The sequence below is a fragment of the Zingiber officinale genome, chromosome 6A, assembly GCF_018446385.1.
Source record: "Zingiber officinale cultivar Zhangliang chromosome 6A, Zo_v1.1, whole genome shotgun sequence".
Classification (NCBI taxonomy): domain Eukaryota; kingdom Viridiplantae; phylum Streptophyta; class Magnoliopsida; order Zingiberales; family Zingiberaceae; genus Zingiber; species Zingiber officinale.
The window spans coordinates 94,376,295-94,448,383 of NC_055997.1; the positions used below are offsets into that span (position 1 = coordinate 94,376,295).

Sequence of the window (72,089 nt, forward strand, 5' to 3'; positions counted from 1 at the left end):
AGCTAGGGCCGGCCAAGCCTTGGTTCATGGGTGGCCAGCCTAAGCTTAAACCCAAGTTTAGGTGGTCGGCCCCCATTAAATTAAAAAGAATTTTAATTTTAAATTTTTCTTATGTGAAAGATATAATTTATTGGAGAGATTTAAAATTAAAATATCTCTTTTAAAAGGATCTACAAAAGATTAAAGAAAGAGATTAGATCTCTTTCCTTATTTGTAGATTGGAAAGATATTTTATTTTTCTTCTTTATAAATTATTCGCATGTAGAAAAATTAAAATTATAGAAATTTCTTTTTATCAACCATGAAGGGATTTTAAAGGAAAATTTTATTTTTTAAAATTTCCGAAGACAAATAAGGAATTTTAATTGTTGATTGAAATTGCCTTGTTTGCTCTTATTGATGTGGTCGGTCATGACATGAAGGTTAAGGAAATTTTTGTTTAATTTTTCTTAATTAATTCATGTCAAGGAAAAGGAAATTTTATTGTAATTAAATTTCCTTATTTACCAAAGCTAAGGATTATAAAAGAGGGGGTTGGGGTATCTTCATGACACAAAACTTTTATTATTATTCTCCCTCTTTTCTTCCTTGGTGTGGCCGGCCTCATCCTTTCTCTTCTCTCCATCTTTGTGGCCGAAATTCCCCTTGCTCTTGGAGATTAAGTGGTGGCCGGTTTCTAGCTTGGAGAAGAAGGAGAGAAAACTTTCATCCCTTGAGCTTGGTTGGTTGTTTCTCTTCTTCCTTGGAGGTGCACTTGATTTGGCCGAACCTTGCAAGGAGGAGAAGAAGGTGCTTTGGTGGTTTCTCATTTCGGAAGACCGTTGCCCACACAACGTCCGAGGTTAGAAGAGGAATACGGTAGAAGACCTAGAGGTTTTTGCTTGCAAAAGAAAAGGTATACTAGTATTTTATTTCCGCATCATACTAGTTTTATCTTCATGTGAAAAATACCAAATACAAGAGGCATGCGATTCTAGTATTTCGAATTTGTTTTCGATGTTATGTTCTTTGTTTTTCTTTTCCTTGTGATTTGATTGTTTTTTTCGGTTGACCTAAAGTTATTTAAGGAAATTAAATATTAGCTTTCCTTAAAAGACTTTGTCCAGGCGGTGGTGGTTGTTCCCATATCCAAGAAGGTCATGTGCCTCGCCATGCAGTTCTGGAAGCCAATTTTGGAAATTAATATTTAATGGAATTAATAACCTAGGTGATTTGGATTGAACGTGTTAAGTTCCGCAGGAGATCCAAGTCTAAACCTAAAAGAACAAATAGATTAAACTTTGGATCAAACGTGTTAAGTTCCGCAGGCGATCCAAGTTTAATTTAAAAGAACACATGGTAGCTAGGAAAAGGTTCAGACCTTTGTACAAAATTTTTGTACAGTGGAACCATTAGGTTTTCCCAGTAGCAACCAACAACCCATCATTCATGTTTGTGGACAAACCCGTTTCTCAGATAGGGAGTAATGTCATAGATCAAGCCCATGCAGCAAAAGAGAATATGGAGCCCATCAAATACAAGAGATACACATATGGCAGATTTAGAAAAAAGGATGCATATCAAGAGAATTGAGTCAAGTATCTTTATTTTCAATAGTAAAATTGAGTCTAGTATCTTTTTATTTTTGGTAAGAATAAACATTTCTTATTCGGTGGTTGTTTTCTTCCTTCGTCGGGAAGGAACGTCAAGAGTTGTATTGAAATGGCTGGAATAATGCAATAAATATTATGATTGAGTTTACAAAAATGAAATCAAATTCATAGATCAAGAGGTTCTCTAATCCCCCGCGAGCTTCAAACTCTCTATACCACCATAGACCATCAAGGTCGTAAAACCAAGAAGACGAAGTTTGATCCTGCCGATTAGCTGGTAAACCGCCCCATTACGTGATTCATATCTAAGGGGCATAATAGTATCTCACAAGGTATTTTGCGCAAATACATATGATCCAGATAGTTGCAGAAACTACCAAAATAAAACAGTCAACAATCGTAAAAATCATAGGTATACAAGGGGAAAAAAAGGCACCTTTCTTTTCTAGTCCATGGGCTATGATGCACTTAGAGCTTCTAACAGAAACAATAATATAGATGATCTTGTATGAACGTGTTACTTTCTCCATTGAATTCCCGTCTATATTTGCTATGAAATTTTGATGTAACTAACATTAGATTTGTAGGCATAACCTAATAGTAGCCACTAAGTGAAGCTCTAATAAATTATAAAAGAAATAAAAATATGATGAGATGACATGAACATGCATAAAGATGTGTAGAGTTTAGTGCAAAATTAAGATTCATATAGTTAACTAGACACTTTGTACAGACACCGGTTGAGATGATGTTGGATTTAATAATAAGAAGTAAAATAAAAGATATATGTAGTATATACATTTTAGTCATTCTTCTTATATCTCGTTTTACAATTATATAGAATCATAGAAGCCATACAATGATCTTTAAAGGAACCTTGGCTGGGATAACTCCTCCATCTTCATCATATCCACTTGAGTGATCTTAGCAAGAAGGGCAGAGAGGCATAATAGGTGAGCTAGGTGCTATCATGAGAGCCAACCTAGATGAGGCCTTTGTATTTCAGACTTAGCCAGACTAATGCTAGAGGTAGATAGTTTTCTCTCCTAGTTTGCCTACTGGGTAAATCTGAAACACGACTTATACACACTCAGAAGTCGACCTCCAAGATATTTGTTTCATTTGGAATTCGAACTCTGTCCTCTTATTGTTCCATTGAGTACTTTACCACTGCACCATACTCATAGGGATAGAATCTAATTGAGGATGTGGTTTTCAAGTGAGAGGCCAAAATCTAATTGAGGGACAAGATGAGAATAAAAGGTAATTTTAGTTTTTTTTCAAATTCTTTCCCTTCTTTTTATCTGGTAAATAAATCTTTATTCCTATCATCGTTTCCTACTCATTTTCTTTTCCTCATTCCCTTTCTTTCCCTTCTATTTCAGTTCTCCGGGTACTCAGGCCTAAATTTGAAGGAAGGATTTTCAAATCATCTACTTTTGGTCATATTCTTCCAGGGCTACACCTGATCATTTACAACTTCCCCCGCCAACCCAGTACCTAAAGCTCACCTACACCACTAACCTCGTCGAATAGCTCACTCTAGCCGAGCACAAAGATTCGGAATGGATTAAACTCTACCATATCACTCTCATCACCCTACCGAAATCCACTCGCTATCAAATCGTCCAGCCGACCGGGCCGGCAATCACTCATCTAACCCGTACACCAAAAGTCGTTACGGTTCCGTTTTCACCATCTCTTGGCTAACTGCCGTCTGGCGTCAAATCCATCATCGACGTACGAAATGATTCAAAAGAAGAGTTCAGAACCTACCTCAAACGCAATCGATCTCCAATCGACATCCGCGCCTTTCGATCGCTACTGACGACGTGCGATTTCGAACTTTGTCCACCATTCTCCCTCAAAAATGCAGGCCCTCGGAGAAAACCTGAAGCAGAAACATCAATGGAGTCGCAAACTTGCCGAGCCACATCCATTTGCAGCCGCGGAAGATGACGAACGTCGATCATCGTCAATACCTGCTCCTTCCGCGCATCTCAGATCCAAACCTGCGAAACCGCCACATTCGATTTGCTGCCCTCGGCCATTCTTGATCTTCCCGTTAGCCCTGGCCCCGCTCTCTATAGGCTTCCGACCGACACTGCTTGCCTTTTTCCGGCTTATATCTTGACACCCGACCAACTAAAATAGCAGCCCAGTAACCATCAACCCAGCCCACTAAGCCCAATTTTAACAATAGACAATTGGTGATCCAAAATAATGGATAAATAATTTCAAAATATCTTCGACATATCGAACTGCAATTTGGTGAATATTCTTTCCTCCTAACAAGTTGCAAACTTTGAAATCATAAAATTTCAAATATGCTTCGTTTCTATATTTTTTTTTTACATCTATCATCATCCCGATCGAATTCAAAATTCCAATTATCCACCAATAATATTCTTTAATTCTCTCCTATCTCTCAATCATTTTAATACCTCTAGGGGGGCGTAATTGAAGAACCGAGCCGAATATTTGAATATTGAGTTGGGCTCAATTATAATTGAATCGAGCTCAAGTTTTATTTAACGAATATATTCATGGCTCACGAGCTTATTCGAGGTTTTATCGAGTCTAAACAAATTTAATAAATATAAATTATAAATTTAAATATTCATTAAAAATTAAATTATATATTTTAAAAAATATAATATTTTTAATAAAACGAGCCGAATATTATGAAGCTTGAACTTGATTTGTTTATCTTAACAAGTCTCATTAAAAGAATTCAAATGAGCTTTTATCTAATCAAGATTCAAATAACTCATGAACAACTTGATTCATTTATATCCTTAAAAACCTCCTCATCAAATCTAAATTAACCATTTAGTATCTAAATGTACCCAACCAATGATGATACATAGTATCAAAGATCATACATAATTGATGTTCCAATCATTATTTATATCCAATAATGATACATTTCAATATATCATCCATGGAGTCCTTCTCCTACTTCCTACCAAATGGCCTTAATCAAAGATTAATCATTCACTAACTGTACCATCTCTTAGAAAAGTCGTATTTATGAATCACCGTTCGCTATTTTTCACTGACATAGAACACAATGACGGACGACAAACTTACGACACGGCCGTTTTCGCTCGTTCCCCGAAACACGGTGAATAACGCAACCAAAGCGGTGGGAGTTAGTGATTATCTCGGGACTACTGCAGCGTCGGGCGACGCCAACAACCCGAATGAGGTCCACGGTGACGGGACCGCGATCTGTTTAATTGAGAGGGGGCAGTTTGGTAATCTCGTACGCAAAGAGTCTGTAATTCGCTGGGTTTAATTCGTCCTTCGGATTCCTCGTCAGTTCGACGAGTCCATTGGATCATTCACAGGGTGGCGTTCGGAATCATCGAAGAAATAGAAGGGTAATTTCGTCATTCCAAGTGTCGAGAATGGTCTCTATGCTCTCTCTCTCCTCCAAATCGAAGCCAGAGTAGAGGAAAGCAAAAGCTAAAGAACAAAACAACACAGCGAGGACAGCCTCCGCTGGCCTTCCCTTCCTTCTCCTCTTTGATCTCTTCTGTTCTCCACTCCTCCGTCTTCTTTGCTTTATCTGCTTTGTTGGAGTTCCTGTTTAGGGATTTCTCCTTGGGTTTCTTAATTGTGGCGGATTTGATTTCTCTAGTAGTCGCCGTCGGTCGGAGGAGGGAAAAGGGGAGTAGAGGAATGCCGGGGTTGGCTGTGGGAGGTTAGGCCTTTCCGTCGGAGAATGAGGAGGCATGGGCGTGGCGGAGACGCCAATGGAGCGGCGGACGCGACGGTTGCGGAGGGAGATAGGCCAGTGGTGGTAGCTGTCCCTTCTGTGGTCGCGGCTGAAGCGTTCCACTACTCGAGGAGTAGATCTCAGAGCGGTGGGGGCAGGAGAGTTGCTCCTGCCTTCGGTCCGCCCGACGAGGAGGCGGCACTGGTGGTGGTGGAGAAGGTTCTGGAGAATGGGGACATGTACACTGGGTCTTTCGTCGGGAACGACCCCCACGGACGGGGGAAGTATTTATGGGCGGACGGTTGTATGTATGATGGTGAATGGCGGCGAGGGAAGGCCGCTGGGAAGGGCAAGTTCTCGTGGCACTCCGGCGCGACGTTTGAGGGTGACTTCCGCTTCGGTCGTATGGAGGGGTTTGGGACGTTCACAGGATCAGAGGGCGACACTTACCGCGGTCTCTGGGTCTCCGACCGAAAACACGGGTACGGATGTAAATGGTACGCTAATGGCGACTACTATGAGGGTGGATGGCGTCGCAACCTCCAGGAGGGCCGAGGCAGGTACGTGTGGCGAACTGGGAACGAGTACGCCGGGGAATGGCGGAACGGCGTCATCTCCGGCCGTGGGGTGTTTATCTGGGCGAATGGCAACCGCTATGATGGTCTTTGGGAAAACGGCGTGCCTAAAGGAAGCGGTGTTTTCACGTGGCCTGACGGGAGCTGCTATGTCGGTAACTGGAGCAAAGACGATCTCAAGAGCATCAATGGTACCTTTTACCCTGCTCTCTCCGGTGGCAAAAAGATCAACGGAAAAAGGAGCCCGTTCTCCCCCTTGGAGGAAACCTTCGTGCTGCCGTCACTGGTACCCGGTTCAAGGAAGAGGCCATCGGTGGATGAAGCTCTGCTAGGACGGAGGAGCTCCACCACGGAGAAAAACTTCCCAAGGATATGTATCTGGGAATCTGATGGTGAAGCAGGAGATATTACATGTGACATTGTTGACACAATCGAGGCGGTCATGCTCTACAAGGATGGGCTTCCCTTCGTTCAGGGCACACTAGTTGGTTCCATGCCGCAGCGGCGCAGCTCATGTTTCTCGTCAACGAGAGAACCAAAGAAGCCCGGGCTGACTATATCTAAAGGCCATAAGAATTACAATTTGATGTTGAACCTTCAATTGGGCATCAGGTAGATGGTTTGATATCTTGCTAGTTGGTCTCTATTTTCTGGCCTTAAGAATGACATCAACTTTTGTTGGTTCAATTTTCTTTTCTTTCAGTTATTCTGTTGGGAAGCCTGGTTCAGTGAGAGAGCTCAAAACAGGGGATTTTGACCCCAGGGAGAAGTTTTGGACAAGGTTTCCGCCTGAAGGATCAAAGACAACTCCACCCCATCAGTCGGTTGAGTTCCGTTGGAAGGACTATTGTCCCATGGTTTTCAGGTAATATTCATTCTAAGCAATTGTAGAGTGCATCTGTTGGATTTTTTTCCCCTGCTAATTTGATTGACTTTTGTCCTTTTGTTTTGTCTGAGTAATTTTTATTGGTTCTGTTTGCAGACACTTGAGGAAGTTGTTTAATGTAGATCCAGCAGATTATATGCTAGGTATATGTGGAAATGATGCATTGAGGGAATTGTCCTCACCAGGAAAGAGTGGGAGTGTCTTTTACCTTACCCAAGATGATCGCTTCATGATTAAGACGGTGAAAAAATCTGAAGTGAAGGTTAGATAAAAGATTTCCTTTTGGGTATTTCATTTTGTGTTTCCAAGTATTTCTTATCTTCTATCTATATGAATTCATCACGGGAAAGGAATGCAACTTAAGTAAGAATGGTATGGAAGGACTCAATCTAATAGTTGCCTATTGAAATAGGAAAATTGTGTTCTATTGCTATACTTATTATTCTCGTTTGAAATTAATGAATGGGCACAATATACTCATTAGATTGACCTGTGAGTTTTGGTTATATTTATGAGTAATGCATATTTATATATGGTAATTTTAGTTTGTTAAGCTCTGGATTCTTGCTTTCAGTCAACATGAGTGATAAATTGTAAAGTAATTAGTGGTGGATATGCAAGGAAAATCCAGTTGATAGGCAAGGTGTCATCATATGTTTGTTAATGATTGGGAAATTATTAGATTTTTTTGTTAATACCCACCCCGTTTACAGTCACTTCTGTGGGAAATATTATATTCTTATCCTGATGTTGGCGTAATCTTCTCTAACACTTTTTATTCAGGTACTTCTTAGGATGCTACCAAGTTACTACAAACAAGTTTCTATGTACAAAAACTCATTGATCACAAAGTTCTGTGGTGTGCATTGTGTGAAGCCAATTGGTGCACCAAAGGCAAGTGATTTGGCTTAAGTTTCTGCACTATAACTTAATCTTTCTGCCTTCTTTTCTTGTTTAATTGTTACCGAAGGATAATATCAGCTTACCAATTTGGTTACCCCTGCCTGGATAATAGACACGATTTGTGGTAATGAGCAATTTGTTCTGCTCAGAATACCACATTCATAGAAGATTTGACCTGAAAGGTTCATCCTATGGTCGAACAACTTGTAAGGCTGAGGAAGAGATTGATGAGGTGATGACTCTGAAGGATCTTGACCTTAATTATGCATTTCGACTGCATAGGTCATGGTACCTAAAGCTTCTAGAGTAAGTAAACTTTCTAACTCTAGCAAGTTTACATATGCTTTTTGACCTATTCCCACCTTCTATCATTTAATGAGGTCTGCTTATCTTTCAGACAAATCAAGTGGGATTGTGAATTCTTGGAAGCAGAGGGTATTATGGATTATAGTCTTCTATTAGGAATTCACTTCTGTGATGACATTTCACCATCCTGGACTGCCCTATCACCATGCTCTCCTCCTCCAAGTAAGTGATTTCTCTCAAAATTTGATATATCTATCAAGCAGTTTATAGAGCATTCAGCTCAGTCTAAAATAATATTCCTTTCTCAGAGGCTTATCGCAAGAGTGACTCTTTTCAAGATCTAGTGGCTTGGTCGGACTTGCAATTCCCAAAGTCTAGCCATCAGAATATGGATACGACAAGGGATGACTGGTATGTCTTATCAATCAACATAAGATCAATTAAAATATATTCTGTACTAATTGAATTGTTATTATGTGTTTACTATCAAGCACAAGCAGTTATCCTTGCCTAAGATATTGATTCCTTATATTGAAATTATGTAGAAAATAGGTTTCATATACCTTCTCTCAAAGTATGTGTTTGAGAGGTTTGGCCTTGAGGAATATGTTTGAAATAACTTATAGAAATCATTATTTGTCTAGGTTTGCTAATGATAAGTTTCAACTAGGTGCTTTGCCTTGAAGAAGCTGGTCATGTCTATTCTTTTCTATGATTATTCTTGTTGAGCCAACTTTATCATTCTGGGTGTAAAAAAAAAGTTCCCAACGTACTGCAATTTCCATGAAAAGAATATTTGTTTAGAATTAGCTATTCTTTGATCTTCTTCACAAAGCAATACCACACGGCAATTTTCGTTGCATTACATTTAATTATCGTGTTGATCCGCTGCTTCCCATTGTGCTAATAGAGGATGAGCATTGCATTGCTCGGGCCCCTGGCTGTTTGTTTCTAGTGTCAAGATAGTTCATGATGTTTAGGTATGTTTCAGTTCAATGATGTTTGCAATCTTTTTCTCTGTTTCTGGAATCATGGAGGGTAGATCTTGCCCTCAAAACTATGTATTAAATGACAAAGCGTGCAGATGTAAGTCTAGATCTTATGCATGCATTCTAATTCTTATGACGTCTTAGTCTAAATTTCAACATCTGAAATTTTGTGTTAACAGCTGACGTGTCTATATTTATTTTCTTCACATAGGAAATCTTTACTTCAGCTGGGCATTAACATGCCCGCAAGAGCAGAGCGCACGACTAAAAGTGGATCCATGTCGATCCACAATGACTATATCCATAATGTAATTCTCTACTTTGGCATCATAGATATCCTCCAAGACTATGATATCTCTAAGAAGTTGGAGCATGCATACAAATCCTTGCAAGTAGATCCCAATTCCATCTCAGCAGTGGATCCTAAGCTCTACTCTAGGAGATTCCAAGATTTCATCAGGAGAATTTTCATAGAAGATGATTGATTTGAAAATAACACGATCATATGAGGAAAAAAATCTGTGGAAGCTGAACATCTCTGCAGTTTTCTCAAAAGTTAACACAAGTCAAGTATGACACCTGAATTTGAAGAAATGCTATCAGCTGACTTGTGAGAGGTAAAAAATCTCCTTGCAACATAGAAGACTGATGATGAATAAAATTTAGAGCTTCTTATTTTCCATGATGGTGGATTGGTGTCTAAGTGGGCATTTGAAGCTTAATTTTACACACAGCCACTACAAATCAAAATACAGCTTTGGCTGCCTATCAGATACATTGCTTTGAAGAAGGTTGGCTTACCTATGACTCAAACATGACATCTATGCAGATCTGAGTACGTAGCTTGAATTTGAGTGATTTGTTTTAAGATGGAAGTCAGTCGGTCATATCTGTTTGAGGCTGAATTTTGAAAGGCCACAATTTTTGCTTACTGAAAAAAAAAGGGAAATATATCATGCTCTTGAGAGTTGTGAAATGCATCCAATAAGGCATGTACAGGATGATCATGAACATATTTATAGATTAAATTTATTCCGACTTTTATATAATCATTTTACTGGTTTCCTGTTATCGTTTGCTGTTTGTTTCATATGTATTCCTACAAGCTTTTCCAGGCAAAGCAGAGAAGCTGGCAGAGACTCTCACCCTCTACCCTATCCTCTTCTGAGAAGAGAAAACTAGAAGTGTAAGAGGCTATGAGCATTGGAGCCAAAGACAGTGGAGTGGAACGGCATCAAAAGCAGAGAAAAGTGCAACAGCAAAGATGCGTGAGTTGATGAGATCTCTCTTTCTTGTTACCATCTCTCTCTCCATGTGCCATTCTTGCGTACCTTTGCACATCTCAATCTCTCTCTCTCTCTCTCTTTTTTTTTTTAATTCGATATATTTTTTTGACTGGTCTTATCTAACGCTGCAGCTTCCACGTTGCTTGCAGAGGTGAAGGATGCATACTACAACCTACTGGCGATTCCATAGAGGTAAAACCTTGTCTACGGCTGCTAATTATTTGGTGTATCAAAATAAACTACTTCTTGTTGCATGAAGTGGGCAGCACGTCGGACTCTGCCGTGCTTGCCTCGTCCCAGTTTCTCTTTACAATATTACTTAATAATATCACTGAAGTCAAAGATTGTGTCAGCGTTTATGGATTCTATCGTGCTATTTTTCATTAAATAAAAGAGTGATCTTTCCTACCATTTTTTTTATAATTATTAATAAAATGAACGTAAATAACACCCAACAGGAATGAAACTTGTTTTGGGTGACCTTGACATTATATCATGTATGAACAAATATTTGGATCTTTGTTTTTCCACAACAATTTATTAATCCTTAGTTGTTTTTTTTTTGTTTTTTTTAATATAATTTAGATGTTCGAAGTGGCCATCCACTATGAGAAAAACATATGCATATTGCAGGTAACAGAATTCATTCTCTTATTGATTCAAATATCCCTTATTTGTTTATAAACCATTGAGGAATTTGGATCTGGTCTGATAATAAAAACCTAAGCTACATTGACTTGAAGGAAAATAAAAGTGAGGACCACTAGAAACAACGCACCATGAAATGAGGAACATGTTTAAGCACCATAAGTGTTGTCATTGCCCACTTTATTGTAATTATTAACTTATGAACTTATCAATCTGTTCAACTTTGCCATGGGGCACGGTGCGATAGTAAAAGATAGAATAGATTTTGATACAACGAGAGTTCAAATGTCTCATAAAGTATATAATATGCTCGCGGTATTCGAACCATTTGTGATTTTGGACCGTCTATTAGGACCCATCTGGATTTTTTAGATTTATTCTGATGATCGATGGTCAATGAAAAACTTTCATAAGGTTGAATTGATTATCAAACGGATTACTTAGTAATTAAATATTTAAATTAACAAAATAATAATAATAATGATAGAGGCTCATATGTAATTTTTATCAATTTTCTCATTAATAAAATAAATACAAGAGAAATGAATCAATTCATCTAATTCAATTGCATTTCTTTTACCATTTTAAGTTCGATGATGCAAGCAATTTCTCAACTTTTAGCACTAAGTTATAGCTAATTAGACCTTTAACAAATATATCATTTCTCAGTGTTTTTAGAAGAAATTTATGATGAAAACTCTTGTGAATTTATTTTTATCCAGCTACATAAGATCCAAACAACAAAACAATATGCAACGGTAAAATACCCAGATGAGTAATAAGATGATCATAATTTATATTTTAAATGAGATTAATATTTTATAGGCTAGTTTTAAAATATGCATAAATTATGTTTTGAATTTATTCTACCAACAAAACAATATAAAATTAACGCAAAATACAAGGAAGGAGTTTCTTCTTGAGAAATTACAGCCCATAAAATTAATTATTAAGGAAGACAGGAAGAGACAGAAATGAGAGGAGCCAGGCAGGCCAGCCATGGTTCTTTTATCTTGCGAATGCCTTTGTCACTGTCACTGACGTATACATCTACCAACAATCTGTGACATGGAGATGGTTCTATGGGGAACGGTCCTGTATGAGGTACTATATCTCGGATTTGAATTTTAACAAAGTTGAGATAAATATTTTCTTCATATATCAATCATTATTCTATGTTAATATTAGAATAAATTGGTGCGGCACTAGGTGATCAGTCTCCTTTGCCAACATGAAGGACATGTAAATGGTTGCACTTTGTTTTTAATATTAAGGTCTGAATTTGACGCGAAATTTTGGACAAAGTCAGGTCAAATCGGATTGAAATGAAATGATTTTGGTAGTTTTTCGAAATGATGCATGACGTCGCCGCCGTGTTACTACACCAAGTAACAAAGGTGTGGATGGGACATGAAAAAGGGTGTTTTGGAGATTGACACCTAATTAATTGAATTTAGCAGAATATTAAAAATAAATAAATAAAGTACTTGTGGGTTTCATTAATTTTTATAAGGCGAATCCTGTTTTTTTTTTTTTTTTGGAATAAGATATATAAGAAAATGGCTCTAACAAATACAACAAAGAGAATTCATTTTAAAAATTTTGTTCACTTTTAAAATCCAAAATAATTAATTGAGAAGCTTTGGCAGTTAACTACTTAACTTCCTGCTTTATTCTTGTCTCTCGAGTCACATCACGATACATATGCGTTGATTGTCTGCATCTCCCAATCTTATTTGTCGTTAAGATTTGATTTCTGATCATCTTCTAAAGAAATTTTTAACTCTTCAGAAAGGGCCGGGGCTCAAACAAACTGTACCATTTATATTCTTAACATGGAATCTTATTGAATGCCCTTTTCAATTAACTACGCAGTTCAAACATTTATTTCTAAAATTGCAGGTGATCGATAGACATGCAACTGCATGGTCAAAAAGAGGCAAGGAAATGCACGAGAAAGGGATTGCATTGTGTTGTTGGTACAACCAGTAGCTGTCCCTGGATTGGATTGTGGGTACATCAGTAGCTCCCTCTAATGTAGGCAGGCTTCGAGTCACAGTGCTTTACATGGAAGGCAAAGGCAGCGATAGAGAAAGAAACAGTAGATTGATGCTTATGAGAGAGACGAGGAGTTTGTCTGCAAGTACAATTGGAAACTTGATTGATACAATTGTACTAAAAGAAGATTATGTTCAAACGCTCCTTACAATTTTACGGGGCATCTTATAGATCGTGAGAGGATTTTTTTTCTTCTTCTGAGGATATAACTGGATTGATATAAGAATCAATGAGGATCTTTAGGTGCTAGAATGAGAAGGGTGAAAATAAATGAAGCATTTTCTTTTTTGACAAAAAAAAAACCCTGTCAAATTGGTGTTTTTCTTTCAAAACAATAAAAAGACACTTTTATCACAGTTCAATTTATCATCCGCTAGGATAAAACAAATGAGAGTGACCATTATTTGTGTTCCTGTCCGAACGCTGAATCAACGAACGTTGGGCACGTGGCGCTCTCCGCGTTTCTGAGGTAGATCCCTGGCCGATCGTATGGTCCTCCGGTGAAGCTGCAGGGAAGTCGGGCCGGGAAGGAGTTCCCGGCGACGACCCTCCGACGGTCAAGTCAGGCAAGCAAACAACAAAGAAGTGGCTCCAAATATCATAGAATGTGTACCTCCGGTGAAGGGTGAGGCCCTTTATATAGGGCTGGAAAGGGGCTCACGCACACATATCGAGGCGAATACGTGTCCTCAGCATATACCTCAATATGGGCTTGTCAGAAAAGCTTACCTGACCCCTTACTGTTACAGTCCGAGCACGTCTTTGATGGGACAGCGGACCCCTGTCATAAGATCCTGCGTATGGCCTGCTCCTCAAACATACCCGCTGTCAGAGGATGTTTCCTTGTCCTGTTGTCTCTTCTTACTCCATGCCGAGTGTCCGGCCGGTCGGCAGTCCCCTTGCGTCCGGCCGGTCGGGAGTCCCCTTGCGTCCGGCCGGTCATATGTGCTGGTCCACTTATGCCTTCGGCCGAATGGGCTACCCGCTCGGCCGTACAATCCTGTTCAACGAGCGTCGGAACCCTGACTCCTCGCCGGGTGCCTTTGACTCCGATGGGACCTCGTTCGGCCGACCAGTCTCCTCTTCTCCGGTCGTCCATTCGGCCCTTTGACTTCCACGTGACGTTGACTTCCCTCAGAGGGGGTCTCTGTTCTTACCGCCGGATCAATTTGTATATCAATTTTGGTTAAATTTGCCATATGAATTATACATTTAAAAATGATAGAAAATTAAAATAATGTAAATACTGCCACAATTTTTTTTTTAAAAAATGAATTATAAATTAAGAAAATTCAAAAAAAAATTGAAGGATATTTTTTTTTTCATAAACTAGAGATTTAAGTAATATCTATTTTGTAAATTTATGAATAAATTATTTTTTATTTTGATCAAATTATAAAATTCAAAATTAACCATATAATGATTTTTCCCCCCTAAAACTATACACAAACAAGCATTAGGAGCAACCATTAGAATGGTGGATGAAAGTGCAGCGGATTTAAATAGATAAATTCAGCAAGAAAAATTGTATAAATGGTACTTTTGATTAAAAATTAAAATAAAACAACCCTCTAGCAATTGAGAAAAAAATAATATATCATCTTAATTTTTATCCAATAATCAATTATCATTGCAGCGACAAGAGCACAGAAAATTGGCTTCTTTAGGGAAAAGAGTATCTTGTGTTAAGTTAATTTGGACCAATAAGTAACATCAGTATAAGCTACATTCTCATTTCTTTATGCTTTACACTGAATTTAGTTGCTAAAAAATGGCAATAAAACCACTAGAACCAGGAAAGCAAAGAACAAAAAAGTAATAAATATAGACGGAAAATAAATCAAAGAAATACGTTTGCTTTTAAAAATTAGTCAATCATCAATTTGACTTGACCGAAGATATCAGGGCATCCATCCCATTTGCCCTCTTCTCTGGCTTCCCAGTAACCACCTACGTATTTATATGTGTCATTTTCCTTATCTTTCGCAAACCACCGAGGTTTCCATCCTCTTTCCTGCATCTTTCTTGCCTGCATTGACATAGTCATCAATGAGCCACCAGAAGAATCCAAACACAAAACAAGTATCAATGGTTGTCAATTTTAATAGTTGAATCGGCAATGCTAAAACAAGTACAATTCCAGTTCAGCAGAACCTCTTAGGGGTATATATTTTCAAGACAATTCGGGTAGGTAGCCTTTACTTTGTCAAGGAGATTGCTTAAGAATTGTTGGGTAGGTTCACTAAAAAAAGCTTAAGACGAGTATTTCAACAGAAATTAAGTCAAACTCTTTCATGAGAAACAAATCAAAGGTCTGAAAATTGAAAATTTGTTTGTTGCGGCAACTCAGTACTTATGGCAAGTCGTTTGGGATAAAAAGAGAATATTTCATGCTTAACCTGTCGTTGACATTTTTCAAGTCTCAATTTTTCAGCATTTGCCATTTCATACTGCCCATTCTCCAAGCACCTCTGGTCAGGTCTTAGCCTTGAATCAGTAGGTGGCAATTTTTCCTGCTCAACAGTTCAGGCAGACAAAAGAGGGAATAAACAAACCATCATATGCCCCATTTAAGCAACACCCATGGATGTGAAAAATGGATGAATGTTTCTTACCTTTAACCCAGGGGTGAGTTCATTGAGTGTTATTGCAAACCGTGTGAGATTGTATCGGGTAGGACAACTAGGAGGCCTGCTACGTTTCCACAGCAAGTGTGCTTCAGACAATGGCTCACATCCTCTACCTTTCCCAGAGCAGTCTCCATTGACATAGTGCATACTCTCGTCCCATTTACCAAATAGTGTAGCAACAGTTCTTCCATTACGATCCTGAACTATGCCTTGCACCTATAATAGTTTATGTATAGCAACTTACATTTCTGACAAGGAAAACAAATTATTCTTCATAATTTTACTATTTCATTCCAACAAAAGAGTCAGAGGGTATGAAATAAATTTGAAAAATTTGGCAACAGGGTTAATCAGAGAGCTCAAACATTCCTATGCTGCTTGGTAAATTCACTGTAACCATTCAAATCTGCGGTCAAAAGCAGCTTTGGGCCAATGCTAAAATCCTTGTACAGAATATTGGTATAATAAACATTCAATATATGGTCAGAGCCAACATTGGTTGGTGTTCAAATCCTTGCACGAGAGAACTTTAAGGCTTAAATCAAGATCATGATGTGATAGGGTATAGCAAAATTAGAGAATCATCAATAAAACTTTAAAGAATTGAAAATATATATGAAAGAAAAAAAAACACTCGATAAAGATAAGTGACATGAAATACTCTTCAGAAAGAGGAAAACTTGTGCAGGAAATGTATTGTCTCCACCAAAATAAGGATTAGGAGAATGCTCATCACCTGATGAGGATTTCGATCTATTATTGACTGTTCCTTAAACTTTAGCTTGCATGAATATTCACGATTTCCTTGTATCCGCATAATCCCATAATGATCACAGTAAAGTTTTCCTAATATAAGGTTGTAAATGGAAGTTGCCACCTGAAATCAAATAGTTTTCAACATTCGAGATGAGTAAAAAAAAAAAATGAACTTCAAATATCCCATGCAAAGGCACGGACCTTGTTCCATTGAAAGACTTCTCCATCATCAAATTCAAGGGTTAAAACACCAACAGGATCCAGTTGAATTGAACGGCCCCAAAATTTACTTTTTAAATTGCTATCACCCCAGAATTTCCATCCTTTACCTTCACAATGACAAGCAACAATCATGGGATGGTGACTGACCTGTAAAATTTTTACCAAGAATGATGGTACGTGTCTGACATTCTCACTCAAAATATTGATTGGCATTACCAAAGTGTAAAGGAAATTATCTTTAAGAACGTGATACAATATCAAAGCTTTCACGATCCCCCACAAAAGGAATCACTAGGAGAACAGAAAGAAGAAGAGTTTTTGCTGACAAGACCATAATGTTAAAAGTAATACATCAAAAGCTCAATACATGCTGGTAACCAGACCATGATTCATACACTTTCTTCTGGATATTCTGGAATGTTACAGCACAAAACCATCCTTACAAAAAGTATATTCAATGCACAAAAGTCATTCAGTATATATATTACCTTTGGACTATGCAAATTCTAGCCTCAACCTGTATTTAACATTTCCTGACAAATTAATCCTTGCGCAATTCTTTTACTCCATAAGTCTGAATGTTGCATGTAATTCAGACAAAAGATAAACATAAAAGTAGCTTACACATGACTAGGAGGCATTTATTAAGAATTTTGTTCTTAGCTATTCAAGCAAATTCATTCAGATGACATCCTTAGTCTTCTTTGAATACATTCTAACAGGTTGTACAGTCATAAACATTGGAACTACTATCACCAGGAAAATTATTTTTCACATCATCTTTTTACGTTGGCACTTTTACCCAACCTAATAGATTTACATTAAATTTAAATTTTGCCTTATCTTCCCCTTTCTGAAATTATATATTAACATTTTTTGTCATATTAGTAGTATTTATATCTTAATCAACTGCTATTGAGGTTGTTTTTGTGTCAACTCACTGTACAATCCCTTGATGATAATAGGTTGCAAGTTGCATTCGTAGCTTGTGTGAGATAATTCTTTCAAAATGATTGACAAAGCTTTTAATAAGATGGCAACAATTATGTAAGACCTATGGATTGTCACACTTGTGGTTTGTTGAGAAAACCAAATCATTTATGCCATGATTATTCCTTCACAACATGAAATGGGCTCTAATTAGTTGCATGATAGTTCTTTCTGAACCTCATAATAATAGGTGTCTCTTACAATGGATTGCTCTTGGCCAGATATTATTTTAGAAAACACCAAATAGAGACAATAAATTAGCATCTCACTTCCATTGCAAAATTATAGCTCACTCTGTTAAAGATCACACCATATATAACATAAGAGAAAATGAAGACGAGTAAAGAACATATGATATAATTTTGCTCAGATACAAGCAAAAGTATCTTTGTACATGCTCAAAATAGGGATGTACATACAATAGTCACCTATGACAGACTCTGCAATCATAAATGATCAACCTTAGGATTGTAAATATTGAACTTACCTTCTCTGAGAAGAACCTAAGGCCTTTGTCTGGATAGTCAGCCTCATAGGTCTCCCCCAACAGTGGATTAAACGGCTTGCAGGATCTGCCATCAGTTGAAGCATATGCAGAAACAGCAAAAGCAGCCACATTAAGCATCCTCATTAGTCCATTTCCCTACGGTTCCATTTGGAAATATATCAAGTTAATCAAATATAACTCTCTCGTATCAATCAGTAAACACAACCATATAGAAACATGAAAGAAGCATTAATTCAGGAAGAATAAGAGGCCAGAACAAGATTGCCTAAGAAAATTAGAGAAACAATATTACCTAAGAAAATCAGAATAGGTGACTCTCTTGGAAATTTCAGTCAAAATTAAATGATTAATAACCACAATTGGAACCTGTTAATCCACACTATTGTACCAAAAATGAGCCCAATATTTTATACAAGTATGCTGAAGTTGGGAAGTACAGAAGCAAGAATGGATTATACATTGTGATGATTAGTTATTTAGCTTATCAGGATATTGCCACGAACACATTTATTGACCAAACCAAACAAAAAGGCCATCAGAAATAAAGCCAAATTCATAGTCAAAGAACATACCATTTGCATTTTTAATTTGCATGTATATCAGGAATGAGATAAATTCTGATATTTTATAATCTATCAGTATGACTCTAGCATAGCAAACTGTTTCATACCACTCAGTGGGATATTAAATAAAGTACATATTATGACCCATTAAGAAATTGTTGGATCTAGATATGGGTTTGGATTCTATAAGAGGACATATGTTTGAACAGTGTCCGAATCTAGATGTGAATTCCTTGAAAAGAGAGATCTTTTCCTGCCATTAGTTTTACTCTGTCATCCAATAATTCATTTTAATTCATGGCAAATACTATGAAAGATGAAAAACTATGATTGGACTTGTCCGCTAACAATAATTACACGAAACAAATATTAAATGGAAGTCAAAGTTCTCAGAAATCTTAATCTGAACAAAGAACAATCCAATTGCAGCAGCGTACCACTTTACAAATGAATTTGATCATTAAACAAAGAGACACTGATTTGGCCAATAGAAATACCTATCATTTTAGATATTCACCTTTTTGCTCCATTCAGAAGCTTGGTCAAGAAGGTATGAATATTCCAAGTCCTCAAAACATTTCTGCAATGAGGAAAGAGGTTCATTGAAATACACAGGAAGGCAAACTTTGGTAAGATCCTTTCCAATATTGTCCTTAATTATTGACCAGAGGCTCACTCCTTTTTCCTTCTCAACTGGATCAGGCATTTTTTTCCGCCTGGTAACATGGGAATATTTTAATCCCTCATACTGCATTGAGGAAGAATCACTGACAGAACCGATACCATAATCATTCTGATCATCAGAATCATAATCAGATCTTTGGAAGCTAGATTCAGGGCTCTTAAAAGAGCCTGATGAGAGAAAATCTCGTGTATCAAAATATGTATTATCTTCGTCATCTGTATCTTCTTCAGCAGCATCATACATTTCATTGTCATAATCAGATTCACTTGCACTCCATTCTACGAAAGAACATATTTACAAGCAATTAAGATCGGTAGGAAGATAAGCTGACAATTGACTCATATCATGACTGATATAAACCACATAACCCGCGAGAATAGGAGAAAGATATTGCAGCCATATTCTGACAAAATATTGATTATGCATAGAAATAATATTCAAATTTCAAGTTCTGTTCTGCATAATTAATGAGCATTCCTCAAACAAGCAAAGGTCCTTCGACAGGTTTTCAATGTGATCTTTTAAAAACTATAATTTGCATTCAAGAGGAATTTCACAAATTGACAATTAGGGCATATTATTATAATAGAAAAATTGATGAGGAGAAACCACTGAAGAATTACATTCAATTGAGAAAAGGTGAATATCCAAGAAGTAAAGAAAGTCATGGATTTCTTTAACAAATGCAGAAAAAGGCACAAATGCTGCCTATGAACACTTACACACTAGTAACTGTCCAATATGTGGCAAGAATAGTTCACTTACTTGGTTAAAAATGTGAACAAACAACTGCAATGTCTTAAGCTGAGTTATAAGATTATAGTGGACAAGAATGATGATGGTTCTTTAATCCAGCCATAATGTTGACCAAAATATCACAAAGTTATTCAGGAAAATGCATTCTTATTAAGAGTGTCACCTTGCAGGACACTTGCAGGTAGTTAAAAGATCATAGTCAATGTTATACTTAAATTGATATCGAAATCCTGAATAAAATACCAAATGATTTCAGTTATTCTAGGGAAAATTTAGTTCCTGAATGAAATCCTGAACAATCAGATGATGTCTGTACTATGCAGAAGGGCATGTTTAACAAATTTCTGCAATCTACAAGTGTAGGCGTTCACATTTTAAAAATATAAATAAACAAGAGAGAGATTTGCAGGAAACCATGGCAATGGAAGTGAGCAACTTTTGGCAACAAGAAGAGAGTAATTTGAAATCTTTTTGAACTCATCAGAGTATGTCACAAAAGAAAATTAATCGATGAAAAAACAAGCCAAAGAGTCCTATCAGCAATTTGTGTACATTAATTCAAGCAAGAAAGTTTTCGAAAATAGAAGAAAAAACAAATAAGTTTATCATATAGCATCAATTGTGAAGATAATGGAAGAGTGAGATCTGATCCTGAAACACGTGATAAAGCTCTGAAGAAGCCTACAAGTATAGAGATAAAAGAAGTGACACACATTTGTCTTTTGAAGAGAAAGGAAGGCATGCATCCCACCAAAGTGATGAAAGTGGGATTAGAACCTGAGATATTGACAACTTCTTTCAAGGTCATTACCAGCTAAGCTAGTTGACACCTTCAAAGTGGCCCAAGTAAGTTAAAACTGCTTCAATTGGATCATTATTAGCACCCTAAAGAAATAAAATAAGAAACAACATTAAGAGTTAAAATGGAAAACTAGCAATATTGAGATCTTGATTAGGAACAAGCCTAGATTTCAGGAAGCTGCAGAACAAACTTATATGAGTTTATGCAGCAAGGATCACAACTCACACAAATAAATTTCTATAGAAAGATTTACCTATCTAACTGAAATATATTACTTTACCTACTGGAGATGTATAAGTTGCCAAGACAAAAGACAAAACAATCTGCCCAAATGTACAAACATCAAACGAATGGTGGATTGATTCTCTTTTATCCTCCAACATTATAATACATAAGAATTGGTTAAAAAAGAACTTTTCCTCAGGAAATCATGTAGTATAAATTATAGTGCATAGATTATACAATTATCACAATCCATCTACCATGCAACCATACCACTACATTTCTCATGTCTTGATCTATAGGCTGACCCTTTCTTTTTTGATTGCCTTTGGCTCTCATCAACAACAGTATTCTCCAAGTCAACTTTTTCTGTCTACATAATAAATAAGGAAAAAATTTCTAAGTACACACAGGTGTTGTGCCAATACTAAAAACAGTGGCATTCAGAATGATTGAACAGATAAAAATTGTCGTATTTAACAAATTTCAGAATATCAATAGGTGATAAATAGACACAAGGTTTAATATCAACTCGGGAATTCAAACTGCAGACAGAAACATAAAATAAGCACGTTCCAGGCCTCAATAATGGAGTGGTCTTAATGTGATTTTGAAATATTCCACTAGGAGGCATGGATTATCTTGTTAACCACATGCACATAGAGAGTTGTACCACAATATAGTTAATGGAAGCATGAGTATGACAGTGAACACATGATATGCATTTGACCTTCCCTTATCAAGAAATGCACAATAGAAATTGAATTTTTAATAAGGTTTTACAGTACATGAATACACAACATTGTATATTCTTGAGAATAGCGTAGTTACCTCATATGTAGCAAAAAGAATATTTCTGTTGGATGCATATGCAAGTGCTTTGATGGATTTGTTTGAATACATTAAAATTATCAAACAATTCTGAACCTGAAAATGAAAAAGAAAAGGACTAGCTAGCTGGTGTGAATGTGTGATGTTCATATAAACTTTCTGCATCCTACAACAACTTGACCAAAAAACCTTTTTTAAACCTGAAGACTTTAACCCAAAAGTTTAAGCTGCTAGGAAAATATTAATAGATAAATTTAAGATCTAACATCCTCTGCAGGGTCTAAAAATTTAGTTTCTCACTGTAATGCAAGTCGGACATCAACAGACATCATTGCACAAAGAAACCCACAATGAATAATTTAACAGCAGTAGTCAACTGCAGCACAAATGGGGTTCATCAAGTAGTCAAACTAATAACATATATTTCTCCCTGCTACAATTTGTAATGTTTTAATGGGGTCATCTTGGAATGGTTCGAATACAAATTTAGAATTGAAAAGCCTAATGATAAAAAAAAAAGTCTATAGAATCAGCTTGCTTCAGCAGCATCAATCATTCAAGAAACCTCACGAGATCAAGATGAGGCCTCAATTCTATACCAGATAAAGGAAAAGGACCAGATGTAATAAGTCCCTTTTATACCTCTAAATGTCGGAGGGTGTCGACCAGGAGGGTTTGCTTCTGCTGAAGTAGCACGAGCTGCTTGTGCAACGCAGCGAACTCGCTTCGCATGATCTGCTCGCAGTCCTGTATCGCCGTCTCACTCAGTCCATCCTCTTGCAGCCTCTTACGCAACTTCTCTGTGGACACTACCACGTTTTCGACCGGTGCCATGTGGTCACCGTTGGAAATCCTCGGGAACATGTCCTTCATCGCCTGCAGCACCTCCACCCACGCCACCCTGTCATCCCCCGTCTCCGCTCTCAAGTGAAGACGCTTGGTCCCGGAGAAAATGGAGAATCTCTTATCGTCCGATCTACTCTCCCGTATCGAGGAAACCTAAAGTATTAAAAATGGCAAAACGTCGGAAGCGATTTTGAAAAGAGCGTAAAGAAGTAAATTAGGGCTTCAACTCCCGACCTTAAGATGGACTTCGCCGACAGGCTTGCGGGTATGGTGCGAGCCACCTTTCTTCCGGCGGGCGAGCCTTCGGGCAGACTCCTCCCCGATGATCTTGGAACCTTTCTCAGATTCCTGCCTCAGGTCGATGCGATCGGGGCCGTGGATCTTGTAGAAAGACAGTACACCGTCATGTAGCACGAACCAGCGCGGTCGCCATCCCTTGCCGTAGTTGACCCACTTATGGAGAATCCCGACGATACCGTCTCCGACGATGTTGTTGAGTTGGACCTCTCGGTGGTCAAGTGGCGCGTCGTGGAACGACGTGCGGTGGGAGGCGGAGAGATCCGCGGACCTGTGACAGCGGCCTTGATCGCCGTCCGGTCCGGCAGGGGAGCGGAGGCCGCCGCCTCTATTTGCAGGAAAGAATTCTCGCCTGCGGACGTCTGAGGTAAAGGGAGGCGGCGGTAGCGGGGGTGGAGGAGGGGGCATGGCGGGTAGGGAGGGGAAAGTTAAGGAGGTCGCCGCGGCGGCGGCTGCTGCTGGAGAGACTGGAGCAGAAGAGGCGCAGCAGAATGGATTCATAGCCGGATAATGAGCCTTTTGAAGAGAGAGGCGACGGCGGCGGAGGCGACGAAGACGGCGAGGAGGACGGGAGATCGTGGCGGATGCGCGTTGACGGAGCAGTTTCGTTGGTTGGTTTTTTACTCCGCCCTGTTGCTTTCCCGTTGGAAAATATACAATATTTATTAGGGTATTCTGAAGAAACGGTGCGAATATTCATGCGATCATGCCTCTTTACATAAAACCACTCCATAATATTAATATTAACACCATCCGACAGATGTAGGTGAACACGGCCCGTTTTGCTGGGCAAAATAGACCGAAAAGAAGAAACATTAATTTGGTCGAACAATCGCTGTAAGGTTTACACGTGCAAATAATACAAAAGTAAGGAGGAGATGCGAAAGAAGCGCACGGCTCTACCGCTCTACGGACGGGGATAGGAGTTGGGTGGGTGGAGGAGGAAAAGGGTCGTTAATTTGTCCAATTGGATAAGTTAACTACTACTTTTTCCAATTGGGTCACGGAGAAAGGCAATTAATTAGTTTGGACCACGTTGCAATCGGCCGCCGGGCCGGCCGGCCAGTCCAACCAACCGGATTTATAGTTATTTAATTTGATTGAAATGGCAAGGAAAGAAAGGCACGTCTGAATTTTATTTTTCAATAATGGAAAATAAGTCAGGCAAGAGAATTTCTCGATAATTCAGACAGAGAATATTATTTTAGGTTAAATAACATTAAAACTTGACGCGACCAAAATGTTATTTCCGTGGTTGGTCATTGTCTCAGCCTGGATTATCTTAATTACGTGCCTCCCAACGACTCTCATTACAGGATCATAGTCAATTATTGATATGAAATGAGATCTCAGGTAATTTCTGCGAAAAGAATCGAGCATGATATTTTTGGTATTTGACGGTTACCGACTGGCCATGCGTCGCATCTTCCAACGTCTTAATTACAACAACGTCCTCATTATTCTTATGATTGCAATTTACGTGCCACCCTGAGATTTAGGATTCAAGTTTCAATAAAATCAAGATAAATATCTTTCTTATATGTTAATCATTATTCCAAAGGTTAGTAGTCGTGCGTGATTTACCTCCTCCATATTGACTCTAGAACGGATTAACGGAGACACTGAAGATGAACGTATTCATCCTTTTGTCACCATGATTACAATTTACGCCATTTTATTTCAATAACTATCATATCATAGCATGCGTCACGGCATTGTGGTGGAAGGGCATAGCTACGAACGTATTCATCCTTTTGTCACCATGATTGCAATTTACGCCATTTTATTTCAATAACTATCATATCATAGCATGCGTCACGGCATTGTGGTGGAAGGGCATAGCTACTAAGGTGTGCCGCCCTGCGGCGGAGCATTTTGAGTAGCTTGCTCCTCCGCCACCGCGAGTACCCCCGAACCCGAATCCCCCACCGTTCCATGCGTCAACTCCGCCCCACCCGCCGAACCCTCCGTCGCCTGCTCCTTCACCGTTGTCGAAGTAGCCGCTCCTTCGGCCTTCGCCACGCGCGGAGCTGAAGCCCCACCGCCGCCGCGATCTCACTCCTGAGTACTGGATCCCCATCGAAAATCCCATCCGTTTCGGCCGAGGGCCGCACCACCTCAGCCTCCACCGTCACCGAAATCATCGACCATGGTGGGCAAAATAGGTCAAAGGAACCAATCGATTCCCTATATTTAAGTGATCCGTTTTTAACTGCGACAGAAGATAAAGCCACGAGCGTTGCGCTAGTAATCAAATTCTATCATAGAGACAATTATTTTTTTAAAAAAATACACATTTTAAAAAGAAAATAAATTACAAAGCAAAGAATAAAAATTCGATACAAAGATATAACTGACAAATAGAAAGTATTTTGTAGAGCTAAGTGAAAATTTTGAATTGACACAACGCAAATTTAAGGTGGACGTCCAACTTAAACAAGCATTCATAAACTTAGCCATGATAGTCCTGCTCTACCTTCCCCACTCACAAAAATTCCAACCCTATTCCAACTATTCTTAGAAGCATTAAGCTTCTACGAGAGAGATAATTCTTGGCTCCGTGGACAATCTACCAACGTGGATGTACAAATTTGGAGAAGGAAACTACTCTTGCTTGTCCTCTGCAGCATCGTCGTCGTCGTCATCATGATCCCTATTCTTTTCCTTCCCATCGATCCTCACCAATCCAATGTTGCCATCGGAAGTACCTTTTGTAAGCGACTGCGCTTCTTCATCGTCCTCGCCAACTTCACCAGAATAAGCATACCTGTAGAAGAAGTTAGAAGAGTAGAACTTGCTACACAGCTTGTACTGAAGAAATAGCAGCAGTCCAGTCCTACCTTTGAGAGCTTTGAGATGGTGCCCATAAATAGCACATAACAGAGAGTAGCAAGAAAGATAGAACGTCCCAGAAAGCAGTGATGATCCATGCACTCTGCCACCTTTCACTGAATGGGTCTGTTGCTTTGAAGTAAACCTGTAGGAGAACTTGATTTAGCACAAGTTGATACAAGTTTCTACTCAACGTCTCTCAGCCTAATGATATGGCTGCCATTGATGTCAAGGTATGTGTTCAATTATTGAGCACATGATCAACATCAAAATTCAAGTTTCTTGTAAAACAATACTTCATGCTGAGAAGAGATTAATTCAGAAGAAACATAATGAGAAAATAAGATGGAAAGAGGAAGATCTTCAAAGGAAAAAAACTTTTTTTTTTTACTTTATGTCAATCAACCGTTTATCTTTTCCTCTTCTTTCAGGCTCAAACATGAGAAATATACCAGCATGAAGCATTGAACCTGATATTGGGAGAAACCTTATGCGTATCATGCACCATATTTGGCATTGGTAATTTGCATAGAAGCACAATAACTCAGTATACTAGCTCTTGCAAAGGGAATTGCTTCCCGTACCTTTCTTCGAGCTCAGTTTGATAGACAAAATTATACAAGCACATCAGCACGAATCAGTATTCTCCAGATCCAATATTCAGTGCAATTTCTGTTATAGTATCAAATGAAAATACCAAGTGTATTTTAGGGACTCTCAGAATATGTTGGGATTCATTAGGGTGGTTTTTATAGAATTCTGGATTCTGCAACTGTTAGTTTTTTCTCCTGGTATGAATGAGCAATATGAAAGAGTCTAAAAGTGTTAGATCTGTAGAGCATTGCCCTTGTTTGTTTTCATTTTATAATCTCTATCGTGTCCATCTACTAGCTGTCTGTGATATCATTTGTTATAGACAAAAAACAGGGTTGGATTTACACTCTTCTCCAGTGTTTAATCCACTCAAGAGAAACTGATTTGCAAAGTAATTAGTGATAATTTTGGGTCTATCATTATCTACAAAAGTTAACATCGAGTAGTTAGTTACCTCATACCCAATCCATGCAACTGAAGCAATCACAACAACAGCCAATGCATTTGTAAACTTCCTGTATATGTCCAGTTTCACAGTACTCTTCCGAGCCTGCACAGATACCAAGTGAAACAGATTTAGCAACTAAACAACAGTATACCCACATACTTGAAGTGATGAACATGAACTAGAGAAACAAAAACATATCTAATATAGTGCAGTTCAGTTACGGCATCACTACAAATCGATTTTCCTTGATGTACCTGTAGCTTTTCTAGGGTTCGTGAAAGCGAAGTAAAGATCCAAAGAATCAAGAAAGCATCCAAAAATGCATCCGGAAGGACAAGAAATAGTCTTGCTTTCCCTGAGATGTCATTTATTGTCCCAACATTTTCTGAGATACTGAGTAATTCTGATGCCACAAAGTATGTTACTCCGAGAAGAAGCACCTTTGTGGTTAGACCTCCTAGCGTAGGTCGTACGACACCATATCCCATAGAAACCGTAAGAATAAGAAGACGTGAGACACTTTTTCTGACAGCTCTGACAGTGACAACCCAAGTTGTTATTCCTATAGGCCTTATGCCAGTCTCATTAAAACTTAAGTACTCAAAGTACCAAAGAGTCATTTCAAACAACCCCAGAGCAATAACTAATGAAATACAATTCTGGAGAGGTAAAATATCCTTCCAGAACCGAACATATTGAGAAAACCAAATGAAACTGAGAGCCAAATACGCCAGAGAAATGAACAAGTAAAAATCCATCAATGGTGCCATCCTTCCAGGCAAGTAACCATCAGGATTTTTCCAGATTGTCTTCCCACTCATTGTGAGTCCTTTTAGCTTAGGATCACAAGAGATGAAGAACAAGTTATACATTCCAGTCTTTGTTATGTTAACCAGATCAGGAGACATCTTTGCGGATAAAAGATCTGCATTAAAGTGTGTACTAAGTATAACCGGCCAGTTTGGATCCACTAAAGATGGTCTTCTGATGACCTCTCCTTGCTTACACCCCTCAAGATTAGCAAGATCAGGAGTGCAACATATGGCCCTCTGCCCACCATATGCAGATCCACCAATATTGTCACGGTCAGCTGCCTCAAATATAATTGCCTGGATTAATCCTGTACCGTGCTCTGTGTTTGGATGCTGCTTAGCTGACTCCTTACTCCTCCAGAATGTGATGCTGCTGAACCTGCAACAATAAATCAATTAATGGATGTACATCTAGCAGTCCAACGAGAAACATAATCAATCAAAAGTGTTGAGCCTTAGAAATATCTACTTAAACAGAAGAAGAAAAAATAGTGTACTAGTTTCTTGAGCAAACATCAGTTCAATTAGCACAAACATAGGATTCAAAGTTAAAGGAAGCATAACCACATGAAGCTTTAGTTGCACAATTAGAGTTACCATGGTCAAAAAATGAATTTTCACCTCCAGAATCACTGTCAGCAATTGAATGATTATCACAACCTATTCTTATTCTATCATCTTTGTGATCTCCTTGCAAGTCTATGAGTTATACTGAGTACCAAGTCACCAGCTTATCTCTTAATTGTAACTTCATTGACAGAAACCGTTACATATCTTCCTGTCATCTGACATTTTTGGAGTTCACGGGTACTAAAGCTTAATCTGATCATTCTTACAAACGGTAAATGTTAATAGACATCCACATCTGTATCATCATCTAAAATAATCTAGTATGAGTTAGATCCAATTACTATGGTGATGGTACTTGAAGTCTTGATGGTTTCAGTTAATAAGTAAACAGTCCACTTATCAGGAGCACAAGAACCGGATTGATGTTCTAAAGAGGCAAATCCTACTATCAAAGCATAACGGGAAATCATTATAACACAGCATATAAGCACATTTCAGACCTATCCTTTCTAGCAAGCAGATTCATAATGCTTATGTTAAACTGGATTTTTTTTCCTGGCTAACTTCGGCCATATTCTAAATGCTTACATTTTTTTTTGTTGTTTTCGTTTTTTCTATCCTACAACAAACTTAAGAAAGTAATTATTCATAAATCCAAATACCCTTCAAATTTCAGAATAAAGAAGTGACAATGGCATTACATTTCTTTTTTGCCCAAGTTGCATCCTAACCTATTGGTATGAGGTAGGGTCGGAAGAAGATGAATCCTTGGCTGACATGGACCCAAGACTAACTCTAACCCTCGACTTGGTTGTACATAAAACATGTCCACTATGACCAACAAGTAGGTTTCTAAATCATGAACTTCTCAGCTGATGAGAGGAGTGTGGGTGCAATTGTCCTGGGTTGACCAGTTTGACTCAAGCTTGAGTTTTGATATTTGACAATATATGAAAATTGCAGGTGCAATTGTCCATTTAGAAGATTGTGGGTGCAATTCTCCACTGATCAAAGGTTGACCAGTTTGATATGAGAGAGTAGTCAAGTAGTCAAGGTTGACTGGATACTTGACTGGGAAAGTCCTAACTAAACGTTGGGCAAGGGCAAGACCAACAGGATGGTTGGCAGAAGAAGAAAAACCAGCTGGGTCAATGTTGACCGGACATTGGTGAGGACTAACCAACTAGGTCAATGTTGACCGGACACTTGGTGTGGAAAGTCCTTATGAATGAAGTCAGGCAGTTAGAAAGTCCTGGTGCATGAAGCCGGGCAGATGAAAAGTCCTAGTGAGTAAAACAAAACAATTGGGAAGTCCCAATGAGTGAAGCTAGGCAGTAAGAAAACCATGGTGAGTGAAATCAGGTGGAAAAATCCTAGTGAATGAAGCTAGGTGGAGAAAAGTCTGATGAGTGAAGTCAAACATTGGAAAATCCAGGTGGGTCAAAAGTTGATCGGACATTTGGTGAATGAAGCCAGGCAGATGGAAAGTTCTGATGAGTGAAACCAGGAAATTGAGAAGTTCTAGTAAATGAAGCTAGACAGTGAGAAAACTCTAGTGAGTGAAGCCAGGTGGAAAAATCCTAATGAGTGAAGCTAGGTAAAAAAATTTTTTTATTGAAGTCAGGCATTGGAAAATCCAAATGGGTCAAAGTTGACCAGACATATGGTGTTTGGAAGTCCAAGTGGGTCATGGAGGACCGGATACTTGGCACGAGGAAAAAAGTCCAAGTGGGTCAAAGATTGATACGACACTTAGTGGAGAAGTCCAGCAAATTAAGTGTGATTGAATGCTAGACAATGAGGAGTTTCAACAGATCACGATTGACCGAATATTGGGCAAGGAACCCTAGGACTCGAGTTTAGGAGCTAGGGTTGCCAAATCGCTTAAGGTATGCGATTTAGCGCGTGGTAATCGATTAAGGGATAATCTTAATCGATTAAGAGCTATTCTTCACGAAAGCACAGAATGTTGCTAAATCGATCTGGCGAATTGACTTAGCATGGCGTAAGCGATTAGAGTAATCACTTAAGGCCTTTTCTTTCAAAGTCACGGCAAGCGATTAAACAGGAAAGCTTAATTGCTCACGACGTTTCTCACGATCAAGTAGAAAGGAGCAAAATCGATCAGGTTAATCGATTCCACCCCTCTTTAGCGATTCGGCAATCGCTTAAGGTTAGAAATATAGCCATTCTGCAGATTCTGAGCAGGTTGCTGACGTGGTAATTGTTTAAAGAGAAGCTTAAGCGATTAAGGCACCCGATTTAACCCTAGAAAAGGGTTTTTCGTGATCGTTCTCCGAGAGTTCCACAATGCCAGTTCTTGAGATTTGGAGGAGACAAGTACTGCTGTATTTCCCACCTTCAAGAAGCAGATTCGAGCAACAAAAAAATGAGCAAGCTAAGTTTTCATTGGTGTAATCTTGTGTAAGATTTCATTGTATTTGTTCTTGCTCTTCTTGGTGTATTTTGTGTTGTGAGCTTGTACAAGGCTTCTCCGCCTCCGGATTGTTTTCGAGAAGGATTGTTTTTCATATTGTAGATGTGTGCACCGTGGATCATTGTATTAGTCACTTCAAGGAGGTGAATACCAAGCAAATCCTTGTGTTGCCATTGGAGGGTTCTTCCCTTTGAGGATTCCGTTGCAAATCATCTTCATTGAAGCGAGCGAGCTATCCCCCCAGCTCCCGTTGGTCCCAACAAGGAGCAAGCTCAGAGAGTCCCTAACTCTGAACTCCTCATAATCGTTTGCAACCAACCTCCCACAAGGCCCTAACGACCATGAAATCCTTCTAAAGGCAGATCAAGAAAGCCACCCTCTTTGATTGGCACAAAGAAGACAATAAAATTGTCAGTGGGATCACTAGGTTGCTACTGCAAGGGGATCACCGGCGGGTAAGTTTTGAGAGACTATAACTCTTGACTTAGGTTGAATGAGGCTCATAATATATCAAATCAAAGCTTGTTCAAAGACCTACAGTTGTTACCAAGTATAATCCATAATGGCCTGACCTTAGGCTCAAAAAACAACGTTTAAAGCCTTGTCGGAGATTCCGAAGAATTTTAGTCCTTTTTATTAAGGTTATTTTCGGTTTTTACATCATTATGGTTTTGAGACTATTTAAACATTTGCTTAGTTGATATTAGGGCATTATCTTTATTTGAGTTAATATTATTCAATTAAACCAAGAGAAGAATTTTCTGTGTTTGGCGATTTCCTATGTGTTCCTTGAAAATTCTTTGTTAGAATTAGCCTATAGAATAATCGTTATTTTGTCCGTGCATCAGTTGCCCATTTAATGCACCTGTTTTGACCGAACCAAGAAACTCACGCTTCATCATCCACATTTAAGCCAGTGTCGTAGGCACAACTCTAATGGTGGAGCTGCCTAGGATCAAAACTTCGCATTGATAGAGGATAATCTATTGAGAATTATTCACAACAATGAACCACCGTAAGAACTATAATGCCCTTGCTGTGATGATTCACTAAGATCTGCGCCTCACTACTAATTGGACATGGCAGCACCATAAGTAAAATCTAGTCAAGCTCAAATTTTGCAACCTAGCTACCCTTTTCGATCCCAAAATCAAGGATGCCTACCATCCGAAGAAATCGCATAAGATCCACCGTTGTTTCCAATTCTACGCTATTAATTCATAATTGTGTACAAATGGCCTCTTTTAGCAGTATTCGAGATTAATGCAAATGTAATATCAACAAAAGATAGAAATACAGGGAGGAGGAAAACAAATTAGATTTAGATCCAATCAGAAATTCCAGGGAAAACACGTAAAAGATCTAACTTGTGGATGTGGGCGAATCCCTTCATGCAATTCAACACCGAGAAAAAGGAAAAGGTCTTACCTGATGTAAGCCCGACCGTCACCGATCCCGTAGGGACCCCGAGCATCGATGTGGGAGGCGGCAATGCCCTCACTGCCGCCGGAAAGCAGGACCGCGTTGCCCACCTCCTTGAATGGTTCCAACTCGTAAGTGTGGATGGACCCCGACGTTCTCGGAACCGCCGCCGCTGCAAAGAGGATCACGGCGATGGCAGCGGCGAGATCCATGGAGAGAGAGAGAGCGCGCACCCGGGAAAGCGGAGGAAGAAATCGCAACTAACCCAGATAGAACGCGAAACGCGAAGATAGGTGAGATGCAATGCACAACGGTCCCCATTTGAAAACCCACTGGAAAGCAGGGTGCTCGATGGGTGCTAAATGAATAGGTGCCATTATAAATCATACGAATATTACTCACACCCACCGCTGCCGACAACTTCCGTCCCCAAACGTCACGTGGCTTGCCCTACGCTACACGATCGCCGTAGCACGAATCTCGAAGGGCGTACTCAATGGTTTGCAGCAAAAGAAAAGAATGGGGAAGCGACATCGACATTTAATCACAGCGATTACATCAGTTAGATCTTCAGTTATTTTCATGAGAAAGAGAAAGCACAACAAACGGTTGTTCCTACAACACCACACTTGAACCCATAGAGAAAACACTCCTTATGCTTCTTGAAGTTCAGTCATAACCTCACTTCATCCATCTCAAACGAAAGTCCAACGACGAAAAAACACTTTAATAGTTTTGGATAGAACATAATAGATAATGATATGGCAAATAGAGTAGGATTCTCAAAGCGGAGATGAAAATCAAAAAGATTGACTTATGTTCAGGGGTTTTTTTATAATCTCTAGAAAATCTTATTCTAGATTAGAAGACGCCTTCAAAAAGGTAGAAGATGTCTCCAGCGAGGCAAGTAAAGATAAGATTTTATCTTCGCTAACGGTTAATTTGCCCAGACTAAGGTGCCTTCAAAGGATTGAAGGCGTCTTCCATAGGTGGTTGAAGGCGTCTTCAACCCTGTTGAAGGCTCCTTCCCACAGAAAGGCACGAAGGCGCCTCCAATCATACTGAGGGCACCTCTAACAGCTTTGCAGCTCCCCGTTAGCTCTTCCGCTACACCGATCGCCTGGGTGATTTCGTCTATCCGAAATTGGGCTCACCCAGACCCATCTTCCGGCCTTCTTCTCGAGCAAGCTTCCGCTCCGACTTCTCGTCTCTCGGAAATGTCGTCCGCTCCTTTTTTGTCTGCTAGCGTACTCTTCTGCAACACCTCGTCACTCGGACACACCGAGCCCGTCGATTATCTCCCGTGTCATCCTTCTCACTAGCTATGTCTTTCACTCAACTTCCTGTGCTCCTAAGTTCCTGCACACTTAGACACAAAGTATCAAATACATACAGGACTCAACTTGACTTAGTTGATCACATCAAAACTACCACAAGATACTTACAAGAATTACGTAAAAAATTTGGAATGGATAATGCTAAAGAAATAAAAACACCAATGACAATAAATGAAAATATAGATAGTGATCCTAATAGAACACCAGTAGACCTAAAGTATTATAGAAGTGCCATAGGTAACCTAACTGCAAGCTGACTTCACATATTATTTACAGTTAGTATATGTGCTAGATATCAAACCTGTGCTAAGGAGTCCTATCTCAAACTTGTTAAACGAATTTTCATATATTTAAAAGGTACACAAAATATAGGAATGTGATACTCTAGGACAACTAATTTTAACCTTTTAAGATATTCTGACTCAGACCATGCTAACTCTAAACTAGATAGAAAAAAATATAAGTGATGGATGTCAATTGCTTGGATCATTACCTATTAGCTGGTTTAGTAGAAAATAATATTGTGTTGCTTTATCTACAACTGAGGAAAAACTTTTCAAACAATTTTAAAATGATTTGCAAATTCTAGGGAAAACGCTTTATTTATATTTTCTAAAATTCTCATTTCCTTAGTATTTCAAAATCAATTTTGGCCTTAAACTAGATCAAATTCATAGAAAGCATGTTTCTATAGATCTATGTATTGAGCATCTTATAAACACACTGGGTTTACCTTGATTGTGTATTCAAAAACTTAGAATGAAGTGAAATGCATAGGCATATTGCTTGAACTTCATATGTTTATATTAGTGCATCAACATAAGTCTGGGCGAAAAATACTAAAATTACATTGATCAGGTTAAGAAATCCATTTTAGTCAAACACTAACCATATACATTCACTTAACTTGACAAACCAAGTGAACATTGCTATTTTTTGATAGTTAATTAGTAACTAACAGATAAACATTTAAGGCTGTATTTTTTTAATATTTGTTACAATATATTAGGTTCAAGGGAAAGACATTTAAAATTACTTTTAAATTGACTCAATCTTTTATGGGTTAATTATCTTAAAAATATACTTTAAAACCCCTTTGTAAATTGTGTTTGAAAAATAGTTTTGTAAAAAAAAAATGATTTGAAAAATTATTTTTTTTGAAAACTTATTTTCAAAACTACCTACCTGACAAAACTTACCTTAGAAAATTTTTTAAAAATCCGTTATAAAAATAATTTAAAAAATCCTTTGAAAAAGTATTTTATCCCTTTGCAAATTATTTTTAAAAAACTATTTTATTTTCAAATTATCATGAAAATATTTTGAAAAAAAAAACAAATAATTACATTGAAAAACTATTTTCAAAAGTTTTTGTTACAAACTCACCCTTTACAAATTGCTTTTGCCAAAGTGTGTTGAAAAATGTATTGAAAAAGTTTGTGTGCAAACTTATTTTAAACTTATTTTTGCTTTAATGTTATTTTTAAAATGTTGTTAAACTTATTTTGCTTAGCCAAATTTTGAAAATGTCTTTCAAAATACTTGACAAATTTTATTAACTCTTCTCTCCAATAAACCTGTAGATTTTTGTATTTAATTTCAGAATTTTATACTTACTTTCAAAGTTTCATAATTTACTACATTTGTCTATATTTTTTTTTTGATGAATGCAAAAGAGAGAGTGTAAGAGTTAAATAGGACAAAGACAAACTAAATCTTGAAACCTTAATCCTAAATTGATCCAGAGAATAAAAACAACAATTGATCTTACTTAAGTTTTCTCTCTTGAATCAACGCTTATTACTATTCTTATTTTGTGCATATCTTTTCCTAACTTTAACCCATATTGTCATTGCATTAAAAAAGGAAGATTGTTGGTGCAATTTACATTAATGATCTAACTCTAGTTTTGATGAATGAACAGTGACTTAAGTTAGGTGTTATCATAATCTAAGCTTGTTACTGAGTGTGCAGGATTACTAACTTGACGGGTCAAGAGGACCAGACACTAGACAGGAAGTTCACTGGGGATGTTCGATTCTCAAGTGGTGAAGTCCGGATGTGCAATTCCGACAGGAGATTAAGATGTCCAATTCCCAAATGGTGAAGTCCGGATATGTGATTCCGGTAGGAAGACCTAGTGGGTCAGATTGACGTCAAGGAGGTAACTTGACACACGATAAGTGAAGGAAAGTCACTGGAGGAAAGTGACTAAGTGATGACGCGTCCCGGTTGAAGGGACAATAGGTGTCGGTCCAATTTAGGTCCATTTTAAAAATTTAAATTGAGATCCTAACTAGATCCTGGTCTGGAGGACAGGGTCTAAGTTATAAATTAATTATGTTATTGTTGTGCTAACTTTATTTTCCAGGTTAGATATTGTCATGTTGGACTAACCTAACTTACAAGGTAAAAGGAGCAAAAAAAGCCTCGGGCGAACAGTACCCGAGGCACTTTCAAGCATTGGAAGGTGTCTTCCTACTGTTTATGGAAGGCACCTTCGGTGTTATAGAAGGCGCCTTCCAAGGGATAAAATTTAGACTTCATCGCAGATAAGGAGCAATGAGTTTGAGATCAAATTTTACACGTTGGAGGTGCCTTCAAGGCTATGGAAGACGCCTTCCACACTCTTTAAATGGGTATCTCGACCAAGCTTCAAAATATAACTTCCATACAAACTTCTACGCATCCAATTAGTTTTTCAACTGCTCTAACTTCCTATTGTTGCTCTGCTATGACGCTTTCCAACACTGAGCTTGATTCGATAATTTTCGAAGGTGTTTGGTAATGAATTTACGATTTTATACTTAATTATTACAAAAGGAAAGTGTAGCATGTTACACTTGTCATATTCTTTCTCTTATATTTGATCCCCTCTTCCTACGGTTCTAGAAGAAGTGTTTTAGTAGATTATCCATCGATAGGTTCACGGACTTAGGTCTTGAAGTAGGAGTTGCTGAAGGATCCGAACTAAGTAAAACCGAACTGTGTCTCTTACTTTTCTGATTCTACTTTTGTGTTTAACTTTCTGGTGTGTACTTTGATTTCAAAACCGAAAAGATAAGATTTTTTTAAAACCACGTGATTCACCCCCCCCCCCCTCCTCCCTCCTCTCATGTGTGTCTCGATCCAACACTTCGAAGTGGGGGTCAAAAGCAAAAAGGTCGGCTAATGTGCCAGTCAAAGTTAAGAAGGTGTCAACATTCGGTGCTAGCACGGTCGCATGGTTTGACTAAGTGGTCCAACCGATCGAATTGCGAGTCCCCTCAACCTGAGTCGTATTAGTGTGATTCAGAGTCGAGTCCTCAAAGAGGCTGAGCCCATAAGATGGTCAATATCCCTTAGCCAACCCGACCCCGTTTGAGAACGAGGTCCGACCGGACTCCTTGGCCAAGCGAAGGTTGAGTCCTCAAAGATGTCGAGTCCACAGAGAGGCCAAGTCCTCAGGGTGGTCAACATTACTTAGTTGACCCAACTCCATTTGAGAACGAGATCCGACCAAACATTAGAGAGGGCTTGGTCGACCTACCATCAAAGTGTATTCAGGGTTCACCAAACCAACAACCCAATATTCCTTTTTGACATTTTATATAACAGTTGTCAGAAAATTAAGGAAATATTCCTTGTTCAAAACCTACTGTTTCTGTTGGGAATCTGAGAAGACAGACCTGCCGGTGTGACGTGTCTGGAAGGTTGACCATATCCCCATGACCCGACTGATGAGCTATCTCCTATGTTGACCAAGTCGTCCGATGTCCTCTGGTCAACAACACCTGCAACCAGTGATCGGGTTGCCCCGATCCCTAGTACCTCGATGCTCGAGGTGGGTCTCGCGAACATATAAGCATCCACATAATAATAGGACAATAAAATAAGTACAAAATGAATACGGCAACGTACCCTGGCTCCGGGGGGGGGGGGGGGGGGCGCCCTCGAATGGATGGATGAGCCGGTTGTGGCGCTGATCAGGTCGTCGCGATCGTGAAGAATAGATAGACGTCCGCCAGATGAGCAACTGGCTCCTGTGGCTTAAATTCGGACGCGATATGGATCCGCATGGTGATGCGCGGTCTAACTACAACACCAGCTTGTAGGCCGGAATAGGGGCACGAAGGACGGAATGCAATAGCGGCGCGCAGGTCGAATACTCTATCGGCTCGTAGACAAATAGTAAAAAACCTAAGCATATGGACGACGACTGCTCGGAGGGTGACGGTGGTTGTCGCCAGGGGGCGACGCCCACCGGAGGCAGTGCTGGTGGCCGTTGGAGACAGTAGCCGCCTAAGGCGGTGGCAATAGTAGTCGCCGGAGGCGGTGAAGTTGGACGCCTGAAGAGGCGGCAGCGCTGGACACCGGAAGAGGAGGCGGCGCTGGACGCCGGGAGAGGAGGCGGCGCTGGACGCCGGGAGAGGAGGCGGCGCTGGACGCCGGGAGAGGAGGCGGCGCTGGACGCCAGAAGAGGAGGAGGCGCTGGACGCCGGGAGAGGAGGCAGCGCTGGACGCCGAGAGAGGAAGCGGCGCTGGACGTTGGAAGAGGCTGCGGTGGTCGCTATACGCGACGGCGGTGGTCTTCGAACTCGGCGGCGGCAAAGGCCGCTGGACGCTGCTGTTGGTGTGGGTAGCACTAACGGTCTAACTCAGATTTTGATGAATGACAAATCAGGTTAAGTTAGTTTGTTGTTGTCTAACACTTTGATCGAGTGTGCAGGAGAAGTCCAGACAGGTCGACGGGCTGACCGGATGTCTAGCACGAAGCCCAGCTTGGTCGACGGACTGATCGAATAGCTGGCACGGAGTCCAAGCGGGTCGACGGGCTGACCGGATGCTTAGGCACGAAGTCCAGCTAGGTCGACGGGCTGACCGGATAGCTGGCACAAAGTCCAGACGGGTCGACGGGCTGACCGGACGTCTGGCAGGTAAGTAAGGTAAGTCATTGGAGGGGAGTGACTGCGAGGACGCGTTCCCGGGAAGGGAACATTAGGCGTCGATCCGGCTTAGATCCATTTCGGATATCTAAGTCGAGATCGTGACTAGATTCCGGTCTCGGAAAGACGGAATCTAAGTCATACTCTTTTCTATTAAATCATATTACTTTGTTGAACTTCAAGTGTGCTACCAATCTGTTTTATAGGATATATATATTTGCCTCGAACTAACTTTATTTTGCAGGAGAATAAGTTTCTGGAAATAGGAGCTCCGGGCGCCCGGAAGGGATCCGAGCGCCCGGAAGGGATCTGGGCGCCCGGAGGTCCAGGCACCCAGAAGGGATCCGGGCGCCCGGAAGCAAATATTATTCATGCCGAGTCGTCGCCACGTGGAGTTCGCTGATTAGACTTGCCACGTCGCACCAGGGCGCCCGGAAGGGATCCAGGCGCCCGGAGCAGCATATAAAAGAAACCCCAGGGGTGGAGCTTCAACATCAACTCAGAACTCTAAGATTGCTTGTTCTGCTGCTCTGCGCTCCAACGACGCTAATGAAGCTCCGACAACGCGCTCTTGTCCTTGTAGTTTTCCTTCTGTCGGTATAGCTTTGTTTTACTTTTTATTAGCATCTCTTGTACTGTCTTTGTAATTATTATTTCGAATTGCTAGTAAATTGCCCAACGAAAGTACTCACGGAGTACGGGCCTTCGAGTAGGAGTCGTCACAGGCTCCGAACTAAGTAAAAACACCGTGTTCATTTGTCTATTGTTTTTAATTCCGCCGCGCTTACACTCGTTATTTTTCAAATCGATATTCACCCCCCCCTCTATCGAATTCTCACGATCCAACAAGTAGTATCAGAGCAGGTACCGCTCTGATTTGGTGCAACCACCAATCAGACAGGGGGTGAAATATTAACTCTTATTTTTCGATTTTCAGTTTTACGCTTAATTCCAATCTGGTATTATTACCTGTTTTGGAAATTTTTTTCGTTGCAATTAAATCTAAATTGGTGCAACACCAATTTAGATACTTCTATTATTTTTTCCCGCACTGCTAATCCAAGTCCAAGTCTTGGGATATTTTTTTTTGTCGTTGTTTACTTGTGTGCAGGATGTCTCAACTAGAAGGCTTCAGCACAGTACGTCCTCTCCTATTCAACGGGGATGACTTCTCGTACTGGAAGAAAAGAATGGAGGTGTACCTAAAGACGGACTATGATCAATGGTTCAGCGTCATAAAGGCCTACCGAGCTCCAGTCGACAACTCCGGAAATCCACTAGACCCGGAACAGTGGACTCCGGACATGAGGAAAAAAGCGTCGACGGAAAACAAAGCAATCAACACGCTACACTACGGTCTAACACGAGAAGAGCTGAACCGGGTCGGACCGCATCAGAACGCTAAAGAATTATGGGACAAACTGATCGAGCTGCACGAAGGAACGAGCGACGCAAAGGTAACAAAAAGAGACTTACTTTTAAATAAAATATTTAATATAAAAATACAGGAAAGGGAAATGGCAAGTCAACTGCATGCGAAGATCAAGGACATCCTCAACGGACTCCACGCGATAGGACACCAGATAGAAAACAGAGACTTAATAAGGTACGCACTAAATGCTTTTTCACGTAATAGTTTGTGGGCATCGATCGTAGATGCCTACAAAATTTCCAAAAATTTATCTAAATTAAAGTTAGACGAGCTTTTTTGTGAGTTAGAACTGCATGAACAAACTAATGCTGGAGCCGAGAAAGGTGTTGCTTTATTTGTAGGCTCCTCCAAAGAAAAGAAGAGCAAGTCTGAATCTGAAGAAGATTCCGATCAAGATTCCGAAGACGAAGAATACTTGGTAAACTTGGTAAGAAAAATGTTCACCAGTAGAAAAAGGAGCTTCAGTAAGAAGGACCTTCAAAAGATCAGTTCTCTCGCGGAACAAAAGAGCATGACTTGCTTCGGATGCAACAAAAAGGGACACTACAAGAACGAATGCCCAAGACTGAAGCTCGACAAACCGAAGCCGACCAAAAATAAGGCCCTCAAAGCAACGTGGGATGACTCCTCCTCTGACGAATCGGAGGTAGAAGAGCAGAAGCACCAGAGCCACCTCGCGCTGATGGCCCACGAAGCTGAAATGGAAGATGAATCGGGAGATGAATCGGAAGAAGCGTCCGAACCCGAATCGAGCCACGAGTCCGTACTCGTTTCCGAAGGCCCGGATGAGGTATATTTCAATTTAAACAATTTTTTTAAAAAAATTATTTCCTGCTTAAATAGTAAATTGGTTAAAATAGAAAATAAAAACAAATCACTCCTTGAGGAGAATCAAGACCTCAAGGAACAAATCAAAAATTCAAATTCAACTCAAGATCTAACACTTGAGGAGAATTCATCATTAAAATCAGAAATTAACAAGTTAAAAGAAATGATAGAAAAATTCACTACAAGATCAAAAAATCTAGACTTAATCATGAATAATCAAAAGGCGTGTTATAATAAAACCGGACTCAGATACAAGTCGAACTCAAATAAAACTTTTAAATCATTAATAATTCAATACAAATCAACTAATCAAGCTTGGATTCCGAAAGCGTGTTTGACCACGCAAGTAGGACTTAATCAATATTATATACCTAAAGAAAAAAATATATTATATAAACTCGAATAAACCAAATCAAAAATCAAAATACAAACCTAAATCAAAAAATTCAAAATTTAAACATTTTAAAACTCAACAAAATATAAATTATCACCAAGTTAATTATAACAATAAAAGAAATAGACACAAACCTAAAATGAAAATTTAAATTAAAGGCCAATAATTTAGGGGGAGGCTCCAGAATAGCTGGCACCTCCAAAACTAACTTACACGACAGGGTAACCCAAATAAACTAACCCGGCAGGGTAATTAGGATTAGTTAAAAAGGGACCCAGTTTAACTTGAATCATGGTACTGGTGAAGTTTTTTGATGATAGTACGTTGGGGAAGCTTGGGCATCGCATGTCTAGAAAGATATGGCTTCAATCTGGTGCATTTGGCCAAGTGGAACCGACCGAAGCTACCTTTAAATAGATCATAACTAGCTAGACCAAGGTTTAGTACTAAGCTCCGTAGATAGGACTATTCGGAAAACCTCGAAAGGTTGGTTACTTCTAATGACGTCCAAGTGACTCACCAAGCTTAGAAGTTTATCCGAAGAATGCCTATTTATTGAGACCAAAGCTAAACCTGAATCTAACACAAGTTAAACCAAACTCTATAATTAAATCTAATTCATCTCACAAAATTATAGGATTTCCTGATTGAAAACTTAGATCGGGTGAGATGACTAAGAATCAAAATTAAATTTCGAATTAAATTAAATTTCAAATTAAGTTAATTAAATTAAATTTTGAATTAATCAAATTTCGAATTAAATAACTAAAATGAATTATGATTAATTTATTTTTAACTTTAAAAATTAAATTAACTTTAAAAAATTATTTTAAAAATTAAATTAACTTTGGAAAATTATTTATTAAATTAACTTTAAAAATTATTTTAAAAATTAAATTAACTTTAAAAAATTATTTTAAAAATTAAATTAATTTAGAAAATTATTTATTAAATTAACTTTAAAAATTATTTTAAAAATTAAATTAACTTTAAAAATTATTTTAAAAATTAAATTTACTTTAAAAAATTATTTTAAAAATTAAATTTACTTTGAAAAATTATTTTAAAAATTAAATTAACTTTAAAAATTATTTTAAAAATTAAATTAACTTTAAAAATTATTTTAAAAATTAAATTAACTTTAAAAATTATTATTTTAAAAATTAAATTAACTTTAAAAAATTATTTTAAAAATTAAATTAATTATTTTAAAAATTAAATTAACTTTAAAAATTATTTTAAAAATTAAATTAACTTTAAAAAAATATTTTAAAAATTAAATTAACTTTAAAAATTATTTTAAAATGTAACTTTAAAAATTTATTTATTTTAACTTTAAAAATTATTTTAAAATTTAACTTTAAAAATTATTTCAAAAAAAAAATAATAATAATAATAAAAAAAATCTTAAAAGACTAACTTTAATTCCTACTCATTGTAGGAAACCAAGTGGATTTTGGACAGTGGTTGCTCCAAACACATGACTGTAGATCACACCAAGTTCACTCAACTCACTTACAGTTGCCTTTGGAAACAACGGCAAACTCAAGGTAATTGGTATAGGTAATATTGAATTAAAAATAGATTTCATAATTACAAATGTTCTACTTGTCGAGAATTTTAAATACAATCTCCTGAGTATAAGTCAATTGCGTGATAAGGTTAAATTTCTATCCACAGAGTGCTTAATCAAACATCTAGATAATCCTACTATAAGCCTAAAAGGTTTTAGAAAAGACAACATCTATGCTATCAACTTAACCACTTCTTCAATTAAGTGTTATTTAACACAAAAAGAAGAAACTTGGTTATGGCATAGGAGAATGTCTCACACCAACTTTAGAAATATAAGCAAATTAAATGGACTAGTGAGAGGCTTACCAAAATTACCTAACCTAGATTCAACCATATGTAATGCTTATCAACAAGGTAAACAAACAAAATCCACTCACAAACCAACCAATCAGCCACAAACCAACTCAATATTAGAACTTCTACATTTAGGCCTTTTTGACTCCCATGGAGTCAAATCCATAAATGGAAACTTATATTGTTTAGTAATAATAGATGATTTTTCTAGGTTTACTTGGGTAAAATTCTTAAAACATAAAGACGAAACTTTTGAAATCTTTACAAACTTTTGCAAACAAATTGAAAACGAAAAAAATCTTAAAATTAAAAGAATTAGGAGTGACAACGGGAGAGAATTTAAAAATCATAATTTTAACAAATTCTGTCTTGAAAATGGCTATCATCACGAATTTTCGTGTCCTAAAACCCCCTAACAAAATGGAATTGTAGAAAGAAAAAATAGAAACTTACTGGAAGCCTCTAGAACTATGTTAAATGAATATAACTTACCTAAATATTTTTGGGCAGAAGCTGTTAGTACAGCCTGCTATGTGCAAAATAGAACAACATTAAATAAAAGACATAATAAAACCTTCTTTGAAATATTTTATAACAAGCAACCCAACATAAAATATTTTAAAGTATTTGAGTGTCCAGCCTTCATCTTAAATACTAGAGAACACTTAGGAAAATTTACCTCTAAAGTAGAAAATGAAATTTTTGTAGGATATTCTCTAAACAGTAGGGGTTATAGAATATATAATAAAATTACGTTAAAAATCGAGGAAACCATAAATGTAAAATTTGAAGAAACCCAAGGACAAACTCAACTTCAACCTATTGAAAATAATAATTCTGAAGAAACCAATCAATCCCTAGACTATGAAGAAGATGAACACACTCAAGAAAATCAACCCCCTAGAACTATAAGAGTCAACCCTAACCATCCAACTGATCAAATAATTGGTGACCCAGACCTAAGGGTTCAGACCAGATCATCCTTTAGGAACCTAAGTCAAATTTCCCTGATTTCAAAAATTGAACCCAAAACTGTAGCTGAATCCCTACTTGATCCAGATTGGATCATCGCTATGCAAGAAGAATTAGCTCAATTTGAGCGTAATGAAGTTTGGGATCTAGTACCACCACCTAAAGATAAGAAAATAATAGAAACAAAATGGGTATTTAGAAACAAATTAAGTGAAACTAGGGAAATTACTAGGAATAAGGCTAGGCTAGTTGCCAAAGGGTTCAATCAAGTTGAAGGACTTGACTACGATGAGACCTATGCCCCAGTAGCTAGATTAGAATCCATTAGAATGTTACTAAGTTATGCAGCCCATAAGGGATTCAAACTATATCAAATAGATGTTAAGTCAGCTTTTCTCAATGGACTAATAAAAGAAGAAGTTTATGTAGGTCAGCCTCCTGGGTTTGAAAATTTAGAACACCCTGATTATGTCTTTAAGTTAAAGAAAGCATTATATGGACTTAAACAAGCACCCCGGGCATGGTATGAAAGGCTAACATCCTACTTAACATCCAAAGGATTCAACCAAGGTCAAATTGACCCAACCTTGTTTGTTAAATTACTAAATAATGACATATTTATAGCACAAATATATGTAGATGATATAATATTTGGTTCAACTAACTCAGACTTTTTAGAAGAATTTATTAACCTAATGGAACAAGAATTTGAAATGAGCTTAGTAGGAATATTGACCTATTTCCTAGGATTACAAATCAAACAAACAAATGAAGGAAATTACATTTATCAACACAAATACACTAAAGAATTACTTAAAAAATTCGGAATGGAAAATACAAAAGAAATAAAAACACCTATGACAGTAAACACAATCTTAGACAATGACCCAAATGGAAAACCAGTGGATCTAAGAAGTGCAATAGGTAGTCTACTTTACTTAACTGCAAGCCGACCTGATATTTTATTTGCAGTTAGTATGTGTGCTAGATACCAAACCTGTGCTAAAGAATCCCATTTGACTCAAGTCAAAAGAATTTTTAGATATCTTAAGGGAACAACAAATGTAGGAATTTGGTATCCTAGGACCAATAACTTTGAATTAATAGGGTATTCTGACTCAGATTATGCTGGGTGCAAATTAGACCGCAAAAGCACAAGTGGTGGATGCCAACTACTAGGCCCATCACTTGTTAGCTGGTTTAGTAGAAAGCAACACTGTGTTGCACTATCTACAACTGAGTCAGAATACATAGCCATAGGAGAATGTGTAGCCCAATTATTATGGATGATGCACGCCTTAAAAGATTTCAACTTAAAAATCACAAATGTAAAAGTTTTAATTGACAATATTAGCTCAATCAATTTAACAAAAAATCCAGTGCATCATTCAAGAACCAAACACATTGAAATCTGGCACCACTTTATCAGGGATCATGTTACTAAGGGTGACATTGAACTCAAATACATTGAGTCCAAGTCAAACTTAGCTGACATATTCACCAAACCACTCCCTGAAAGTGAATTTAGCAACTTACGTAGAAAACTAGGAATGTGCCTAATAGACTAGGATTTTCAAAATTTCAAAAATATTTTCAAAAATGATTGTTCTCAAATTATAGGTTAAACATGTTTCATTTTCAAAACTTTCCTATTTTTAGATTTTTAAAAATACTTTTAGCCTTAGACTAGTTCAAAATCCTTAGAAAGCATGTACCCATAGGACTAGTTTTTGAGCATCTCACCAAAACCCTAGGCTTACCTTGCTTGTGTTTGACGAACATAGAAAGGGGTGAGATGCATAGACCACTTGCCTAAGACTTAAGATGCTTATTTCAGTACATCGATATAAGTCTGGGCGTTAAATACAAAATATACATTAATCAAGTTAAGTTTGAACTTAACTTGACTAACTAAGTGAAAGCTGCTATCTTTTGATAGTCAGTCAGTAACTAACTGGTTAGACATTTGATTTAATGTCAGGTTCAGGGGGAGAAATAAAACTAATTCAGTTTTTCAAATTGAATTTTAAACTTAATTTTGAAAATCAAAGTTTAAAAATCAATCTTCAAAATCAACTTGTTTAAAATTGTGAAAAATTTTTTAAAATCAACTCAAAATTGTTTGTTTTAAATCACAAACTTTTTATCCTTTTTACTTAGTCTTTGAAAACTGAACTTTTCAAGTATTTTAAACCATGGTTTTGAAACTAGTACTTTTGAATTTTGAAAATTTGATTTTAGAAAAAGAATTTTACAAAATTATTTTGAAAACTCCTTCATTTTAAAAATAATTTTAAAAATGTGATCTTACTTTACCAAAATTAGTTTTACCAAACTCCTTTGAAAACTAAAAGTAAAGTTCAAAATCATTTTTCTTAATGTTTAACTTCACTTTGAAAATTATCCTGAATTTAGTTCTGAAAAATTAGGTTTAACTTAATTTTGATAATTTGATTTGCAAAAACTTAGTGTTGAATTTTTTTTTAAAAAAAGTGATGTTTGCAAACTTAAAATTTTTTTATCAACTATTTTTCAAGACTTAGTTTTTTTTCAAGGATTTAAGAAATAAAGGTAAAACTATCTTTTAATTCTAAACTCCCCTAGGTTAACTTGACATTATTTTCTACTTTGTCTGAAGTTTGTATTTATGCTTACTTGACATTAGTTCTTTTGTTGAATGACAAAGGGGGAGGGTTAGGTGGTTAAGTTAGCTACTAAACCAATTTGAAAACACAAAACTTAACTTAAAAACCATTTACTCGTTTTTACTTGTTTTTCTTGCATTTGTTTCACTAACTTAACCAGGTTGTCATTCCATCAAAAAGGGAGAGATTATTGGTGCGGGTAGCACTAACGGTCTAACTCAGGTTTTGATGAATGACAAATCAGGTTAAGTTAGTTTTGTTAGGATCCTTCGTACGGAGGCTAGAGAGGGGGGTGTGAATAGCCGACCCCAAATCGTCGCGTTTCTACAAAACGTGTTAGCGCAGCGGAAAATAAACACAGAAACGAAAGGGAAAGAAGACAAACCTCAAACAAACCGATGTAACGAGGTTCGGAGATAAACTCCTACTCCTCGGCGTGTCCGTAAGGTGGACGAAGCCTATCAATCCGTCGGTGGATGAGTCCCCGGAGAACCGGATAATAAATGCTCCTTGTGGGTGGAGAAACCTCGCCACAATACTTGTAACAACAAGAAAGGAGTACAAGGAAAGCAAGAAGCAAATACAAACAACAATATGAATGCAACACTCGCTTGCCTTCTCTGTCGATCGGAGGCGATGAAGCAGCAAATCGTAGCACTAACGGTCTAACTCAGGTTTTGATGAATGACAAATCAGGTTAAGTTAGTTTTGTTAGGATCCTTCGTACGGAGGCTAGAGAGGGGGGTGTGAATAGCCGACCCCAAATCGTCGCGTTTCTACAAAACGTGTTAGCACAGCGGAAAATAAACACAGAAACGAAAGGGAAAGAAGACAAACCTCAAACAAACCGATGTAACGAGGTTCGGAGATAAACTCCTACTCCTCGGCGTGTCCGTAAGGTGGACGAAGCCTATCAATCCGTCGGTGGATGAGTTCCCGGAGAACCGGCTAATAAATGCTCCTTGTGGGTGGAGAAACCTCGCCACAATACTTGTAACAACAAGAAAGGAGTACAAGGAAAGCAAGAAGCAAATACAAACAATAATATGAATGCAACACTCGCTTGCCTTCTCTGTCGATCGGAGGCGATGAAGCAGCAACTTCACAACCCAAACGCAAAGCGATCGGCGGATGGAAGCTCACGTGAAGCTTGGGCGAGCTCAACAAAGCTCGAACCTCGAGCCGAGCGGAAGCTTCAATCAAGGAAGAAGAAGAAGAACTCGAAGAAAGGAGGCTCGCAGCGCAGCCTCCTTTATACTGCGGAGAAAGAAGCGGAAGAAATCTGGCGTTGCGTCGCAGCTGGTGCCTGATCGATCGTGGACCGATCAGGAACTCTTGATCGGTCCACAAACCGATCAGGTACTCTGATCGGCCGGGACCGATCGGGCTTTATCTGATCGGTCCCCGGCATCGATCAGCCCTCTTCGCCTCGCTCTGTTGCCGATCGACTCGATCGGTCACCGATCGGTTATCCTGATATGCTCCGCGTCGTTCACCGCCGATCAGAATATTCGCGGTATCACTGGATCGATCACCAGATCGATCCAGCTCATGGTTTTCGCCCAAACCAAGTCCAAACCAACATCCGGTCAACCTTGACATGTTGATTCATCATTCCTAGCATCTGGTCACTCCCTTGACCTGCTAGAATTTTTCACCAAGTGTTCGGTCAATCCCTTTGACCTGTTAGGGTGTATACTAAAAGCCTAGCTTTTGGTATAAAGATTTATCTAGTAATAAGAATCACATTGGTCAAATGTCTACATTTATGATAAATGTAGTTGTTCAATTAATTTATATTATAGATAACATGGTGTGTGGTGTCACACACAGAGGATCATATTATCAGTACCTTATAAATTATAAACAGTAGCTCACGACCAAAATGGAAAGGAACAAACCATTAGAAGGTCGTAGTGTAATTAGGTATCAGTTTATCTTGACTGTATAATTACACTAGTACACTTAGAGTGTATTGAGTAGGACCATTTGAGGTCGTTTCTTTTGTACTGATTTTATAAAGAAACAAAGACCTCGGTTATTATGGAAGTGTGTGCTCTTAATCCTAATATAATAACAAGCACATATATTTGATATTTATTTCTTTAATTTATCAATGGGTGAGATTTAGTTCGATGAATCAATAAGCCCGATAAGTTGGGAAATGATATCACTTATAGTGTGTGTTGTTGATTATAGAAGGAAACTGTGTCCTAGAGATACTAGGTTGATAATGTCCTCAAGAGGAGCTCATAAGGATTGTCATGTTAAACCTGCAGGTGGACCTAGTCCGACATGATGATAAGGTTGAGTGGTACTACTCTTGGACTAAGATATTAATTAAATGAGTTGTCAGTAACTCACTTAATTAGTGGACATTCGATATCTTAAACACAGGGAGACTAACACACTCATGATAAGAAGGAGCCCAAATGTAATTTGGGATTGGTGCGGTAGTTCAATAATAGTTCTCTAGTGGAATGAATTATTATTGATAAAATTAAGTTGTGTGTTCAAGGCGAGCACGGGATGCTTAATTTTATCGGGAGACCAAAACCAATTCCTCCTCTCGGTCCCTATCGTAGCCTCTTGTATATAGAGATTTATACCCACCACATACCCACCTTCTTACCCAACCAATAGGGGTCGGCCAAGCTAAGCTTGAAGCTCAAGCTTAGGGCCGGCCAAGCCTAAAGGTTGGCCTTAAGGTGGCCGACCAATAGCTTGGAGCCCAAGCTTAGGTGGCCGGCCACATCATATTAAAAAGGATTTTTTATTAAAATTATTTCTTATGTGGATATCATAGTTTTAAAAGAGAGTTTAAAATTAAATCTTTCCTTTTAAAAGCTTTCTACAAAAGATTAAGAAAAGATTTGAAATCTTTCCTTATTTGTAGATTGAAAGGAGATTTTATTTTTAAGAAAAACTTTCCTTTTTAACCATGATAATAATTTAAAAGAGAAGTTTAAAAATTAAATATTCTCTTTTATTAGTTTCTACAAAAGATTAAGAAAAGATTTGATATCTTTCCTTATTTGTAGATTGAAAAGAGATTTTAATTTTTAAGAGATAACTTTCCTTTTGGAAATTATCCACATGTTTAAAAGAAGAATTTTAATTTATAAAATTTCCTTTTTATTAACCACCATGAAGGGAAAATTATTGGAGAATTTTTTATAAATTTCTGGAGACAAATTAGAAAGTTTTAATTAATTAAAACTCTCCTTGTTTATAGCTTGATGGTGGCCGGCCATGTAAATTGAGAATAGGAAAATTGTTTTTAATTAAATAAATTTTCCTTATCAATGCAAAAGAATTAAGGAAATTTTATTTAAATTTCCTTATTTGATAAGGCCAAGGATTATAAAAGAGAGGTAGAGGTGCCTTCATGGGTGATCAACTCTATTATTCTTCTCTCTCTTTTCCTCCTTGGTGGCCCTAGCTTCTTCCTCTTCTCTTCTTCTTATGGCCGGCGGCAACCTCTCTTGGAGCTCTTGATGGTGGCCGGTTCTAGCTAGGAGAAGAAGGAGAGAAAGGTGGTTTTGTTTCTTGCATCCCTTGGAGCTTGGTGGTGGTGGCCGGACCTCTACTTCTCTTGGAGAATTGTGGTGGCCGAAACTTGTAAGGAAGAAGAAGGTGCTTGGTGGTTCTCATCTCGGAAGATCGTTGCCCACACAACGTCCGAGGTTAGAAGAGGAATACGGTAGAAGATCAAGAGGTCTTTTAGAAGGTATAACTAGTAATTTTTCCTTTCCGCATCATGCTAGTTATTTATGGAAATAATACCAAATACAAGAGGCTTACGATTCTAGAATTTCGAATATGTTTTTCGATGTTGTGTTTTTTTGTTTTTCTTATCCTTGTGATTTGACTGTTCTTTTCGGTTAACCTAAAGTTATTTTAGGAAATTAAATATTACCTTTCTATAAAAGGTTTTGTCTAGTCGGTGGTGGTTGCTCCCATATCCAAGAAGGCCATGTGCCTCGCCACGTCAGTACTGGGAACCAATTATGGAAATTAATATTTAATGGAATTAATAACTTAACGTGATTTGGGTCGAACGTGTTAAGTTCCGCAGGAGACCCAAGTCAAAACCTAAAAGAACGAATAGATTAAGTTTTGGATCAAACGTGTTAAGTTCCGCAGGCGATCCAAAATTTAATTTAAAAGAACACATGGTAGCTAGGAAAAGGTTCAGACCTTTGTACAAAATTTTTGTACAGTGGAACCTCTAGGTTTTCCGAGTAGCAACCAACAATTTGTCTTATAGACTCATGGTTTCTTCGAGTTTGTTACTGCACCATTATTATTACAATAAATTGTAATAATCTTTAAACAAACTAGAAATCATATCTAAGTCTATCTTGAGGTAATTAAGTCATTCAGCTTTTATGGCTTCCTAAGAGGCTTGCCATATACTAAGCTTCTATGGTGGAGTCCAGAAAAACACCTATGCTTATCACTCTTCCATAGTTATGACTTTACCTCCTAAAGTAAACACAAAACCCCAAGGTTGACTTATTATTGTCCCTATCCGATTGGAAGTCAAAATCCGTGTAACCCACAGGGACCAAATTAACTACCTTGTAAGCTAGCATATAATCTCTAGCGCCTCTAAGGTACTTTAATATATGCTTTACTGCAGTCCAATGTCCTTGTCTAGGGTTACTTTGATATCTGCTAACTATGCCCTTGGCAAAACAGATTTCTGATCTCGTGCATAGCATACATTAGGCTTTCAACAGCTGTAGCATAAAGAACTGCCTATATTTCCTTTATCTCCTTTGATGTCTACAGAGACATATCTTTAGATAAAGTTACTCCATCCTGAAAAGGTAAGAAACCTTTCTTGGAGTTTTGTATGCTTAAAACGAACAAGGATTTTTCCGATGTATGAAGCTTGGGATAAATATTCTTTTCTTGCGATCCCTTATTACTTTGATCTCAAGAATATATACATTCTCCCAAGTTCTTTATATCAAATTGTTTGGACAACCATACCCTTACTTCTGACAACATTTTGATATTGTTTCCAACTACCAAAAATGTTATCTAAGTATAGTACAAAAAATACCACCACGTTTCCATCACATCTTTTGTATACACAAGACTTATCCGGTTACTAAATCCAAAGATCTGGATTACTTTGATAGACCGGATATTCCAAGACCTTGAAGCTTTGCCTCAGTCCATAGACTGATTGAGCTTACACACAAGATGCTCTTAGCCCTTTGCAATGAACCCTTCTGGTTGCTTTACATGGATGTTTTCTTCAAGACTTCCATTAAGGAATGTTGTCTTGACATCTACTTGCCAAATAGATAAAAGAATCCGGATAGACTTAAGCATGACTACCAGTGAAAAAGTTTCCTTTTTCATCAAGTCTTGCTTTGAAAGTTACTACCTTCCTGTCTATCCCTCTTTTCCTATTATAGACCTTTTTACACCCAATGGTTTTTACACCATTTGGTGATTCTACAAGCTTCCATATTTTATTAGAATACATATATTCTAATTCTTTTATTCATTACTCTTTGCCAAGATGCTGCATCTTTATCTTGGAGTGCTTCATCATATGACCGGGGATCAGGTTCATGTCCTCCAGGGATCGAGTCCAAAAACTCTCCCAAAACATGAACTTATTTAGGTTGCATAACAACCCTCCCACTACAACAAGACACTTTCTGTAATTGTGTATCAATTTGTGATACGTGTTGCAGTTTTCTTGTGGTATCTCATCTTGTACAGTTGGTACTAGGTTAGACATGTCCTTTATTATTTCCTTAAGAACAAATTTACTTATGAGCACGTGGTTCATTATATAGTCTTTTTCTAAAAAATCAGTCATTGATGCTAACAATGACCTTCTGATTTTTAAGACTATAAACCTACTTTTGTTTATCTAGGATAACTTACAAACAAGTGAACTCCTATCCAACTTATCATTGTCTCTTTTTAACATATGTGCTGGATTACCCGAATCCGAATATGCTTCAAAATAGGTTTTCACCTATTCAATTCTATATGAGTAGAGAGTTCTAACTTGGAAGGTACTATGTTCACTTTCGTTATCAGAGTTTATCCTTAAAACAAATTTGGTAATTTTCTAAATAACTCATCATCTATCTAATTATTTCATAAGAGTCCTTTACCTTCTTTCTACTACACCATTCTGTTGGGGTGTACCAGGTGCAGTTAGTTGGGATTGAATCCTACTTTTGATAAGTGACTCCTAAATTCTCCCAAGAGGTACTTGCCACTACGATCTTACCATAGTGACATTTACTTTAACATTTCTCCGCATCAGCCTTGTACTCTTTGAACTAATCAAAGTACTTAGTCTTGCGGTACATTAAGTAAATTTATTTGTATCTTGAATAGTTGTCTATAAAATAGATGAAATATTCAATACTACCTCTTGTCTGGATAGTCATAGGATCACACAAATCAGAATGAACCAATTTCAACATATCTTTGACTCCATACCCCTTGGACTTAAAAGCTTCTTGGTTATTTTCCTTCCAAGTAAGACTCGCAGGTTGAAAGATTTCCACTACTAATGAACCCAAAAGTTCATCACTACCAATGAATCCTACTTAAGTTAATATAACCTAGCCTTAGATGTCAAAGATATAATTGGTTCATTTTCAAGGTTGCTTTCTCTTAAGTTAGAAGATGTGTTATTAATTTCCATTTGTTGCATCATGGGAGTTATTGGATTATAAATTGTCAACCAACATACCAGATAACTTGCCTATTTTTCTTGATAACAACTTTGTTATCAAAATAGACACAATATCTATTCTATAATAGTTTAGAAACTGAAATCAGGTTCTTTCTAAACTTAGTATGTAAAGACAATTCCTAATAATCCAAATTTTATTCCTCTCTCCCATTGCAATATTGCTACTTTTGCAGTAGTGCCCATGTGGACGGTGTTTTAATTTCAATAAATTGCAGACATGATCGATGGCTCCCATATCTACACACCAGGTACCGGTAGATAACTCCACTAAACATGTATCAACTAATGAATAAAATACACCTATATTGTTCTTAGTTCTAAGAGGACAGTCTACCTTAATGTCCAAATTCTATTTCCAATCAATTATAATTGGGACCACTAAGTCTATCCTAAAGTATATCAGCTAGGGATTGACCATCTTCCTAAGAATCACAAAAATATTTGGTTAAGACCAACTCCTTAAAAAAAACCCATGAATTTTGTATGCCACGTTAGTGTGGACGTATACAAATTCAAAGAGGAAATTTTAACATTTAATTTTATTATCTCGTCAACCTTACTTTATGACGAATAAAATTAATAGTTGGTCTATCTTTAATCAAATATTTGGTCAAGATTCTAAATTTAAAATAATATTGATTCCTCTAACAATACTATTTAAATTTACCAACACCTCAAAACACCGTGAATTTTGCATGCCACGTTAGTGTGGACGTATACAAAATCAACATTTGTAAGAGGAGGGTTTTACCCATTAACTATCTTGTCAACGTAACTTTATGACAAATAAAATTATCTCAAACACCGTTAATTTTGTATGCCACGTTAGTGTGGACGTATACAAAATCAATCATTTGTAAGAGGGGTTTTAACCCTTTAATTTTATTATCTTGTCAACCTTGTTTTATGACAAATTAATAGTTGGTTTCATTTGGTCACACAAATAATAGCAGTGACTCCGATGGGGAGGATACTATTAGATGTGTCTAAGTGTATACCATTACTTGACACTAAGTCCATTAATAAGATTATGCCCCTTCCGTTGGGGAAGATCACACGCTCTTAATTAACTTCCTATAGTCATCCAAAATGGAAGTCTGTTCTAGTGATCCGCAAACAAGCTCATCCGTTATGGAGGAAGGCACTCGAGCGCGCAAGCTTGTTTGCATCACTTACAAACCAGTAATGGAGACCATGGGATTTACTTAAAATCCCTCTCCCACTTAGTTATTTATTAATGAGGAATTTTAACTATGCTAGCCTACTAAACTTGTAAACTAACATGCACACACAATATAAAAGCAATAAATAGAAAATCTAATTTTCAACTATTATGGCTGGTATCTCTAGTTGTCCTCCGTGTGGTGGCAGCCCAAGCTGCGTCCATATTTTGCCATCGCCATCGGGTCTAGCTGTCGCATCCATCTTGCGCCTCTGGTCCTTAGAAGGTTCCACGCTTTGCAAGATTCGATCCGCGACATAGAATTTTACAATTTTGATCCTATATTCCATAAAAGGAATGTACATGTATCTAGATCAAAAATAAAATCCTAATAAAACTAAATACAGCTCCTGCTGTATTTTATAATACAATCATGCACACACATATAAATGCCCTTGACATGTCCAAGGGTCCAATCACACACATAAAACTATAAGCCATAATAGTTGGATCCTGCATCCACAAAGTTAGCACATCCTACTATTATCCTGCCTAAATTATGTATGACATGTGCATAATTAAACTAATACCAAATACATAGAGGCAAAACCCTAGCTCTGATACCAATTGTTGGTTGCTACTCGGAAAACCTAGAGGTTCCACTGTACAAAAATTTTGTACAAAGGTCTGAACCTTTTCCTAGCTACCATGTGTTCTTTTAAATTAAATTTTGGATCGCCTGCGGAACTTAACACGTTTGATCCAAAACTTAATCTATTCGTTCTTTTAGGTTTTGACTTGGGTCTCCTGCGGAACTTAACACGTTCGACCCAAATCACCTTAAGTTATTAATTCCATTAAATATTAATTTCCATAATCGGTTCCCAGTACTGACGTGGCGAGGCACATGGCCTTCTTGGATATGGGAGCAACCACCACCGACTAGACAAAACCTTTTATAGAAAGCTAATATTTAATTTCCTAAAATAACTTTAGGTTAACCGAAAAGAACAATCAAATCACAAGGAAAAGAAAAAACAAAAGAACACAACATCGAAAAACATATTTGAAATTCTAGAATCATAAGCCTCTTGTATTTGGTATTATTTCCATAAATAACTAGCATGATGCGGACAGGAAAAATTACTAGTTATACCTTCTAGAAAGACCTCTTGATCTTCTACCGTATTCCTCTTCTAACCTCGGACGTTATGTGGGCAACGATCTTCCGAGATGAGAACCACCAAGCACCTTCTTCTTCCTTACAAGTTTCGGCCACCACAATTCTCCAAGAGAAGTAGAGGTCCAGCCACCACCACCAAGCTCCAAGGGATGCAAGAAACAAAACCACCTTTCTCTCCTTCTTCTCCTAGCTAGAACCGGCCACCATCAAGAGCTCCAAGAGAGGTTGTCGCCGGCCAGAAGAGAAGAGGAAGAAGCTAGGGCCGGCCACCAAGGAGGAAAAGAGAGGAGAAGAATAATAGAGTTGATCACCCATGAAGGCACCTCTACCCTCTCTTTTATAATCCTTGGCCTTATCAAATAAGGAAATTTAAATAAAAATTTCCTTAATTCTTTTGCCATTGATAAGGAAAATTTATTTAATTAAAAACAATTTTCCTATCTCAATTTACATGGCCGGCCACCATCAAGCTATAAACAAGGAGAGTTTTAATTAATTAAAACTTCCTAATTTGTCTCCAGAAATTTATAAAAAAATTTCTCCAATAATTTTCCCTTCATGGTGGTTAATAAAAAGGAAATTTTATAAATTAAAATTCTTCTTTTAAACATGTGGATAATTTCCAAAAGGAAAGTTATCTCTAAAAATTAAAATCTCTTTTCAATTTACGAAAGATATCAAATCTTTTCTTAATCTTTTGTAGAAACTAATAAAAGAGAATATTTAATTTTTAAACTTCTCTTTTAAATTATTATCATGGTTAAAAAGGAAAGTTTTTCTTAAAAATAAAATCTCCTTTCAATCTACAAATAAGGAAAGATTTCAAATCTTTTCTTAATCTTTTGTAGAAAGCTTTTAAAAGGAAAGATTTAATTTTTAAACTCTCTTTTAAAACTATGATATCCACATAAGAAATAATTTTAATAAAAAATCCTTTTTAATATGATGTGGCCGGCCACCCAGCTATTGGCGGCCACCTTAAGGCCAACCTTTAGCCGGCCCTAAGCTTGAGCTTCAAGCTTAGCTTGGCCGGCCCCTATTGGTTGGGTAAGAAGGTGGGTATGTGGTGGGTATAAATCTCTATATACAAGAGGCTACGATAGGGACCGAGAGGAGGAATTGGTTTTGGTCTCCCGATAAAATTAAGCATCCCGTGTTCGCCCCGAACACACAACTTAATTTTATCAATGATAATTCATTCCACTAGAGAACTATCATTGAACTACCGCACCAATCCCAAATTACATTTGGGCTCCTTCTTATCATGAGTGTGTTAGTCTCCCTGTTTAAGATATCGAATGTCCACTAATTAAGTGAGTTACTGACAACTCATTTAATTAATATCTTAGTCCAAGAGTAGTACCACTCAACCTTATCATCATGTCAGACTAAGTCCACCTGCAGGGTTTAACATGACAATCCTTATGAGCTCCTCTTGAGGACATTATCAACCTAGTATCTCTAGGACACAGTTTCCTTCTATAATCAACAACACACACTATAAGTGATACCATTTCCCAACTTATCGGGCTTATTGATTCATCGAACTAAATCTCACCCATTGATAAATTAAAGAAATAAATATCAAATATATGTGCTTGTTATTATATTAGGATTAAGAGCACACACTTCCATAATAACCGAGGTCTTTGTTTCTTTATAAAATCAGTACAAAAGAAACGACCTCAAATGGTCCTACTCAATACACTCTAAGTGTACTAGTGTAATTATACAGTCAAGATAAACTGATACCTAATTACACTACGACCTTCTAATGGTTTGTTCCTTTCCATTTTGGTCGTGAGCTACTGTTTATAATTTATAAGGTACTGATAACATGATCCTCTGTGTGTGACACCACACACCATGTTATCTACAATATAAATTAATTGAACAACTACATTTATCATAAATGTAGACATTTGACCAATGTGATTCTTATTACTAGATAAATCTTTATACCAAAAGCTAGGCTTTTAGTATACACCCTAACATGACCCACTTGGGCTTTCCTCTTCGTGCCAAATATCCGATCACTCCCTTGATCTACTTGGACTTCCCAACACCAGATGTCCGATCACCTTTGATCCATCTGGATTTTCCCTTGCCCGGCTTCACTCACCAGGACTTTCACCTAGCTTCACTTACTAGGGTTTTTACCTGGCTTCACTCACCAGGATTTCCACAATGCCTGGCTTCACTCACCAGGACTTCCACTTTCACCTAGCTTCACTCACTAGGATTTTCACCTGGCTTCACTCACCAGGATTTTCCGACTGCCTGGTTTCACTCACCAGGACTTCTCCGACTGCCTGACTTCACTCACCAGGACTTTTCCCCGTGCCAAACTCCCTGTTTGGACTTTCCCCGTGTCAAGTCTCCATACTTGGACTTTCCGCGTGCCAAGCTACCTGCTTGGACTTTTCCCGTGCCAAGTCTCCATACTTGGACTTTTCGCGTGCCAAGCTACCTGCTTGGACTTTTCCCCGTGCCAAGTCTCCGTACTTGGACTTTTCCAGTGCCAAGTCTCCATACTTGGACTTTTCACCGAATCAGGTCAACCAGGTCAACCTTGACCTACGGTTGCACCAACAATCTCCCAAACATCTATTCTTGTCAAACATCAAGAATAGAACTTCTCTTCTCGTCAAAACATCATCAAACATCAAAATACAACTCGAGTCAGGTCAACTCGAGTCGGGTCAACCAGGTCAACCTTGACCTAAGGTTGCACCAACAATATCCCCCTTTTTGATGTTTGACAAAATTCATAATCAAGTTAGGTTAAACCGATAACCTAACTTAGGTTTTCCAATTCCAATGTTCTCTCTGAACATTCTCCGGGCATTCTCCCATTCTCCCCCTTGGGACATCTCTCCCCCTTTTTGACATACATCAAAAAGAGGGAATCAAGGTCAAGAGTTTCTTCCCAATGAAAGTCCCATACCTTTCATTGAAACCCTTAATTTCCCCCTTGATCTAAACACAACAATCAACTTAGTGACAATCCCATATCACTAATCCTCAAAAAGTCTTAAGGAGTAAAAACTCCCCCTAAAAGTCAACTCCCCCTAAAAGTCAACTCCCCTTAAAGGTCAACTCCCCCTTGAGCATTGCACCAACAATGTATTGGAGAGTTTCAAACCTTTAGAAAACCCGAAACTCAACTCCCACAGCTGAAATTTCAGACCACAGTCGAAATTCAGCAAATTCAGCACGCCTGATCGGTCACCGGACCGATCAGGATCCCTCTGGATCGGTCCCCAGACCGATCCAGCCTTCCCTGGATCGGTCCAGTGACCGATCCAAGTTCAGATCAGGCGGTTTCTGATTTCTTCTCTCCGAAATTCAGAAACTCACAACAAATTCCAGAAAATTCGAAAAATTGTGAAATTTTGAGGATACATCCCTCATAACATATACTATCATGGAAAAATAGTTTTAGATGAAAATAACTTCCATTTTCAACTCTTGATACAAAGTTTGAAAGACTTTGAAATAGTTCAAGTTTAACTCAACTTTGTATCAACTTGCTCAATGATGAATGCTATCACTAGAAAAGCTTCATCAAGGTTTTTCAAATCAATTTTGAAATGATTTTAAACCTTTTAATTTAGGACCATAATCTTAGGGCTATATGCACATGACTTGTACACAAGCTTTCCCTATGATCCCCCAATTAGAATTAGACTCATCTAGGTACAAGAACCATGCACCTTGATCCTAACTCATCATCCTAATATCTCACACACATCTAAGGTGTATCAAACACATTTAAATCAATTTTGATGTGAGATATGGGTTTAGGTCAACTTAGGCTAAGTTCTCATGCATTTTCTAAACACCAATTTGATCTCAATATCAAAATGTGCTTTTATCCTTAAATCAATTTCATTGATTATTAATGCAAGAGATGATGACATGGCATGAAATAATATCATAAATGAAAACATGTGCCAATGTCATGATGTCATGGCATAAAGTATGAAACTTAACTAAAGCATGACATATAAAGAACCTAAGCTTTATCATGACATATCAAATGATAAAATTAAACATGATGTCATGACATGTGAGGGCAAATAATCATGGCAAGATTTAGCATGAATAAGACATACCTAGATTACCTATCTAAGTATCCTTAGCCTTAGCTAATACTTAAGCTTTAACCCTTGATTGCCCTAATATGCCAAAATCCTAATTTTGACACTTCTTGAACTCTAGATTCATCCATGCCACTTAAAGATCAAATTTATCCTCAAATCTTGGCATGTTTCATTTTTCCTCAAGAGTTCTCTAGATTTTCCCAAATTGTGCCAATTGAAATTAACATCATCATTTTCCATGATGGCACATTTACTCTTCCAAGGAGTAAATATTTCATTTCATTTTCAAAGGTTCCCAAAAACCTTGAAAATGCTCCTTGAGCGTCAATTTCCTCAAAGTTGGGTTAACTACCCTTCTAATCGGAGTTGACACTCTCTAACCCATCTATGGGGTAGAGAAGATGCTCCTAGGAACCCAATACCTATTTGAGCTCATTGGGTTCACTAAATATTCACTAGGGATAACTTCCCTAGCAACCCTCCTAATGACCCTCTTAGGCTTTAAAGCCTTGGTCATTTGGGACTCATCAAGATCAACTCTAGGGGTGACTCCCCTTGTGACCTTGGTGATGGTCTTCCTAGCCCTAGATTTTGTTCCATAATCGAATGGAACATTATGATAAGTGGGCTTGACCACTTGGGACTTAGGTTTGTGACCCAAACCTTTCTTGTCCTTGGACATTGGTTTTTGACCCTTAAACCCTAGAGATGACTTCTCCAAGTTCTTAAGAGCCTTTTCCAAAGTATCAAGTCTTGACCTCAAGACTTGATTCTCCTTCTCTAATACCTCAAGTTTTAATTTGTCATTGTTCTTTGAGGCATTCCTAGGCATGTGTCTAGTTGATTTGGGATTCCTACCTAGGTTTTCCTTAGCCTTAGATGAGTTAATTCTAGGGTTGGCTTTCCTAGTGTTATCCTTATCTAGGCTCACATGTTTGGCACCTAAGCACATATATTGATTCCTAAGATTATCATGCTTATCATTCTTGACAATTGCAATAAAACTACTAGCATGAGTCTTATTATTATTGCAAGAATGTGCCTTAAATGTTACCTTAGGGTTTGCCTTAGCTCCCCCTATCGACGTGCTCGGTCTCTTGTCATTGTGAGATTGCCTCCCCCTCGGACATTGACTCCGATAATGTCCCCTTCGCTTGCATTGAAAGCACATCACGTGCTCTTTGCCTTTGCATATCGGGACTCCGGCTTTCTTGACCTTTGGCGCCGGTGGAGACTTCCTAACCCTCTTTGGACACTTACTCTTGTAGTGCCCAAATTCCCTACACTCAAAGCACATTATGTGTAATTTGCTAGAAATTAAAATGTTTGAGTTACCTAGGTTTGAGGATGGATGAACGCTCTCTCCTTCATCCCTTCCGGAGGTAGAAGCTTCTTCTTCTTGCTCCGAACTTGAAGAAGAACTCTCCTCTTCTTCTTTAGATGTTGAGTGGCCCTCAACTTCTAAATCCATTCCTCCATGATGTGAACTCCTTGGCTCACTTGACTCCTCTTCATGACTTGAAGTGGAGTTCTCCTCATGGAACTTTGCCAAGTTATTCCACAACTCCTTGGCATCGTTATATCCACCTATCCTACACAAAACATCATTAGGTAAAGAGAATTCAATGATTTTCGTTACCTCATCATTGATGATTGATTGGTGGATTTGCTCCTTGGTCCACTCCTTCTTCTCTAGGGTTTCTCCTTTCTTGTCCATCGGAGGCTTGAAACCTAATTGAACACAACTCCAATTTTCAAGATTAGACATAAGAAAATACCTCATTCTTACCTTCCAATACGCGAAGTCGCAGCACTCGTAGAAGGGTGGAAACGTGATGTCTTCTCCGAGTCGATCCATTCTCTAGCTTGTGCTCCTCCGGGTGTTAATCCGACGAAGAGCAACCTTGCTCTGATACCACTTGTTAGGATCCTTCGTACGGAGGCTAGAGAGGGGGGTGTGAATAGCCGACCCCAAATCGTCGCGTTTCTACAAAACGTGTTAGCGCAGCGGAAAATAAACACAGAAACGAAAGGGAAAGAAGACAAACCTCAAACAAACCGATGTAACGAGGTTCGGAGATAAACTCCTACTCCTCGGCGTGTCCGTAAGGTGGACGAAGCCTATCAATCCGTCGGTGGATGAGTCCCCGGAGAACCGGCTAATAAATGCTCCTTGTGGGTGGAGAAACCTCGCCACAATACTTGTAACAACAAGAAAGGAGTACAAGGAAAGCAAGAAGCAAATACAAACAACAATATGAATACAACACTCGCTTGCCTTCTCTGTCGATCGGAGGCGATGAAGCAACAACTTCACAACCCAAACGCAGCAACTGATCGACGACTGGAAGCTCACGTGAAGCTTCGGAAGCGAGCTCAACAAAGCTCAGAACCTCAGAGCACAGAAGCAGAAGCTTCAATCCAAGGAAGAAGAAGAAGAACTCGAAGAAAGGAGGCTCGCAGCAGCAGCCCTCCTTTTATACCTGCGGAGAAAGAAGCACAGAAGAAATCTAGCCGTTGCGTCGCAACGGCTAGTGCCCTGATCGGTCTGTGGACCGATCAGGGAACCTACTGATCGGTCCACAAACCGATCAGGGTACTTCCTGATCGGTCTGGGGACCGATCAGGCTTTGTGCTGATCGGTCCCCAGACCGATCAGTCCCTCTTGCGCCTCACTCCTGTTCGGCTTCTGATCGACTCCTGATCGGTCACCAGACCGATCAGTTATCACACAGTATGCTACTGATGTGTTACTGATCGGTCACCAGACCGATCAAAATATTCGCGGTATAACTGGATCGATCACCAGATCGATCCAGCTCATGGTTTTCGCCCAAACCAAGTCCAAACCAACATCCGGTCAACCTTGACATGTTGATTCATCATTCCTAGCATCTGGTCACTCCCTTGACCTGCTAGAATTCTCCACCAAGTGTTCGGTCAATCCCTTTGACCCACTTGGGCTTTCCTCTTCGTGCCAAATATCCGATCACTCCCTTGATCTACTTGGACTTCCCAACACCAGATGTCCGATCACCTTTGATCCATCTGGATTTTCCCTTGCCCGGCTTCACTCACCAGGACTTTCACCTAGCTTCACTTACTAGGGTTTTTACCTGGCTTCACTCACCAGGATTTCCACAATGCCTGGCTTCACTCACCAGGACTTTCACTTTCACCTAGCTTCACTCACTAGGATTTTCACCTGGCTTCACTCACCAGGATTTTTCGACTGCCTGGTTTCACTCACCAGGACTTCTCCGACTGCCTGACTTCACTCACCAGGACTTTTCCCCGTGCCAAACTCCCTGTTTGGACTTTCCCCGTGCCAAGTCTCCATACTTGGACTTTTCGCGTGCCAAGCTACCTGCTTGGACTTTTCCCGTGCCAAGTCTCCATACTTGGACTTTTCGCGTGCCAAGCTATCTGCTTGGACTTTTCCCCGTGCCAAGTCTCTGTACTTGGACTTTTCCAGTGCCAAGTCTCCATACTTGGACTTTTCACCGAATCAGGTCAACCAGGTCAACCTTGACCTACGGTTGCACCAACAATCTCCCAAACATCTATTCTTGTCAAACATCAAGAATAGAACTTCTCTTCTCGTCAAAACATCGTCAAACATCAAAATACAACTCAAGTCAGGTCAACTCGAGTCGGGTCAACCAGGTCAACCTTGACCTAAGGTTGCACCAACAAGTTTGTTGTTGTCTAACAATTTGATCGAGTGTGCAGGAGAAGTCCAGACAGGCCGACGGGCTGACCGGATGTCTGGCACGAAGCCCAGGTAGGTCGACGAGCTGACCGGATAGCTGGCACAGAGTCCAAGCGGGTCGACGGGCTGACCGGACGCTTAGGCACGAAGTCCAGCTAGGTCGACGGGTTGACCGGATAGCTGGCACGAAGTCCAGACGGGTCGACGGGTCGACGGGCTGACCGGACGTCTGGCAGGTAAGTAAGGTAAGTCACTGGAGGGGAGTGACTGCGAGGACGTGTTCCCGGGAAGGGAACATTAGGCGTCGATCCGACTTAGATCCATTTCGGATATCTAAGTCGAGATCGTGACTAGATTCCGGTCTCGGAAAGATGGAATCTAAGTCATACTCTTTTCTATTAAATCATATTACTTTGTTGAACTTTAATTGTGCTAACAATATGTTTTACAGGATATATATATTTGCCTTGGACTAACTCTATCTTGTAGGAGGAGTTTCTGGAAATAGGAGGTCCGGGCGCCCGGAAGCAAATATTATCGATGCTGAGTCATCGCCACATGGAATTCGCTGATTAGACTTGCCACGTCTCACTTGTTGGTGCAATATCCCTCAGGTCAAGGTTGACCTGGTTGGCCAAACTTGAGTCTTGGTTTGGGTTTCAATATTTGACAATACAAGACTTCGATGATATGGACAAGTGCAGGTGCAGTTGTTTATTTGGGGAGATTGTTTGGTGCAATTTCCCTCTGATCAGGGTCTGATCAGGTTGATTGAAGAAGAGTCAAGTAGGTCAAGGTTGACCAGATACTTGACTGAGAAGTCCTAACTGGGATGTTAGGCAGAAGGAAAATCCTGGTGAGTGAAGCCAGGTGAAAGACCTAGTGAGTGAAGCTAGGCAGATAGAAAATCCTAGTGAGTGAAGCTAGGTGAAAGACCTGGTGAGTGAAGCCAGGCAGAAGTAAAAATCCTAGTGAGTGAAGCTAGGTGAAAGACCTGGTGAGTGAAGCCAGGCAGAAGAGAAGTCCTAGTGAGTGAAGCTAGGCAGAAGGGAAGTCCTGGTGAGTGAAGCCAGGTACGGGGAAATCCAGATGGGTCAAGGTTGACCAGAAATCTGGTGAAAGTCCAAGTAGGTGAAAGGGATTGACCGGATACTTGGCACGATGAGGAAAAGTCCAAGTAGGTCAAGGGAGTGACCAGATACTTGGCACGATGGAGAAAAGTCCAAGTGCGTCAAAGGGATTAACTAGACACTTGGTGAGAGAGTCCTAGCTGGTCAAGGGTGACCGAATGCAAGGTTTTATGTACCAACAAGTCATGGTTGACTGAATATTGGTTTAGGGGGCTTTGGACTTGCTTTTGGCCAAAAACAAGATCTGTATTGATCAGCGGATTGATCCAGCAGATCTGGATCGATCAGCCGATCGATTGAATCATGTCCAATCGATCAGCTGATCAATCGAGTGAGTCCCCACGAACAGAACCTCTTTGGATCGATCCGTGGATCGATCCAGAGGTCTCAATCGATCAGTGGATCGATTGGGAGCTGCTGTTTGTGCGCGATAAGCCTTGGATCGATCAGCCAATCGATCCAGGCTATTCCAGAGAGAACAGAGGCACTCTGGATCGATCGGTTGATCGATCCAAAGCCTCCCCGATCGATTGGGAGCAATCCAATCGATCGGGATCCGACCGTTACTGTCGATTTAAGCCGCAGGCATTCGTTTCCTTCGGCATTGCTTGCACTGTTCACTCCCGATACTCTCCAGCACCTCCATAGCTCTCTCCAAGCTCCAGATCGCCAGTTCTTGAAGATTCTTGGAGGCTCTTCCAAGTCAAGAGGCGGATCAAAAAAACAAGAAGAAGAAGTTAGGGTTAGGGTTTTTATTGTACATCTTGTAAGCTTTTGCTTATCTTGTATTTCCCTTTCTTCTTCTTGTATTGAGAGTGTTGTAGGGCTTCTCCGCCTTTGGTAGTTATCATAAAGGAGTGTTATTCATAGTGGAGGGTGCGTGAGTAGGTGTGGATCCTTGGACTAGTCACCTTTTGTGAGGTGGATACCAAGTAAATCATCCTTGTTAGCGTTGTGTGAGTTTGTTTCTTGTATATTTCCGGTGCACATCTTTGAAGAAACAAGCAACGCCGACCACGAGCACGTGATGAGCTATTCACCCCCCCCTCTAGCTACTTTTCGGTCCCAACAAGTGGTATCAGAGCAAGGTTGCTCTTCACCGGAATCATCGTCGGAAGGGGCAAACAAAACAAGCAAAGCTAGAGGTTGAAAAAGTTGGAGCAAATTCATCAAATGCAAAGAATTCTAGAAGCTCAACTTCAAGATGCAATTCCAAGATGGACTTGGATTTGACACGAGGGTGGCTCCACCATACGCTTCAACAAGCTTCGATCTTTGGAAATCAAGGATCGAAAACTTCTTAATGGTGGAGATAGAGCAATGGTTTGCTCTTATGGAAGGCTTCGAAGCTCCAACGAACTCAAAGGGAAAAGTTCTCAAGAGGAGCAAATGGAGCCCGGAGCAAGTCCAAAGGTGCGGAGCAAATGACAAGGTAACCAAATTATTGGTTAATTTTTTGCCTAGCACAATTCTATGCAAAATTGGAGAGTTCAAGGATGCCAAGGAGCTATGGAGCAAATTGGCATCAATTCATGAAATCCCCTCCACTGCACCAATCCAAGAAGAATCCAAAGAGGGTGACTCATTGGAGCAAAATCAAGAGGAAGAGGACTCCGAAGTTGAGAGATGCTCAACTTCCGAAGAAGAAGAAGTCCAAGAAGCATCATCTTCAAAGGAGTACAACCAAAAGAACAAGGAAAGAGCATATTCCTTGTTTAATGTGCAAGAGGATGAAGAAGAAGAAGAAGCCTCCACCTCTAGGATTGAGGGGGAGCAAATTTCGGTGACATTGGATCAAGGAGAAGAAGAAGTCTCCACATCCGGGTCAAAAGAAGAAGAGGATGGAGAAGCTTCCACCTCCACAAGTCAAGCTAAATCAAATGGAGGAGCTTCACTATCGGATCAAGAGGAAGCCTCTACATCCACATCACATGTAGGGACCAAGTGTCATCCCTACATGTGAAGGTATAAACATTTCAATTAAAAATAAAAATCATATTATATATTTTGAGTGTAGGGAGAATGGACACAACAAGAGCAAGTGTCCCAACTTGGCTAAGAAGAAGGGCCAAGTGGCATCCAAGGGCAAGAGAAGGCCAAGGAGACCACCCCCATAACAAAGAAGAGCAAGGAACACATTGTGTGTTTCTCTTGCAATCAAAAGGGGCATTACCGAAGTCAATGCCCTGAAGGGAAGAAGGTGGTCAAGGCTCAAGGAGGAAGCTCAAGTCAAGGGGGAGCATCCAAGGTAAAAAGAAAGGTAACCTTTATTGAGTCTACCCCTTTAAATTATGGTGAAAAGCATGCTAGTTCTAACTTATATCATTTTAATGCTATTTACCATGAAAATAGGAGGCATGATAAAATTAAAGAAAATCATGTAGCTTATCATGCTAAGACCTCTCAACCTAAGTTTAGAAAGGTAGATATGAACTTAGGCAAGATCCCTAAGGATTCTAGGTATGTGCCTAAGAAGAAGAAAAATCAAAGTTTTAGTGAAAAACCCAGGGTTGAAGAATTATGGAAAGAAAATCAAGTCTTGAGGTCAAGACTTGATAAATTAGAGAGGACCCTTAGAAAAATCACAAATATGACACAAGGGTCCAAGAGTCAAAACCTAGGTCAAGAAGTATCAAAGTTATCCAATGGCCATAAGGGTTTGGGATACAAACCTAAAACCAAGAAGGATGTAATTTCTTACCATAGGGTTCCATATAGCTATGGAACCAACCCTAGGCCTAGTGGGCAAGTTAAAAATACTAGGGAAGTCATCCCTAAGAGTATTTTTGCAACAAATGTGACTAAGACTTCTAAAAAGTCTAAGAAAGTCACAAAGAAGGTCACAAGGGAAGCAATCCCTAGAGTTGACCTAGAAGATGTAACCAAGGCTTCTAAAAAGCCAAACAAGGTCACTAGGAAGGTATTTAGGGAAGTTATCCCTAGTGAGTACCTAGAGCATCCAAGGAGCACCGATAGGTTTTGGGTTCCTAGGATCATCTTCTTTACCCCATAGATGGGTTAGAGAGTGTCAACTCTAAGAAGGAGGGTAGTTAACCCAACTTTAAAGAAATTGACACTCAAGGAACATTTTCAAGGTTATTATTAACTTTTGAAAATGAAATGGATTTATGATTTACTCTTTGAAAGAGTCAAATGTGTCAAATTTGAGAAGTTGTGGTTTTATTTTAAAAGGGCACATATTGGAAAATCATAAGAACTACCAAGTTGGGATTTTGGTATGTTCTTAGGAAATTAAAGGCAATTTGAGCCTTAATTTAAAGTGCTACTCTTGTGGAAAAATGAAATATGCCAACACTTGAGGAATATGCTTAATTTCAATTGGCATTAATTAATCAAGAGAATTAGAAATGCTAATTTAGGTTTTGACACTTTCTTGAAGCACTTTGGGCAATCTAGGGTTTAAGTTTTAGGATTAGCTAAGATTAAGGATACTTAGATAGATAATCTAGGTATTTTATTTATGCTAAATCTTGCCGTGATTGTTTGCTCATCATATGTCATGACATCATATTTAGTTTTGTATTTTGCATTTATGACTTCCTATGAAAAAAAATAAAAAAATATCATGTCATGACATATATACATCATGTAATTATAGGAATTTTTCTTTTAAAAGCTATTTCATTTTGATGTATGTCATAACATTATCATGCATTATGTTTATTTCCTTAAAATTAAGGACAAATGACATTTATAAACAAGTGGAATCAACAAGTAACATCCTTGGTGAATGTTTACCACTCAAAATGCCTAAATAGATATGCATGATCCCTAGATTAGGGCAAAACCAAAATTTACATCTCACAAAGACCTATAAGATGACTTGTATGTGTTTTAGTGCACATTAGATACAAGTGAGAGATAAGGATGATGAACAAAACTCAAGATGTTGATTTAGTGCATTCTTTTGAGTTTTAAATTCATCAAAACACATAGTTATGTGTTTTCCCATCATTGAGAAAGCTAATGTACAAGTCATGTGCATTAAGCCCAAGGAACATGGTGGGATATTGGTTTTGAAAATATTTTTAAAATGATTTTGGAAAACCTTGGTGAATGCTATCTTTTGATAGTAATCACCATTGAATAGTTAGACACAAACTTGAAGAAAACACTAAAGTTTTTGTAAGTTCTAAAGTTTGTGTCAATCTTTGAAAATATGATGTATTTTCATAGAAAACTATTTTTCCATGATAAAGTATACCCTAAATAATGTCTACACAAATTTTCACGATTTTTGGATTTTTGTAGAATTTTCTAGGGGTTTCTGAAGTTGACTGAAATGGAATTTCAGCAACTATCATAACTCCAATCGATCACCCGATCGATTGGAATGCCTCAATCGATCGGGCAATCGATTGGGAAGGCAAATCCCGCGAGTAGAAGCTCGCTGGATCGATCCACCGATCGATCCAGCCCTTCTGAATCGATCAGTGGATCGATTCAAGCTGGTTCCATCGATTGGAACCTAACTCCAATCGATCGAAGATGCTGATTTTAGTTGGGAAAGCTCATTTTCAGCATTTTGAACCTATTTTAGTCTAGGTAACCATTCCTAACCCCTTAAAATACATTTGTATACATAAAAAGGGTATTTTTATGTTGAAAACAAGGAAGGATTGGCTAAGGAAGACTAAATTGAAGTTTAGGTTGAGGTTTGATTCAAATTTTGAGCTTTTGAACCTCAAAACTTCTAAATTTGAGTTTCCTAAAGGTTTAGGGATTCCAAGTCATTGTTGGTGCAATGACAGAAGGTACGACCATGTCTTTAGGGGGAGGTACTCTTTAAAGACATGAAAATTATTTTTCATGAACTTTGGAAGGTGGTTAACCTTCTTTCAAGTAAAATGCTCAAGGTTGAGCATTGGATTAAAATGGAGAGTGGATATCTTCATTGTTTAAGTTATAAATGCTCAAGGTTGGGCATTTGTCTACATTGGGAAAAATGTAGGGTTGATAATGAAGGGTATGGGACCTTCATTATCGTGTTGATCACAACGAATGAAGTTGTGAACAACGATGAGCAACTCTTCAGGGGGAGAGTCTCAAAGGGGAGAATTTTTAACAAGTGAATTTGTTGATGTGTGCCAATAAGGGGAGAATGTAGGGTTTAAGTTAGGTTTGCATTATCTAGGAGGGAGTTTGCCTTCTTAGTAGGAAAATGTAGGGTTTAACTTACGCCTTCATTACTTAGTGGCATGAAGGAAGTTGAGGCTATGGGATTAACCTAACTTAAATGAGGTATTGTCAAACATCAAAAAGGGGGAGATTGTTGGTGCAATATCCCTCAGGTCAAGATTGACCTGGTTGACCAAGCTTGAGTCTTGGTTTGGGTTTCAATGTTTGATAATACAAGACTTCGATGATATGGACAAGTGCAGGTGCAGTTGTTCATTTGGGAAGATTGTTTGGTGCAATTTCCCTCTGATCAGGGTCTGATCAGGTTGATTGAAGAAGAGTCAAGTAGGTCAAGGTTGACCAGATACTTGACTGAGAAGTCCTAACTGGGATGTTAGGCAGAAGAAAAATCCTGGTGAGTGAAGCCAGGTGAAAGACCTAGTGAGTGAAGCTAGGCAGATAGAAAATCCTAGTGAGTGAAGCTAGGTGAAAGACCTGGTGAGTGAAGCCAGGCAGAAGTGAAAATCCTAGTGAGTGAAGCTAGGTGAAAGACCTGGTGAGTGAAGCCGGGCAGAAGAGAAGTCCTAGTGAGTAAAGCTAGGCAGAAGGGAAGTCCTGGTGAGTGAAGCCAGGCACGGGGAAATCCAGATGGGTCAAGGTTGACCAGAAATCTGGTGAAAGTCCAAGTAGGTCAAAGGAATTGACCGGATACTTGGCACGATGAGGAAAAGTCCAAGTAGGTCAAGGGAGTGACCAGATACTTGGCACAATGGAGAAAAGTCCAAGTGGGTCAAAGGAATTGACCAGACACTTGGTGAGAGAGTCCTAGCTGGTCAAGGGTGACCGGATGCTAGGTTTTATGTACCAATAAGTCATGGTTGACTGGATGTTGGTTTAGGAGATTTTGGACTTGCTTTTGGGCAAAAACCAAGATCTAGATTGATCAGCGGATTGATCCAGCAGATCTGGATCGATCAGCCGATCAATCCAGCAGATCTGGATCGATCAGTCGATCAATCCAGCAGATCTAGATCGATCAGCCGATCGATCCAGCAGATCTGGATCGATCAGTCTATCGATTGGATCATGCCCAATCGATCAGCTGATTGATCGGGTGAGTCTCCACGAACAGAACCTCTTTGGATCGATCCGTGGATCGATCCAGAGGTCACAATCGATCAGTGGATAGATTGGGAGCTGTTGTTTGTGCGCGATAAGCCTTGGATCGATCAGCCAATCGATCCAGGCTATTCCAGAGAGAACAGAGGCACTCTGGATCGATCGGTTGATCGATCTAAAGCCTCCCCGATCAATTGGGAGCAATCCAATTGATCGGGATCTGACCGTTAGCGTCGATTTAAGCCGCAGGCGTTCGTTTCCTTCGGCATTGCTTGCACTGTTCACTTCCGATACTCTCCAGCACCTCCATAGCTCTCTCCAAGCTCCAGATCGCCAGTTCTTGAAGATTCTTGGAGGCTCTTCCAAGTCAAGAGGCGGATCAAAAAAACAAGAAGAAGAAGTTAGGGTTAGGGTTTTTATTGTACATCTTGTAAGCTTTTGCTTATCTTGTATTTCCCTTTCTTCTTCTTGTATTGAGAGTGTTGTAGGGCTTCTCCGCCTTTGGTAGTTATCATAAAGGAGTGTTATTCATAGTGGAGGGTGCGTGAGTAGGTGTGGATCCTTGGACTAGTCACCTTTTGTGAGGTGGATACCAAGTAAATCATCCTTATTAGCGTTGTGTGAGTTTGTTTCTTGTATATTTCCGGTGCACATCTTTGAAGAAACAAGCAACGCCGACCACGAGCATGCGACGAGCTATTCACCCCTCTCTAGCTACTTTTCGGTCCCAACAGCACCAAGGCGCCCGGAAGGGATCCAGGCGTCCGGAGCAGCATATAAAAGAAGCCCCAGGGGTGGAGCTTCAACATCAATTCAGAATTCTAAGATTGCTTACTCTGCTGCTCTGCGCTCCAACATCGCTAACGAAGCTCCGACAACGCGCTCTTGTCCTTGTAGTTTTCCTTCTGTCGGTATAGCTTTGTTTTACTTTTTATTAGCATCTCTTGTACTGTCTTTATAATTATTATTTCGAATTGTTAGTAAATTGCCCAACGAAAGTACTCACGGAGTACGGGCATTTGAGTAGGAGTCGTCACAGGCTCCGAACGAAGTAAAAACACCGTGTTCATTTGTCTATTGTTTTTAATTCCGCCACGCTTACACTCGCTATTTTTCGAATCGATATTCACCCCCCCTATCGAATTCTCACGATCCAACAGCTGCGGCTGAGAGCGTGAGGGAGAGAGGCATCGGGTCCGTC

The 72,089-nt window shown here is 38.8% G+C and overlaps 3 protein-coding genes across 8 annotated transcripts; 1 reads left to right on the top strand and 2 right to left on the bottom strand.

The window, feature by feature from the left end:
* Positions 1–5,021: 5,021 nt before the first annotated feature.
* LOC121996976 (phosphatidylinositol 4-phosphate 5-kinase 1-like) lies at positions 5,022–10,620 on the top strand. Of its 2 annotated transcripts, none has more exons than XM_042551165.1 (9): positions 5,022–6,503; positions 6,595–6,756; positions 6,874–7,039; positions 7,561–7,671; positions 7,793–7,986; positions 8,078–8,208; positions 8,295–8,397; positions 9,187–10,243; positions 10,393–10,620. In XM_042551165.1, the coding sequence occupies exons 1-8, from the start codon at positions 5,323–5,325 to the stop codon at positions 9,458–9,460; spliced, it is 2,322 nt and encodes a 773-aa protein (XP_042407099.1). In that variant the 5' UTR covers positions 5,022–5,322; the 3' UTR covers positions 9,461–10,243; positions 10,393–10,620. The 2 variants fall into 2 exon arrangements, with proteins under 2 accessions (XP_042407099.1, XP_042407098.1); XM_042551164.1 differs by having other exon boundaries at positions 5,043–6,503; positions 10,411–10,620.
* A 4,027-nt stretch (positions 10,621–14,647) lies between these two features.
* LOC121996977 (oxysterol-binding protein-related protein 1C-like) lies at positions 14,648–23,736 on the bottom strand. Of its 5 annotated transcripts, XM_042551167.1 has the most exons (10): positions 23,013–23,736; positions 22,575–22,931; positions 21,375–21,474; positions 19,154–19,599; positions 18,053–18,208; positions 16,555–16,722; positions 16,334–16,474; positions 15,583–15,813; positions 15,367–15,480; positions 14,648–14,996 (listed from the first exon to the last, which is right to left on the bottom strand). In XM_042551167.1, the coding sequence occupies exons 1-10, from the start codon at positions 23,574–23,576 to the stop codon at positions 14,835–14,837; spliced, it is 2,439 nt and encodes an 812-aa protein (XP_042407101.1). In that variant the 5' UTR covers positions 23,577–23,736; the 3' UTR covers positions 14,648–14,834. The 5 variants fall into 5 exon arrangements, with proteins under 5 accessions (XP_042407101.1, XP_042407103.1, XP_042407102.1 ...); XM_042551169.1 differs by lacking the exons at positions 21,375–21,474; positions 23,013–23,736 and having other exon boundaries at positions 22,575–22,713; XM_042551168.1 differs by lacking the exons at positions 21,375–21,474; positions 22,575–22,931; positions 23,013–23,736 and adding an exon at positions 20,855–20,959.
* Positions 23,737–25,425: 1,689 nt separating this feature from the next.
* LOC121996978 (transmembrane protein 87A-like) lies at positions 25,426–32,487 on the bottom strand. The gene is made up of 5 exons (XM_042551172.1): positions 32,197–32,487; positions 27,204–28,140; positions 26,956–27,051; positions 25,916–26,052; positions 25,426–25,842 (listed from the first exon to the last, which is right to left on the bottom strand). The coding sequence occupies exons 1-5, from the start codon at positions 32,400–32,402 to the stop codon at positions 25,680–25,682; spliced, it is 1,539 nt and encodes a 512-aa protein (XP_042407106.1). The 5' UTR covers positions 32,403–32,487; the 3' UTR covers positions 25,426–25,679.
* Between the last annotated feature and the right edge of the window lie 39,602 nt (positions 32,488–72,089).

Coding starts and splice junctions, on each gene's coding strand:
- LOC121996976 (XM_042551165.1), top strand. CDS start 5,323: ATGAGGAGGCATGGGCGTGGCGGAGACGCCAATGGAGCGGCGGACGCG. Junction 6,504..6,594: donor AACCTTCAATTGGGCATCAG/GTAGATGGTTTG, acceptor CTTTTCTTTCAG/TTATTCTGTTGGGAAGCCTG. Junction 8,398..9,186: donor GATACGACAAGGGATGACTG/GTATGTCTTATC, acceptor TTCTTCACATAG/GAAATCTTTACTTCAGCTGG.
- LOC121996977 (XM_042551167.1), bottom strand. CDS start 23,576: ATGAATCCATTCTGCTGCGCCTCTTCTGCTCCAGTCTCTCCAGCAGCA. Junction 18,209..19,153: donor CTTCTGAATGGAGCAAAAAG/GTGAATATCTAA, acceptor ATGGAACCGTAG/GGAAATGGACTAATGAGGAT. Junction 15,481..15,582: donor AACTCACCCCTGGGTTAAAG/GTAAGAAACATT, acceptor ACTGTTGAGCAG/GAAAAATTGCCACCTACTGA.
- LOC121996978 (XM_042551172.1), bottom strand. CDS start 32,402: ATGGATCTCGCCGCTGCCATCGCCGTGATCCTCTTTGCAGCGGCGGCG. Junction 27,052..27,203: donor GAACCCTAGAAAAGCTACAG/GTACATCAAGGA, acceptor GTATCTGTGCAG/GCTCGGAAGAGTACTGTGAA. Junction 25,843..25,915: donor CCATCTCAAAGCTCTCAAAG/GTAGGACTGGAC, acceptor CTTCTTCTACAG/GTATGCTTATTCTGGTGAAG.